General features: G+C 44.4%; 3 protein-coding genes across 9 annotated transcripts in view; 1 reads left to right on the top strand and 2 right to left on the bottom strand.

Annotated features, from left to right (window-relative positions):
• LOC110489919 (clathrin coat assembly protein AP180) overlaps positions 1–6,324 on the bottom strand; it is a 75,194-nt gene extending 68,870 nt beyond the window's left edge. Inside the window, exons 1-2 of the mRNA XM_021562938.3 lie at positions 6,027–6,324; positions 5,354–5,582 (exon numbers count right to left, since the gene is read on the bottom strand). Of these exons, the coding sequence (XP_021418613.3) occupies positions 5,354–5,483 (130 nt within the window). The 5' untranslated portion in view covers positions 5,484–5,582; positions 6,027–6,324. The remainder of the gene's footprint in view (positions 1–5,353; positions 5,583–6,026) is intronic.
• Positions 6,325–17,543: 11,219 nt separating this feature from the next.
• LOC110489908 (protein DOP1A) lies at positions 17,544–58,786 on the bottom strand. Of its 7 annotated transcripts, XM_090199817.1 has the most exons (39): positions 58,383–58,784; positions 56,879–57,074; positions 56,483–56,664; positions 55,934–56,104; positions 55,563–55,752; positions 55,077–55,175; positions 54,681–54,780; positions 51,446–51,555; positions 50,432–50,546; positions 50,018–50,138; positions 49,791–49,910; positions 49,470–49,575; positions 48,940–48,969; positions 45,303–45,524; positions 43,023–43,521; positions 42,484–42,767; positions 40,470–40,622; positions 40,224–40,324; positions 37,253–37,527; positions 35,705–36,976; positions 34,715–35,618; positions 32,730–32,841; positions 31,432–31,614; positions 30,745–30,870; positions 30,476–30,610; positions 30,030–30,085; positions 28,007–28,111; positions 27,108–27,174; positions 26,586–26,730; positions 26,124–26,203; positions 25,536–25,645; positions 25,185–25,334; positions 25,003–25,064; positions 24,706–24,858; positions 24,384–24,520; positions 22,266–22,321; positions 21,717–21,881; positions 21,239–21,368; positions 17,544–18,160 (listed from the first exon to the last, which is right to left on the bottom strand). In XM_090199817.1, the coding sequence occupies exons 2-39, from the start codon at positions 57,014–57,016 to the stop codon at positions 17,852–17,854; spliced, it is 7,473 nt and encodes a 2,490-aa protein (XP_090055943.1). In that variant the 5' UTR covers positions 57,017–57,074; positions 58,383–58,784; the 3' UTR covers positions 17,544–17,851. The 7 variants fall into 7 exon arrangements, with proteins under 7 accessions (XP_090055943.1, XP_090055928.1, XP_090055922.1 ...); XM_090199802.1 differs by lacking the exons at positions 17,544–18,160; positions 21,239–21,368; positions 21,717–21,881; ... (13 more) ...; positions 31,432–31,614; positions 32,730–32,841 and having other exon boundaries at positions 35,581–36,976; positions 51,446–51,528; XM_090199796.1 differs by lacking the exons at positions 17,544–18,160; positions 21,239–21,368; positions 21,717–21,881; ... (13 more) ...; positions 31,432–31,614; positions 32,730–32,841 and having other exon boundaries at positions 35,581–36,976; positions 58,649–58,784.
• Positions 58,787–58,796: 10 nt separating this feature from the next.
• Positions 58,797–68,626, top strand: LOC110501561 (E3 ubiquitin-protein ligase E3D-like). The gene is made up of 8 exons (XM_036948656.2): positions 58,797–59,142; positions 63,089–63,300; positions 64,917–65,007; positions 65,426–65,666; positions 66,386–66,458; positions 66,839–66,917; positions 67,156–67,264; positions 67,407–68,626. The coding sequence occupies exons 2-8, from the start codon at positions 63,258–63,260 to the stop codon at positions 67,581–67,583; spliced, it is 813 nt and encodes a 270-aa protein (XP_036804551.2). The 5' UTR covers positions 58,797–59,142; positions 63,089–63,257; the 3' UTR covers positions 67,584–68,626.
• The last annotated feature ends 2,835 nt before the right edge of the window (positions 68,627–71,461 follow it).

Raw genomic sequence — 71,461 nt, 5'->3', positions numbered from 1 at the left:
AATTTCATGTCACTGTTAATGAGGGAGAGAGGCCTATGGCTTGAATAGAGAGTTGTGCCTTTACCTTTTTTATGTAACAGAGAGATAATTGCACTATTAACCTCTCTATTGAAAAAGCCCATTTGAATAGATGTTTGTATCATTGCTAATCATATCAAGCCAAGTTCAGACCAAAAGGTTAAATAGAATTCCGGTGGGATGCCATCCCATCCAGGGGATTTACCTCAGTTTATGTCTTTCAATGCATCGTGCAGTTCAATGAGCATTATACTGTAGGTGCATTTAGAGTGTGAATCATCGGAGGAGAGTTGTGCTAGTTTCAAGCCCTCGAAAAAGGGGTCTCTTGCTTTCTTCTGTATTTTGTACTTCAGAAGTGTATACTTTTTCATATAATTTTTTTTATTGTAAATTGATTGATGGTGAAAAAGAGAACACGTCAGACTGAATGGGAACAACGTCATCAAGACTATCATTATTGCGTAATTTACTAGCTAAGAGGAAGCTAGGTCTATTTACTGTCCACATAATCAGTTTGTCTGACTTTATGAATGAGAAATTCTGCTCTTAATCTGAGTAAGGAATTTAACTCCGATTTGATGATGAATAATTCTCTCTCCTTCTCGGCTGGAAAAATGTTCTGCTGTGGAACCAGAAGCAAATGCTATTGTATTGTTTCTAATGAACCCTTTAATGGCATCCCACAGGAATTCATTATCATTCACCAATTCTTTGTTGAGGAGGATAAATTCATGTAAATCAGACCTGAATTGATTACAGAAATCCAATTTGTTTAAGAGAGTGAGATTACTTGTGGCACAATTTGGAACATTGGTTATAGTTTGCAGAAGTTTCTGTCATGATCAGACATGGACATACAGTGTGTACAATTTCCACCTTTTGTACTAGATGCAATAACTGTGATGAAAGTAATATGGAATCAATCTATCCTTGAAAATGATCTGTGCCAAGCAGAGTAAAAAGTATATTATTTCAGGTGTGGATTATGCACTCTCCATATTGTAAATCTACCAGTGTAACATCAGAAACAATATTTTGCTACGCTATAGTGGCTTGTGGTTCAGTACCCGATTTGTTAAGATTTACACATTGTCGGGTTTATGGTTGTATTTATGTCACCACCTAAGACCATATGGAAATCCGATGTTAGAATTTTGGATAGAGAAACAAAAAAACTAATAATCGCAAGTATTGGGGGCATATGCAGAAACAAAAATATATACAGTACCAGTCAAACGTTTGGACACACCTACTCAATCAAGGGTTTTTCTTTATTTTTATTATTTTCTACATGGAAGAATAATAGTGAAGACATCAAAACTATGAAATACCACATATGTTGTAACCAAAAAAGTGTTGAAAAATTTAAAATATATTTTACATTCTTCAAAGTAGCACCCCTTTGCCTTCATGACAGCTTTGAACACTCTTGGCATTCTCTCAACCAGCTTCATGAGGAATGCTTTTCCAACAGTCTTGAAGGAGTTCCCACATATGCTGAGCAATTTTTGGCTGCTTTTCCGTCACTCTGCGGTCCAACTCATCCCAAACCATCTCAATTGGGTTGAGGTCGGGTGATTGTGGAGGCCAGGTCATCTGATGCAGCACTCCATCACCCTCTAAACAAGTCACTTCTTCTTATTTGTGTCCTTTAGTAGTGGTTTCTTTGCAGCAATTCGACCATGAAGGCCTGGTTCACACAGCCTCCTCTGAACAGTTGATGTTGAGATGTGCCCGTTGCTTGAACTCTGTAAAGCATTTATTTGGGCTGCAATCTGTGGTGCAGTTAACTCTAATGAACTTATCCGCCGCAGTGGAGGTAACTGTGGGTCTTCCTTTCCTGTGGCCATCCTCATGAGTGCTTGATAGTTTTTGTGACAGCACTTGAAGAAACATTCAAAGTTCTTGAAATGTTCCACATTGACTGACCTTCATGTCTTAAAGTAATGAAGGACTGTCATTTCTCTTTGCTTTTTTGAGCTGTTCTTGCCATAACATGGACTTGGTCTTTTACCAAATAGGGATATCTTTTGTATACCTACATTGTCACAATAACAACTGATTTGCTCAAACACATTAAGAAGGAAAGAAATTCCACAAATTAACTTTTAACAAGGCACACCTGTTAATTGAAATGCATTCCAGGTGACTACCTCATGAAGCTGGTTGAGAGAATGCCAAGAGTATGCAAAGCTGTCATCAAGGCAAAGGGGTGCTACTTTGAAGAATCTCAAATTTAAAATATTTGTAGGTTTGTTTCACACTTTTTTGGTTACTACATGATTCCATATGGGTTATTTCATAGTGTTGATGTCTTCACTATTATTCTACAATGTAAAAATAGTAAAAAAATTAATAAAACCTTTGAATGAGTAGGTGTGTCCAAACTTTTGACTGGTACTGTAAATTTGTCAGAAAATATTTATTTCAAATAGGCAATCCTCCCTTCTTGATCACTGAAACTTGAGATTACGGCGAAACACAACAATTACCACTTTTGTTTTATTATTAACAGAAGAAAAGGCAGCCAATTTCAAGTTGTTGTTTTCTATTTAGTTTATATCATCATCCTTAATTATATGAGATTCCTGGAGTATGGCAATATCTACTCCTTTCCTATTCATAATATCAAAACAACATTTTCTCCTTTTATGCCCTGTAAATTCTGGAAAATACTTTGTTGCAAATGTTATAATTAGTACAATCCCATTTTAAAGTAAATACAAAGTAAATAGATGAGTAATCAATAATCGGCATAGAATACAGTACGTAAAAATATCCCATTTTAATCAATCCCATTTTAAAGTAAATACAAAGTAAATAGATGAGTAATCAATAATCGGCATAGAATACAGTACGTAAAAATAAAAAATAAACAACATTTTCCAAGAGCCCTCCCAGATTGCAACTCATATAAACATCCCCCTTTCCCTCCCCTACCATCCCATTAAAAAGTGAATACTTGTGATTATATTGCAGTTGTATTAGACTTGTAATATCTACAGCAATGTTTGATTTAATTATGAGACTATTTGCCATATGTACTATTTTGTGTGAAGGGGTGTGTGTGTGTGTGTGTGTGTGTGTGTGTGTGTGTGTGTGTGTGTGTGTGTGTGTGTGTGTGTGTGTGTGTGTGTGTGTGTGTGTGTGTGTGTGTGTGTGTGTGTGTGTGTGTGTGCGTGTGCATGCATATATATGTGTGTGAACCTGTTGTGTATTCAGTGGAGAGCATTGTCTCTTAGAGCTAGTCAATGGGTGACATCACATATACTCAGAGCACTAAACGAGAGTGACTGGCTATGAGGAGCAGAGGACACTGAGTCTGCACTTTCCAAGATGTCAAAAGATTGCTGACACATGATTGGCCGGGGGTGGGCTTTCCAATCCCCCAATCCCATGATTAAGGGGAGAACATAAATATGCTTTAGTCCCAGACTCAATGAGGGTGGATTGGGTGGATAGATTTTTCCCTGTGAGGTTTTGCCAAGGTCACTCGTGGTTTTCATATTGATGATGTACAGAAGGAGAAACTATAGCCTTTAGGTTACCTAGCTGGCGCAGTATTGGACTATCATCATGGCAAGCAGACTCTGTTGGCCTAATTGCCACAGACTGATCACCAATGGTTCTTAGGGAGAAAGTATGGCAAACAAGCCACCTGCCATCAGTGATAATGTAGGTCTGATGCAAATCAGAGGCCTTTGGATTAAATTGATCTGGTGCCTGACATGGGCACCCATGACAAAGATTATCTCAGGTAGGAGTGTATAATCTTTCAAATGCTTACACATAATCGCATACAGGGGTATACACTTAGTATACAAAACATTAAGAATACCTGCTCGTTCCATGACATAGACTGACCAGATTAATCCAGGTGAAAGCTATATGATCCCTATATGATCCCAATCAGTGTAGATGAAGGGGAGGAGACAGGTTAAATAATTATTTTATAAGCCTCGCGACAATTGAAGCATGGCTCGTGCACCATTGAGAGGGTGAATGAGCAAGACAAAAGATTTAAACGCCTTTGAACGAGATATGGTAGTAGGATCCAGGCGCATCGGTTTGTGTCAAGAACTGCAACGCTGACGGATGCTTCACACTCAACAGTTTCATGTGTGTATCAAGAATGGTCCACCACCCAAAGGACATCCAGACAACTTGACACAACTGTGGGAAGTAATTGGAGTCAACGTGGGCCAGTATCCCTGTGGAACGCTTTGTAGAGTCCATGCCCTGACAAATTGAAGCTGTTCTGAGGGCAAAAGGTTGGAGGTGCAACTCAGTATTAGGAAGATGTTCCTAGTGTTTGGTATACTCATTGTAAATTGGGTGTTTCAGACATTTAGTAAAATACAACTCTGAAACTAAGAAGTAAATTCAGCACATCGGGTTTCCTATGTCGTTGTAAGGCAAAACCTGAAAAAAAACGTGTATCTCCTCACCATCTAACAAAGTGGGGCTTTGATATCAGACACAGCTGACAGACAGTGCCACTCTGCCTCCTATACCCCCTCAAACTGACCAGGTCCCAAGGTACAAGCCTGTGTTAGTAGTAGTGACAACAGGACCTTTGACCTTTTGCATTATGCATTTAGCAACATTGGTGCAGGAATCTATTATTCAGACAGATAGAGGCCCTGATCCAATGCTTTAAAAACATAGCCTGCCTTCCTTCCTTCATTCCTTCCTTCCTTTCTTCTTTGAGGTAATCCCTGATCTAACAAAAATGGCTAGGTGTAATTCATGGTTCTATCCCATAGCTTCCACCATTTCAACCATATCAGATCACTTATTTCTCAAATGAGGGTGGAAGGAAGGATGCAGAGGCTGATGGCTCTGTTCTGTTCAATGTCCTGGCTCAGAGTTGACTACTTCAGTCTAACTGCCCCTTTTATGAGCACAGCAGGCATCAATATTGATCGGTGATGCCTGGCAAGGGTCCTGGATAGTCTGGCTAAAGCAAAACATCATTTGTTTTAGGTCTACATTATGAAAAAATGTATTTCACACAAGCAAATGAAGCTGGTGAACCATTACTATTGATGTAATAATATTATAATATGGGTATAGGTATCACCGGAGGTTGATGGCACCTTAATTGAGGAGGTTGGGCTCGTGGTAATGGCTGGAGTGGAATGAGTAGACTAGTATCAAATACATGAAACGCATAGTTTGATGACATTCCATTTGCTCCATTATGAGCGTCCTCCCCTTAACAGCCTCCACTGATAGGTATAATATGATTAAATCACAGGAACACACACACAAACACAGGCAGGGAACCAGTACTTGTTAGGTGTGTGTGTAGAGATGGGGAGGCCATACTTACATTCCAGGTGTTTTTTCTTGGGTGCTGTCTGCTCATGAGTGGTGGCTTTGCAAACAGCTCGAGCAACCTCCGATCCCGTTAAGCTGTATTGCGCCGCGGCGATGCGGTCCGTCAGCGTCTGCCCCGACATCTTCTCTCCGTGGCGTCAAACCTCACGAATCAAACGTCAAAAATGGTCCCCCCCAAAGCACAACCAGTCGTGGTATTCCAGACTGCCCTTAAAAATCCACTGGGGAGGTGGATATAAGAAAAAAATACTCTCAGCCTAGATATGGGGAAATGTTCTGAGATCGGAAATGAAACGACAAATTGAAAAGGATGCTTGACATGGATAATGGCAAATAAGGTTGCGTCGTGCTTTCCTCTCGAGTCCAATTTACCGATAGCCTATGCCTTACTTAGCCCTGGCCCATGCTATATAAACTCGATTTGATAAATAAGATTGGCCAATAGGCTAACAGAGGTGCAATTTATCATCAATATGCAATACAAAAAGGCAAAGGGAGAGATGAGGTCGATTTATTTTCTATGATACCTTCTCGTTGTAATTGTCTATAAACGGGTATTTATTTTTTGCAATGTTTGATTTGTATAATTCTACATTAGTAATAAATGTTTTACAATTAAATATCCGTTCAATTACTTGTAGGTTATTCTATTCTAAAGTCCTTACTGTAACGGTTTGGATGGTCTCCTCCTTATAAAATGATGGTTCGCTGTGGATGATGCTCGACCAACAACGCGTCCTTCTCTCTTCCAGCGAAGGACTATATTCCTCGTTAAGGCCCCCAGTTTTTCAGCCAACTATTTCGCTTCTCAATTTATGGGCCATTAAATAACAGTGTCGTTCTTCGTCCCAGTGATCCACTGATCACCACCGACGATGCTTGAAACTGAGGAAGAGGATGGTGGCGTTTCGGTGGATTTGCCTTGTTTGTTCATTTATTTATTTATTATCTCACTCCTCCCCCTGGTCTGAATCAGATGGCACGTCATTTAAGAACCCAGTAGGCTAGTAGCAGCATCGATATAATCAGCGGGCTGCATCCCAATGGCGAGGCGATTTCTTAAAGGGTTAAAGGGGACTACAGAAGCCATCGATGCAACTGATAGGCAGATATGCAGAGTAACCAACAGCTGATCAATCCAGTGCTGGAGAAGGGTATGGAAAGCCCTCTGACTCAACTGTATTGTGTTGTATTATGCTGCTTATTATGCTTTCATATGTAATCCCCGTTGGAAGTCTGTTTGTCTTTTCCTCTGGATTCCCTGAGAAGAATGGCTTGTTCACAATTATATGTTTGCGCATCTATTGGTGATAGAGAAACCTTCAAATATTTATATTAGAACCATTTTAGCACCATGGCACTGTCCACAAGTGCTGCCCAGTCTATGGATCTCGGACCATTTCAGCATCATGGTGCTGTCCTCAATTGGTTTCCACCAAAAACACCTTCCACCAAGAAGACCAGCATCCTGGAGTCGCCTCTTCACTGTTGACATTGAGACTGGTGTTTTGTGGGTACTATTTAATGAAGCTGCCAGTTGAGGACTTGTGAGGCTTCTGTTTCTCAAACTAGACACTCTAATGTACCTGTCCTCTTGCTCAGTTGTGCACCGGGGCCCCTCACTCCTCTTTCTATTCTGGTTAAAGCCAGTTTGCGCTGTTCTGTGAAGGGAGTAGTACACAGTGTTGCACGAGATCTTCAGTTTCTTGCCAATTTCTTGAATGGAATAGCCGTCATTTCTCAGAACAAGAATAGACTGACGAGTTTCAGAAGTTCTTTATTTCTTGCCATTTTGAGCCTGTAATCAAATCCACAAATGCTGAAGCTCCAGATAATCAACTAGTCTATAGAAGGCCAGTTTTATTGCTTCTTTAATCAGGACAACAGTTTTCAGCTGTGCTAACATAATTGCATTTTTTTTTCAAATGATCAATTAGCCTTTTAAAATTATAAACTTGGATTAGCTAACACAACGTGCCATTGGAACACAGGAGTGATGGTTTCTGATAATGGGCCTCTGTACGCCTATGTAGATATTCCATAAAAAATCTGCCGTTTCCAGCTACAATAGTCATTTACAACATTAACAATGTCTACACTGTATTTCTGATCAATTTGATGTTATTTTAATGGACAAAAAAAAGCATTCTTTTTCAAAAACAAAGATATTTCTAAGTGACCCAAAACCTTTGAACGGTAGTGTATATATTTTTTATTGTAGGCTATAAGGACTAATAATACTAATAATAGCCAAGTTATAATTGTTTTTAGTTTAAATGTCTAGGTCTAGTCTTCTCTGGTTGCTTGTAAGATCAGGTGCAGGCCTATTATGAGATCATCTTTATGACACCACCAGGTGTCGAATTTATTCACTTGTCCATATTTTGCTTATAAGAAGTTTGTAGTTTACTGTGAACGAATGTGTTTTAACAAGTGGAGCGAGATTTTGAAAATAATGTACATTCCATGCTTCCGGAGTAGGTGGAAAGCAGGTAAAGCATGAAACCTACAGTATACAATGAGTTCCAAAGTATTGGGACAGTGAAATATTTTTTGTTGTTTTCACTAAGTACTCCAGCACTTTGGATTTTAAACGATACAAAGACTATTAGGTTTAAGTGCAGACTGTCCGCTTTAATTTGAGGGTATTTTCATCCATATCGGGGAACAATTAAGAAGTTACAGCCCTTTTTAAACATATTCCCCCATTTTTAGAGGACCAAAAGTATTGGGACAAATTCACTTATATGTGTATTAAAGTAGCCAAAAGTTTAGTATTTGGTTCCATATTCCAAGCACGGAATAATTACATCAAGCCTGTGACTCAACAAACCTGTTGGATGCATTTGCTGTTTGTTTGGTTTGCGTTTCAGATTTTTGTGCCCAATAGAAATTAATGGTAAAAAATGTAAAAAAAACAAAACACTGCATTCCACAGTAAGAACCTTATACTAACGGTCAAGCATGTTCTTCCTAGGATCCTGCTGTCATGACCTTCCCTCCTGGGTGAGGATCAGAGAGAGCCCTCTCTCCCACCAGAGGAAGGGGGGGTTGGCCAGTTTTATGATGATCATAAATACCTTGCAGGAACTCTCTCTCCCACTCCGCAGAAATGGAAGTTAAAAATCCCTTTGTTACAACAGAGAGATTTGGCAGTACTGTAACATCAAAAGGTTGGACATTGAAACAATATTTCTAACGTAAATAATGTGGTAAATGGTTTGTGGGACTCTAAACAATAATCATGTCAAATAAGTTGTTGTTTTGTGATATCATTGAGGATTGTATAACCAAATAACGGTAACTCTACAAAAGTATATGTCCCAGTTATCAGATCTACATCCAAATGTTGTGGAACTTTTTGTGAGAAGATGAAATGTGATTTTAGCCTTCTAAATGAGATAATACTGTAACATCAAAAGACTTTTGCAAAGTCAGTAACCACACCCACGTGAGCACAGACATTGTGGCAACGGTATGGAACTGCCCTCAAAGGCGAGTGCTTAAAAGGACTCGCTGAAGAATTAACATATTAGACCAGCATGACCGACAGCGTGAGCTGAAAGGTACGAAGTGGTTAGAAACTCTGAAACTTTCAACAGAGAAGAAGAAAATCTCTACCAGACCAGACAGCGTGAAGCGGTGGCTACACGGCTGAGAAATGGTTTAAAACTAAAGACCAGCCAAAGTACAGCACGAGCTGGATATGGCAAAATGGTTTGAAAGTACAATACCAGAAAATTGTAAGACCCTCTGAAACTCTCTCTCGCTCTCTCTCTCTCAAAGAAGAAGACTACACAGGAACATTCAGTCTGCAGCTGTTTATGCACTGTTAGCCTAGGAAACTCGACCGAAGACGAGAGACAAAGAACAATTTCCTCTCACCACTATAGGTATCTCTAGGGTATGACGAATAAGGCCTGCTGAACATGGCGTGGTACACCTCTTGAAGATACGTTCTAACAGACACTCCGAGACCAACCTACTACAACTACTAAGGACATGGTGACCTCTGGTGGACAATCAGAGACTTCTGATGAACTACTCTCCATAGATGGACCGGTTGATTTTACCAGAGAGAGATGACAAAGACATACATAAATATGTACTTTGCATTTCTAAATCCGAATGAGCGGTTGTTAGGTTGCTAAATATCCACATTTACGATGAGCGTATTATTCAACTGTATGTACGATAGTTGAATTCCTTTGTCTCTCCTCCTCCCACTCTTTTGTTCCCCACCCCTTTTCATTGTGTACCAAGCCATCATATCGGGTTAGTCCACTAGGGGCTTTTCATTGCATCATGTTAGTAACCAATGTATAATCTATCCTGTGTGTGTGTTTATTTAATTCTGTGTGATTATTTAGTTATTTAGTAAATTAATAAGCCAATTTGTGTATCGCTGATTCATCATGGAGACTAGGGTTCGTGCAGATTTGAAGTCAACGACATTCAGAATAAGACTGATGAGGTAATAATGATAATTGGTATAACGATAAATTTATATATTTAGAGTTCATTCAGGAAACGGTAACTCATTAAATAAACTTTTTCCGTGGTGCCCCAAGATTGCTAATGAGTTAATTGTTACATGATTAATTTAATCATAATAGTTCATTGATTTGATAAAATAATCGTCATCATTATTATTTATTTATTTTACCCCTTTTTTCTCCCCAATTTCGTGGTATCCAATTGGTAGTAGTTATAGTATTGTCTCATCTCTGCAACTCCCGTACGGACTAGGGAGAGGCGAAAGTCGAGAGCCATGCGTCCCCCGAAACCCAACCCAACCAAGCCGCACTGCTTCTTGACACACATCCAACCCGGAAGCCAGCCGCACCAATGTGTCGGAGGAAACACCGTACACCTGGCGACCGTGTCAGCGTGCACTGCACCCGGCCAGCCACAGGAGTCGCTAGTGCGTGATGAGACAAGGATATCCCTGCCGACCAAACCCTCCCTAATCCGGACGACGCTGTGCGCCACCCCATGGGCCTCCCGTTCACGGCCGGCTGCGGCAGAGTCTGGACTCAAACACAGAATCTCTAGTGGCACATCTAGCACTGCGATGCAGTGCCTCAGATCACTGCGCCACTGGGGAGGCCCTAATCGTCAGCAACGATACAAACCCTAACTATGCCATTAGTGGAATAACAGCAGAAATGGCAAAACGCTTGCAAAATCAACCGTCGGACGCAGGCATTGTAAAGGTTCTCTCCACTTTAGCCCTTATGTATTGCCATCAGAGATTGGCATCGATCCAGCAGTGCTCAGCAGAAGCATTAGCAAGAAATGGCTGATATGAAGGGACAGGTGGAGAGAACCAAGCAACTAATGACAAAAGCAGGAAGCGAAAACGTTCTGCTAGCCGAGAAACTGCGTTTGAAAACTGAACAATTAAAAGTAATTGCAAATACTTATGACGGTGAACGAGCACAAACTCTTCCACATAATCATTTTCTACAGGAACAACTCGATTTAGTCAAAACTAAAAGCAATGACGTCTATGCTAAACTAGATAAATCTGTCAAGTTATCTATAAATAGGAGCGCGCAATTTGATAACATGCATGCAGTTTTGATGAACGTTACTCAAAGCTGTAATGGTTTTCTTCCTGGGAAGGAGAGGCGGACCAAAACGCAGAGTGGTTATTTATAAACATCTTTAATGAAAGATGAAAACGTGAAAACTCTACAAAATAAGAAACCGTGGAAAAACTGAAACAGTCCTAACTGGTGCAAAACACAGAGACAGGAACAATCACCCACAAATATCTAAAGAATATGGCTGCCTAAATATGGTTCCCAATCAGAGACAACGATAAACACCTGCCTCTGATTGAGAACCACTCCAGGCAACCATAGACTTACCTAGAAAACTCAACTGAACACAACCCCATAGACTACAAAACCTAGACAAAACAAGACACATAAATCACCCATGTCACACCCTGGCCTAACCAACATAATAAAGAAAACACAGAATACTAAGGCCAGGGCGTGACAGAAGCAATAATGTTCTAGTCCAAATGCTGCAAACCTAAGATGATCTGTTAATGAACACAATGACTAAGTTGGATGACAAATCAGCAGAACTAATTGAAGTCACCGACCAAATGAATGATGAGAGAACTCAGGTGATGAAGATGGAAATATAGATTTTTAAGCAAGCGGAGGAGATCTCATCACTGAATCTCTCGCTGCGTACTCAATACCTCTACCGGCAAACTCGTCAAAATCTTCTGCAACTTTGACCCATTCCAGGTCAGCCAAACAACAGACATTCCTAGCAGACATAGAGGACGCTTTGGATGAGAGGCTTTGCCTAGGATGATAGGCGTTATCTGTTGAAGCGAACGTCGAATAGACACGTGACGAGGTTCAGTCGTTTACAACAGCAACACGTGCAAAACAACTATGCTAAACTTGCCACAGCTTTGAAATTGAAATTCTGTGGTTCCGCATCTCGCAAACACGACAGCTCACTGGCTAACACTGTCAAACAAGCTCAGAATGAACACCCACAAGCTTACTATAATAGGCTTCATTCAGCTTACTTTGGCCTACTAACTGAAACAGGAATGGAAGAGCTGTTACCATTCAAACAAATGTTTCTGTCGAACATGTTTCCAACCTTAATTTCCTACTTGGGCCCTACAGTCCACGTTGGCATGCCTATCTTACAACTCAGAGAGCTTGCCAGGACAGCTTGCCAGAACAGCTTTTGAGGCATCATCAATAGCACGCAACCCTAAGAGCCTTGACATCCTTGGTTTTGATGTTTGACCAGGGGCACTCACTCGAGTTAGAGGGTGCATTATCAGGTATTGGAGCGTTGAGAGATGACCCACAACAACAGTATCTACCACAAAACCACGATACCAATACCCACAGTTCGAAATAACTGCAAAGTACGTTGTCATCGAAATGACTACAGCTACAATCGACCTGATCGCTATGTTTCTGCACCCCAACTCACACAGTGTCAGAGCACAAGAGTAACAAAGAGTTCAAGGATGATCAAAACGTAGACCAATGTTCTCTAGAAGTTCTACTACGTGAATAACTAAAGCGAGAACAAATAGAGAAAAGGGAAAAAATGAAGTCACTAGGACTAGACGTGGAATTGACGGACACCAGGTCTGCAGGAATTAACACCCTTAGCAAGGACGTTAAAAATCTAATTTCTCCCATTCTCACTCGAGAACCTATCGAGGGTCCGCTCGACCAAGAAACAAGCCCACAGGCTTTTTTTATAGACTCTGATACAAAAGTTGTGAAGAAAAAGGTCAAAAGCTTCACAAAAGCCAAGTCAACTCAAACCAGAAAAGTCGATCTGCTTTCACCTTGAACAGAAATGACACATCACGTCGTTGCGAACAACCACTCCACTTTGTGGGGAATATGTCCACTAAACGCAACTCCGAACAGGCCATACCTGGAAACAGTCCTGGAGGACTGCTTAACCTCTCATGTGGTAATTGATTCGGGCTCAACAATATCGCTCATCTCTCAAACTATGTTCAGTGATCTCAAAAGGGCTTTGAAGCCAACTAAATGTTGGTTAAAAAGGGAACAATCCGACACTCTGGTTTCACTCAGACTACCTCACCTCTCACATTGAGACTCATGCTGAAACTACACTTCCAGGAAGTATCGCCTGTTCACCTTCTGTATGTTACCAGCCTTGAATCTGAACCCCTGCTCCTCGGAGCAGACTTGGTGGATCGCTTACTCCCACTAATGGATTGGATAACCATTCATGTATGGTCACAGGTCACAGTGGTTTCTCCACTGACCACACTGTCTTCCACTAAAGCTAGCTGCAATGCAATCTTCCACAAGGGGTATCTGTCGACAGCACACCAGGAGATTTGGTTGAAAGGTTACAGCCAATCTAATAACAATGCGGCCGCTGACAACACGTACATAGGGTTCGATCTTTTTGCTAGTGCCAAAACCAACCGCTGGTGGGGAGGTCCCGAGACACAAAGGGGGGAAATACTAGCCCAGATCCATGATGATCCTCATCGAGGCCGGTGAGGGGGTTGAGACTACGTGCAACACTGTACGAGGCCGCCAAAGCAGGAAACAAATATAGTTGTAAACTTCCCAATAAGAACAGAGAGCGGACAACCCTCAATGTGGATAACGTGAGAACAAATCTGAGATATCACAGCAACTAGTAAAATGCTCTACTCATGTGTTCCGGTAGGATAACATTTCATAATAAATTGGTAGGATAACTGGTCCCCTTGAGTACCAGTACCAATGCCAGCACAGTCAGTCCAGCCACAATCAGTAAGAAGGTTAGAGACCTCACAAGTCAAATTGCTATTGATAACAGTGACAGAGGAGTTAGTAGTCACTCAGATTGCAACACATGTAAGGGAATCTCCAGAACACTCTTTTGATGGTTAACACACATGCCACTAATACATTCAACTGTCCATTCAGGAGGAAAGTTATTAGAAGTCATGAACCATGATCACACCACGTATGACTTGTTCAGTGCTTATAGAATACTTCCGTCGTGAGGGTAGCTCCTCTGTGGATAACATAGATATGAAATAGACACCGTCATACCTATCACCACTACAATGGTGTAAGACACATTAATGTGTAGTAAAACTACTACAGGTCCCCTTAACATATGTCTTGAGGTAGACATCCATTCTTACTGACCTCCAGGCATTGACATGAAAATGATCTGATGACGTCAGACTCATTCTGAACAGGTTGCAGCCTGTCAGGATAATTGGTTTTCTAACCCTTGGCATGTGTGCTTATGTAAGCATAAACGCACGCGTACAACGGAACATTTAATGAGGATTTATGCAAAATACCAGCCTCAGTAAAGTTGAAAATTTACTCGGAGGCCTTTGACTCTACAGCTACAGTACCCACCAGTTTCACCACAGAGGTCCATCCTGTAGACTGCCCGAAGCTGGTGCCTTACAGCTGTAGATGTATCATGTAGTTATCAACTTAGGATAGTGCCCGAAGCAACACACCGCTAATTGGGAACACCCAAGATATGACATTAGAGACAATGCCATGGTCATTTTGCAAAGACCTTGGACGTATATAGAATACAGTCCAATTTGATGATTAAGGTATGATAACTATTATTTGTATATATTTTGTTTGTGCTTATATTCCTATTCGCGTCATTTTCTGTAACACTTAGGAAGTGATAGTCACAAACAAGTCCCCCATACAACCATCAGTTAGTGCCACAACGCCATTCATTTCTGTAGAAATGTGATTATATATTTTGTGAGTGTGTGTGCATTGTTAACATCTGCCCAGATCTACCAGCCTGAACGACCAGACGATGGGTCCGGAACGACGACCCCTATCCGGACATCCGCTGCTCATTCTGGTGGTGGACTGCTCCGTTGGCAGAAAGCCTACCAGGGTAAACCACCAGAGGGGGACCGCAACGGCAATCAACAAACAGGACATCCCCCGGTCATTCTTGTGGCGCTTTCAGAAAGCCTACCCGGGTCAACCACCAGAGGGGTACTGCAACGATTAACCCCAACCATGACATCCAGTGGTCATTTTTATGTTGGTTTGCAACTTGCAGGACAATCACAATATTGAACCTACCAGAGGTAGGGGGGGGGGGCGTGTCATGACTTTCCCTCCAGGGTGAGGATCAAAGAGAGTTCCCTCTCCCACCGGAGAGGAATGGGGGAGTTGGCCAGTTTTATGACGGTCATAAATACCTTGCAGGAACTCCCTCCCACTCAGCAGGAATGGAAGTAAAAAATCCCTTTGTTACCACAGAGATATTTGTCAGTACTGTAACATCAAACGGTTGGACATAGAAATAATATTTCTAACGTAAATTATGTGGTAAATGGTTTGTGGGGCTCTAAACAATAATCATGTAAAATAAGTTGTTATTTTGTGATATCATTAAGGACAGTATAACCAAATAACGGTAACTCTACAAATGTATACATCCCAGTTATCAGATTTACATCTAAATGCGGTGGAACTTAAATTATTAAATATGAAACTATTTGTGAGAAGATGAAATGTGATTTTAGCCTTCTAAATGAGCTGATACTGTAACATCAAAATACTTTTGCCAAGTCAGTAACCACGCCCTCCAAGGCGAGTGCTTAAAAGGACTTGCTGAAGAATTAACATATTAGACCAGCGTGAATGACAGCGTGAGTTGAAAGGTACAAAACAGAGAAAAAGAACATCTCTACCAGACCAGACAGCATGAAGCGGTGACTACACGGCTGAGAAATGGTTAATCGCATTAATGGTACCAACGTCACAACACTGCCCTTTCTAGGGAGTTTTTCCTTGCCACAGTGCTTCTACATCTGCATTGCTTGCTGTTTGGGGTTTTAGGCTGGGTTTCTGTATAGCACTTTGTGACATCGGCTGATGTAAAAAGGGCTTAATGAATACATTTGCTTGATTGATTGAAGCATGGTGGTTGTATCATCATGCTGCGGGGATGTTTTTCAGTGGCAGGGACTGGGAGACTAGTCAGGGTCGAGGCAAAGATGAATAGAGCAAAGTACAGAGATCCTTGATGAAAACCTGCTCCAGAGCACTCAGGACCTCAGACTGGGGTGAAGGTTCAGCTTCCAACAGGACAATGACCCTAAGCACACAGCCAAGACAACGCAGGAGTGGCTTCAGGACAAGTCTCTGAATGTCCTTGAGTGGCCCAGCCAGAGCCCGGACTTGAAGGAAGAATGGGAGAAACTCCCCGAATACAGGTGTGCCAAGCTTGTAGCGTCATTCCCAAGAAGACTCGAGCCTGTAATCGCTGCCAAAAGTGATTTAACAAAGTACTGAGTAAAGGGTCTGAATAGTTAAGAAAATGTGATATTTCAGTTATCTTTAATAAATTAGCACAAAAAAAATAAAACGTTTTTGCTTTGTCATTATGGGGTATTGTGTGTAGATTGATGAGGGAAAAAACCTATTTATTCAATTTTAAAATAAGGCTGTAAGCTAACAAAACGTGGAAAAAGTGAAGGGGTCTGAATACTTTTCAAAGGCACTGTATATATATAAAGAACAGCCAGGCCTCAGAGGCAGCACAGGACCAGGCTAAGAATGTCCACGAGGATGACTATTGCATTTGTAAGTCCATACATTAAGACCCTTTTAGTATATGGTTATGTTTAACTGTGTACATAAAATGAAACAAATCCTTACAATATATTCTGCCAATCAAGAATGTTTCGGCCTTTAATGTACTTCCAATGCCTCAACATGGACAGTCATTACAGTAAATCTTAAAGTTGGGAGGAAAATGTTTGACAGACACAAATTCATGTTCATGTCAACCCTCTCTCCTGCCTAGCACAGTAAGTACATATTGCCAGAAAATCCACCTCTCAACCACAGGAGAAACCATGCAAGCGCTCCCTCTTTGTGAGCATGTTTTCATGCCTGAGGAAGACTTCCAAAAAATCCTCCTGCTGCAGGGCCTTGTAGAGGAATGTATTAGTCTTATTATACTAATGTTATTGTAGCTTGTCTTTTTTGAATCTATCTAATATCACATTTCAGAAAGTGGTGGATGTAACTGGCCAAAATGTGTGGCAACATTGTAGTTATTCATTATATTAGTCATGAAGCCAAAATAAGCACAAATTACAGCTTCTGTCCCCAACCCTATATATAAAATTACACATAAAAATGGCACAAATTAATCACACTATGTACAATATGAGAGAGAACATGTTAAAGGCCCAGTGCAGTAAAAAATGATTTTCCTGTGTTTTATGTGTTTCCACACACTTTCACCGTGACAGCGGGTTGAAAAGTCTGAAATTTCAGCTGGTGGGATAGAGTTTTGGCCTGCCTGGTGAATAGACCAATAAGAAAGAGAGTTCCAAACCTCTCTGCAAATAACAGCTAGCTTTCAGTTTCTCTCCACTCAGATGACTTCCAGACAGTCCTAGCAAAAATCTTGCTTGAGAAATTGCTCTTTACCAAGAAGTTATTCTTTTTTGACTATTTTAATTGAAAACAATCACAGTAAGGTACTTAATTGCTAAACAGAAATGTGATATTGAGATAAAAACAGCTGCACTGGACTTTTAAGAGCTTTCCACTCTATGATGCTTTAAACATTTCAAATAACATGTCTGTCCATGGTGATGGTGAGACCGAGACACACAGGGCATGTGGATCTCATGATGCCTTTAATTCAGTAAGTCACAACAATATAGAATTGCACAGCATCTTCACATTGTCCCAGAGGGCATACACAAACTGCCAAAGACAGTCTTCACAGCTGCCCTGTATATACAAATAATTAAAAGCCTTTGAAAAGTAAAATACAGTCATAAATACAAAAAAGAGAAAAAAAATGTACAAACTTCATTCATTTTTAGTTCCCATGGTTTATGTCCCTAATATGTTCCATTATATACAAGATTAGTTTTATTAATATATATCGCTTGGGAAAATACATTTCCCTCTGTCCCTCATATTCACGTCTTGATAAGGCCCTCTAGAAAGTCTTTCTCCACCATCTCCTCAATGTTCTGCCGTGCCCGGCTCCAGAACACTTTCTGGCTCTCCAGCTTGCCCTCCTTGTTGGGGAAGGAGTTGCCAGAGTGGCTAGGAGCGGTGGTGTGGGTGGGGCCATTGCGGCTGCTGGCCTTACTGTTGAACACCTGACTGAGCAGGTTGAAGAAGGGGAGGAGCTGCTCCATGCTGCGGATCATGTAGAGTGTCAGGGTGAGGTGGCCCCGTTCCCAGGACAGAGTACGCAGGGAACAGTCCTCCTCTGGGTTCTTCTATGGACGAATGGATGGAAACAGACGACAGCAGAATGAGCAAAAAGTTGTGACTTTATACAGCTATGAATATACACTGCTCAAAAAATAAAAAGGGAACACTTAAACACAATGTAACTCCAAGTCAATCACACTTCTGTGAAATCAAACTGTCCACTTAGGAAGCAACACTGATTGACAATAAATTTCACATGCTGTTGTGCAAATGGAATAGACAACAGGTGGAAATTATAGGCAATTAGCAAGACACCCCCAATAAAGGAGTGGTTCTGCAGGTGGTGACCACAGACCACTTCTCAGTTCCTATGCTTCCTGGCTGATGTTTTGGTCACTTTTGAATGCTGGCGGTGCTTTCACTCTAGTGGTAGCATGAGACGGAGTCTACAACCCACACAAGTGGCTCATGTAGTGCAGCTCATCCAGGATGACACATCAATGCGAGCTGTGGCAAGAAGATTTGCTGTGTCTGTCAGCGTAGTGTGGAGACAGGCCAGTACATCGGAGACCGTATGAGGGCAACAACTCAGCAGCAGGACTAATACCTCCGCCTTTGTGCAAGGAGGAGCAGGAGGAGCACTGCTAGAGCCTTGCAAAATTACCTCCAGCAGGCCACAAATGTGCATGTGTCTGCTCAAACGTCAGAAACAGACCCCATGAGGGTGGTATGAGGGCCCGAGGAGGACGTTTGACATTTGCCAGAGAACACCAAGATTGGCAAATTTGCCACTGGCGCCCTGTGCTCTTCACAGATGAAAGCAAGTTCACACTGAGCACATGAGACAGACGTGACAGTCTGGAGACGCCGTGGAGAACGTTCTGCTGCCTGCAACATCCTCCAGCATGACCGGTTTGGTGGTGGGTCAGTCATGGTGTGGGGTGGCATTTCTTTGGGAGGCCGCACAGCCCTCCATGTGCTCGCCAGAGGTAGCCTGACTGCCATTAGGTACCAAGATGAGATCCTCAGACCCCTTGTGAGACTATATGCTGGTGCGGTTGGCCCTGGGTTCCTCCTAATGCAAGACAATGCTAGACCTCATGTGGCTGGAGTGTGTCAGCAGTTCCTGCAAGAGGAAAGCATTGATGCTATGGACTGGCCTGCCCGTTCCCCAGACCGGAATCCAATTGAGCACATCTGGGACATCATGTCTCGCTCCATCCACCAACGCCACATTGCACCACAGACTGTCCAGGAGTTGGCGGATGCTTTAGTCCAGGTCTGGGAGGAGATCCCTCAGGAAACCACCCGCCACCTCATCAGGAGCATGCCCAGGCGTTGTAGGGAGGTCATACAGGCACGTGGAGGCCACACACACACTACTGAACCTCATTTTGACTTGTTTTAAGGACATTACATCAAAGTTGATCAGCCTGTAGTATGGTTTTCCACTTTAATTTTGAGTGTGACTCCAAATCCAGACCTCCATGGGTTGATAAATTTGATTTCCATTGATAATTTGTGTGTGATTTTGTTGTCAGCACATTCAACTGTGTAAAGAAAAAGGTATTTAATAAGAATATTTCATTCATTCAGATCTAGGATGTGTTATTTTAGTGTTCCCTTTATTTTTTTGAGCAGTGTATTATATTTACACTACAGTTCAAAAGTTGGGGTCACTTAGAAATGGCCTTGATTTTGAAAGAAAAGCAAATATTTTTGGTCCATTAAAATACCAAATTGATCAGAAATACAGTGTAGACATTGTTAATGTTGTAAATCACTATTGTAGCTGGAAACTAAAAGGACAGCATCCCAGAGTCGCCTCTTCACTGTTGACGTTGAGACAAGTGTTTTGTGGGTACTATTTAATGAAGCTGCCAGTTAAGGACTTGTGAGGCGTCTGTTTCTCAAACTAGACACTAATGTACTTGTCCTCTTGCTCAGTTGTGCAGCGGGGCCTCCAACTCCTCTTTCTATTCTGGTTAAAGCCAGGTTGCGCTGTTCTGTGAAGGGAGTAGTACACAGCGTTGCACGAGATCTTCAGTTCTTGCCAACTTCTCACATGGAATAGCCTTCATTTCTCAGAACAAGAATAGATTGATGAGTTTCAGAAGAAAGTTCTTTATTTCTTGCCATTTTGAGCCTTGAATCCACAAATGCTGATGCTCCAGATACTCAACTAGTCTAAAGAAGACCAGTTTTATTGCGTCTTTAATCAGGACAACAGTTTTCAGCTGTGCTAACATAATTGCCAAAGGGTTTTCTTATGATCAATTAGATTTTTAAATAAAAAAACTTGGATTAGCTAACACATTGTGCCATTGGAACACAGGAGTGATGGTTGCTGATAATGGGCCTCTGCCTTTGTACTGTAGATATTCAATTATTTTTTATTTTAAATCTGCGGTTTCCAGCTACAATAGTCAAATACAAATCACTAACCATGTCTACACTATATTTCTGATCAATTTGATGTTATTTTAATGGACAAAAAAACGTGTTTTTCTTTAAAAAACAAGGACATTTCTAAGTGACCCCAAACTTTTGAACGGTAGTGTATGTGCTTTGTTGGTGTGCCATTATCTGACTGGATTGTCTGCCAGAATTTTTCTAACATATTCATTTTTACACTGTTCAGGCTACAGCTGACATTTACATTTCTCAAGTTTCATTTTTGTTGTCACGTGGGGAAAGCGCCCTAGCGCTCTGATTGGCTCAAGGGTGTGAAGCTATTCCTGACGCTCCTCCAAGATTCTACATGTTGAATCGTGAAAGTAGTGTAAGAGCCTGGACACAGCAGGCTGAAAATATTTTCTGAAGGATATCAGTGGGCGAACATCAGCTGCAGTCCACACGGTGTGTTCCAGGGGCCACCTGCCACTCTCGACCACCTGGCAGGTGGCCCCTGGAACACACCGTGTGGACTGCAGCTGATGTTCGCCCACTGATATCCTTCAGAAAAGATTTTCAGCCTGCTGTGTCCAGGCTCTTACACTACTGGCCTTAGGGGTACAGTAAGTTGTCCCAAATGCCAGTAATAGCTCAAGTTACCATGGTCATTGGGATTGGTCACATTTACTAATGTGGGTCATTGTCCAGCCTTGCATTACATTGCTCTGAAGGTAGACCAGAGCAGTTACCTTGGCTCGTTTCCTCAGCAGCTTGGCTAGTCGGACAACATAGGGTTTGAACTCTCGCTGGTGGGTCCCCTGTCGTCTCACCTCCAGACCCGAGTCATCAGATGCCTCGGGGATAAAGGCCCAGCGGTACCTGGGAAAGAACACAGCCAACGCCCAAACATTACACACACATAAACCTTTTCACACATCTGAGCAAAAAAACACACAATATATGAGGGAAAGGACAAAGTGACAGGAAAATATATGAGCCATCACGGAATGATTTCGTTCAGTACGATAGTGCGAAAAGGCTTGAGGACCTCATTGGTTAAAAGTTGCAACATACTTTAATGCGTTATGAAACACAATCTATGTGCTTGAACCTTGTATACCTTCCAAAAAATATAAATGAAACAGTACAGTGTGCACTACAGTCTTCAGATAAATGTACTGCATGGGAGTGTATGAACCCAGGCAGGAGTAGTGGGTTAGTACATACATCTGGAACTGGGGCAGGCTCTCTGAGGGCAGTGCCAGGGCCAGGTCCAGCAGTTTGCAGGCAGACAGGTAGAGGTTGAGCCAGCGCTGGCTGTTGTAGGAGGTGGAGAAACCGTTCCCTCCAGAGTAGGTGGTCTCCAGGCCAGCCACCGATGGACCTGACGTCCTACAGGTCAAACCCAGATGGAAACATGACCAATGCATACACACAGCATAGACTCAAGACAGTACGGACCCGTTTCCTGGACACAGATGAAACCTAGCCCTGGACTCCATTGAACATGAGAATCTCCATTGAACATGCTTTTATATTTCAGGTCTATTCTTAATCTGTGTCCAGGAAACCAGCCCTACAAAGTCACCCAGGTTGAAGATACACATTGGTAGTGGATGTTTCCCCCACCATACAATCTAAAGCGCGTTGAGCACCTGAAAACTCGATAAATTCAATCCATCATCATCAAGTCACATTTCTATGGCAGGAAAAACACATACTCTCATTGTCATGTATTAATCAATGTCCACTCCCATTTGGTGGACTGACAGTTACCTTGACATGTCCTCGTCTGCAGTAAGCTCCTGCTCCATGAGTAAAAATACCTGAACCTGAGAGGGAGGAAACACATAGGTAAGTAAATAGGAGGATTATACACTGCTCAGAAAAATAAAGGGAACACTAAAATAACACATCCTAGATCTGAATGAATTAAATATAATTTTTTTAATACTTTTTTCTTTACATAGTTGAATGTGCTGACAACAGAATCACACAAAAATTATCAATGGAAATCAAATGTATCAACCCATGGAGGTCTGGATTTGGAGTCACACTCAAAATCAAAGTGGAAAACCACACTACAGGCTGATCAACTTTGATGTAATGTCCTTAAAACAAGTCAAAATGAAGCTCAGTAGTGTGTGTGGCCTCCACGTGCCTGTATGACCTCCCTACAACGCCTGGGCATGCTCCTGATGAGGTGGCGGATGGTCTCCTGAGGGATCTCCTCCCAGACCTGGACTAAAGCATCCGCCAACTCCTGGACAGTCTGTGGTGCAACGTAGCTTGGTGGATGGAGCGAGACATGATGTCCCAGATGTGCTCAATTGGATTCAGGTCTGGGGAACGAGCGGGCCAGTCCATAGCATCAATGCCTTCCTCTTGCAGGAACTGCTGACACACTCCAGCCACATGAGGTCTAGCATTGTCTTGCATTAGGAGGAACCCAGGGCCAACCGCACCAGCATATGGTCTCACAAGGGGTCTGAGGATCTCATCTCGATACCTAATGGTAGTCAGGCTACCTCTGGCGAGCACATGGAGGGCTGTGCGGCCCACCAAAGAAATGACACCCCACACCACGACTGACCCACCACCAAACCGGTCATGCTGGAGGATGTTGCAGGCAGCAGAACGTTCTCCATGGCGTTTCCAGACTGTCACGTCTGTCACATGTGCTCAGTGTGAACCTGCTTTCATCTGTGAAGAGCACAGGGCGCCAGTGGCGAATTTGCCAATCTTGGTGTTCTCTGGCCAATGCCAAACGTCCTGCACGGTGTTGGGCTGTAAGCACAACCCCCACCTGTGGACGTCGGGCCCTCATACCACCCTCATGGAGTCTGTTTCTGACCGTTTGAGCAGACACATGCACATTTGTGGCCTGCTGGAGGTCATTTTGCAGGGCTCTGGCAGTGCTCCTCCTGCTCCTCCTTGCACAAAGGCGGAGGTAGCGGTCCTGCTGCTGGGTTGTTGCCCTCCTACGGCCTCCTCAACATCTCCTGATGTATTGGCCTGTCTCCTGGTAGCGCCTCCATGCTCTGGACACTACGCTGACAGACACAGCGAACCTTCTTGCCACATCTCGCATTGATGTGCCATCCTGGATGAGCTGCACTACCTGAGCCACTTGTGTGGGTTGTAGACTCTGTCTCATGCTACCACTAGAGTGAAAGCACCGCCAGCATTCAAAAGTGACCAAAACATCAGCCAGGAAGCATAGGAACTGAGAAGTGGTCTGTGGTCCCCACCTGCAGAACCACTCCTTTATTGGGGGTGTCTTGCTAAATGCCTATAATTTCCACCTGTTGTCTATTCCATTTGCACAACAGCATGTGAAATGTATTGTCAATCAGTGTTGCTTCCTAAGTGGACAGTTTGATTTCACAGAAGTGTGATTGACTTGGAGTTACATTGTGTTGTTTAAGAGTCCCCTTTATTTTTTTGAGCAGTGTATATATACAGTGTTGTAACAATGTACAAATGGTTCTGTGGGGTGTGAACAGAGCCCCAGGACCAGCTTGCTTAGGGGACTCTTCTCCAGGTTCATCTCTCTGTAGGTGATGGCTTTGTTATGGAAGGTTTGGGAATCGCTTCATTTTAGGTGGTTGTAGAATTTAACGTCTCTTTTCTGAATTTTGATAACTATATATAGAACAATCTATATATAGAACAAACTATATACTATCCAATCAAGATACTCAATACTTGATTTAAAAAGCCTACATTATCTTGGAAATTCTATCGAAATATTTATAAACAGCAGGCGTAAGCCTTCATCCGGCTGTTCATCGGCAGTTGTCGCTTGTGTGTGTGTGTGTGTGTGTGTGTGTGTGACTAAGTGCGTACATTTTTTTGTGGTGTATGTTTGTAGCGTGCTCTAGTGTCTCTCACCAGTTCAGTGATCATGGTGGGCCACAGTGAGGTGAGGTGTTGAGGAGACATGCGCAGCAGTAGAACTCTGAAGAACAGGAACACCTGGGCATGGAGGATGGGCACCTGGGGCAGACGCAGACTCTCCACCAGCCGCTCTGATAGGGGAAACACACACACTCATAAGTCAATACTCCATCGCTGTGTGTGTGTGTGTGTGTAAATATTTGAAAACTGAAGGATGTGTGTGTTTATTTCTTAGAGGCGTGTGTGTGTGTTGGTAAGCAGGGGTATGTGTTTGTGTGCATGCCTGTCTGTATGCTGTCTGCATGTGTGCGTTTACCCTGTATGTCAGGTAGGTATTTCTGGTACTGGTCCACCTCGCTGCTGTAGATGGTGAAGGCTAGGCGTTTGAGCAGCATTGCTCTCTGCTCCAGCTCTGCGTCTCGGTTAGAGAACAGATTCAGAGAGCTGCTCTGAGCCACCGCCACACGAGCTGCAGAAAGACGCACGTTAACTACTATACTATAACAGTTCCAATATAATATCTACCTGTAGAGCTCACATACAACTATACACAGAAATGATATACACACAGAAATGCTCATTTAGAAGAATCAGGCTACTCAATTATACTTACTCATAAGATCTCTAAACGTGGTCTTGTCGTGGGTCATAAGATGATCAATGATGGCTCTCCAACTGGAAAATACAGGAGAGGACTTCAGATAGAATCCTATTATATGAAGCACATAACAAAACTACACGATCCCCGTGCCCCATCGTTCCCCTCCCCCACACACTCAACAATGCTCAACTCACTGGCTGACACAGGAGGAATCCATCTGGAAAAAGGTGTGGTCCATGAAGAGGTCGAAGGCTTCTTTCTTCCAGGCCCGCCGGGTGTACTGGTAACCACTCAGGCTGCTCAGCAACTGGATACACGCCCGGTAGCTGGGGGCGTTGTGGGCACTGCCAGGGAAGAGGCCACAGAGACACACTGCACATTAGAGATAGGACCCAGATATGACCTGATCAGGAAATACTAGACCCTAGTTATACAGCTTGGGAGGGTTTCCTTGGCAGATCCCATGGGCATGTTATTTCGTGTTAACGGAGGACCTGGGTAGGCTCTAATGAAGGAGTGTAGTGTATTGGCTGGTCCATCCTTACCTGTGGTTGCGGAGGTAGGGCACGACATAGTGCATAATGTTCACCAGTAGAGGGATCACCCTCTCCTTCTCGTCACTGTAGAACACCATGTCTAGGAGATGGGCCAGCACCTGACAACACACAATCACTACTCTCAATACTCTGCACTGTTCAGATAGGATATATGGCAACAGCGTACTACAGTAAAAAGTCAAAGGACTTAGCACTACAGCAGACATCGACCGACCAATAAACACCAATGCACTGCAATGAGTAAACGGGTCACGAGAGTGACATAAGCCTAAACAACGGGAAGAGAGGGAGGTCTGTTTATAACACTAATTCAAGAGAGGCACACTTAGAGCCTCCAGTTTCTATCTGGCTTCAGCAGCAACAGTGTCCAGGGAAGAATGTATTGCTTTGCTAATAATGATTGAGGTTGGGCCTGGGGGAGGGAGAGCTGATTGTAAATCAGCTGAGTGAGAGTAGACTGTGTGTGGGTCCTAATAGCAGAAGCAAGGCTGTTGGTAGCCGCGAGTGGAGAGGATGCACAGACGGACGGACACAGACCGGCAGACAGACGGTCAGACAGTGCGCTGGGTGTTTTACCTCCGCTAGCAGTGTGAGGGCGTGAACGCTGTACACAGATGGAGTAAAGCTGGACGCCTCCATCACTGTGAGCATTAGATCTGAAACACACACACCATTAGTGACAGATCATATCCAGCACACACACATGCAGACACATGCTGTTTGTGTGCACGATCAAATATCCACACTAACATAATGTACCCCTTTGAATGCATTCCCAATACATTGGGTAATTCTAAGTGGTATGATAGTGTGAATATTGAAAACACAGCCATACATTCAGTCACACAAGAAACACCTCTAATCTGCACATTCCCGATTAAGGTTGTGTTCATTAGGGACCAAACGGAAGAAAATGGACTGAAACAGGGAGGGACTACCCTGGACTTGTCCAATAAGAATCCGGTGCCCCAATGAACACGGAGCTGACGTATTGTACACAACTAGCACAGACAGCCAGGGTCCTCTCATCACTCCTACCCTCTACGTCTTGCTCCAGGCTAGTCCCGTCCACCATGATCTGTGGTGAGGCCTTGACCTCCAGGTTCCTCCTCAGCCAGGTGGTCTGCTCCAGAGAGGAGCCTGCGATGGTGCCGATGGCCTCCACCACCTTGTGGGTCACATCCTGCACACACACACACACACACACACACACACAGTGAATAATCATACTGGCTTCATTACAATAACCATACTACCATACCACTTAAATAAAATGCATGCCCAATACACTGCTTCAATCTAATCGGTATGCTGGGATAAATAATGGAACGGAACTCTTGAATTTTATTTATTTGGGTAAAAACATATTCAGCAATAGGTACATTGTATTCCCAGGGGACAGCACTTAAAATTATTATTCAAAACACTTGAATCCAAAGTGGTCCTCGATGGGGCTTTTACCTCGATTAATATGATCTTATCTAGAAGATAAGAATTGTGAATTATGTCATCTTAAAGACAGAAGAATAGTGAATCCTTTTGCATGGGACTGAGGCTTACCTGCAGCTCCCGCTGGTCCTTTTTGCTCTCTAGGTTTGGGTTCTTGAGGATGAACTCATTCAGAACTCTGGGGAAGAGACAGATGGATAGGTTAGTCTGGTGGCTGCGTATGTAAAGGGTAGATAAGGGGAAGAGAGTGATGGTGTAAGTGAGAGAGGGCAATGTCTCAGAGAGCGTTGTAAAGCGCAGTTATACCAAAAACTACAAAGTAGTAAGGAATCGCAGAGCTCTCCTCCTTTGTGGGTGTAGCTTCCAAGCAACAGGCTCACAACATCACGTTGGTTATTGGCGTATACAGCACAGTGCCAAATCTAGCTTGCAAGACTCTCCCTCCTCCGACTTGATTATTAGCTAATTATAAACTGTGTGGGTCGAGCCCTGAATGCTGACTGGCTGACAGCTGTGGTATATCAGCTGCTCTAATTACTTTGGCAAGCAGTTTATAATATCAATAAGGCACCTGGGGGTTTGTGGTATATGGCCAATATAGCACGGCTAAGGGGTGTGTCCAGGCACTCCACGTTATGCACATGAACAGCACTTAGCCGCTGTATATTGGCCATAAACCCCACCTCCTCGGGCCTTATTTCTTCAAATGTATCCTTGTGTCTAATTCCCCTTATTGAAAATGACTTTATTAAATGTTTTTATTTGACTTTACTAGGCAAGTCAGTTAAGAACAAATTCTTATTTACATTGACTGTCTACCCAGGCCAAACCCGAATTACACAGGGCCAATTGTGTGGCACCCTATGGGACTCCCAATCACGGCCAGATGTGATACAGCCTGGATTCGAACCTAGGACAGTAGTGATGCCTCTTGCACTGAGATGCATTGGCTTAGAACACCGCACCACTCGGAAGCTAGTGTGTGTGTGTGTGTGTGTGTGTGGTCTAACCCCAGTATGAGGAACTGTCCAGGAGCAGGCAGCCCCAGCTGTATCGAGTCCTTCAGCAGTGCCAGCAGAGACGGCCAACTGTCCACCAGACTGGACACAGGGATTCTACATAGACAGACAAGAAGGACACAGTCGCAAACAATGTTCTAATGATGGGCCAAGTACTCATTTAAGTAAGACACTTGTATAGACAGTTTAGTAACAATAATAGTAAAGCTACAGAACTCAATGAATTGGACTAACAAAATTCAGGGGTTTTATCTGAATTGAACTCGATTTTATTCTACATGCTCAACACACTTGACATAACAAAAATGTCAAACTAAACATGACATCACATGAACTGAACTACCAAAGAGGGAAAACTCAGATGGTACACTTCTTCCAGGCATGGATCGTCTTAGGATCACATATGCAGTGGGGCAAAAAAGTATTTAGTCAGCCAACAATTTTGCAAGTTCTCCCACTTAAAAGGATGAGAGAGGCCAGTAATTTTCATCATAGGTACACTTCAACTATGACAGACAAAATGAGAAAAACATTTCCAGAAAAATCACATTGTAGGATTTTTAATGAATTTATTTGCAAATTATGGGGGGAAATAAGTATTTGGTCACCTACAAACAAGCAAGATTTTTGGCTCTCACAGACCTGTAATTTCTTCTTTAAGAGGCTCCTCTGTCCTCCACTCGTTACCTGTATTAATGGTACCTGTTTGAACTTGTTATCAGTATAAAAGACACCTGTCCACAACCTCAAACAGTCACACTCCAAACTCCACTATGGCCAAGACCAAAGAGCTGTCAAAGGACACCAGAAACAAAATTGTAGACCTGCACCAGGCTGGGAAAAATGAATCTGCAATAGGTAAGCAGCTTGGTTTGAAGAAATCAACTGTGGGAGCAATTATTAGGAAATGGAAGACATACAAGACCACTGATAATCTCCCACGATCTGGGGCTCCACGCAAGATCTCACCCCGTGGGGTCAAAATGATCACAAGAACGGTGAGCAAAAATCCCAGAACCACACGGGGGGGCCTAGTGAATGACCTGCAGAGAGCTAGGACCAAAGTAACAAAGCCTACCATCAGTAACACACTACGTCGCCAGGGACTCAAATCCTGCAGTGCCAGACGTGTCCCCCTGCTTAAGCCAGTACATATCCAGGCCCGTCTGAAGTTTGCTAGAGAGCAATTGGATGATCCAGAAGAAGATTGGGAGAATGTCATATGGTCAGATGAACCCAAAATAGAACTTTTTGGTAAAAACTCAACTCGTCGTGTTTGGAGGACAAAGAATGCTGAGTTGCATCCAAAGAACACCATACCTACTGTGAAGCATGGGGGTGGAAACATCATGCTTTGGGGCTGTTTTTCTGCAAAGGGACCAGGACGACTGATCCGTGTAAAGGAAAGAATGAATGGGGCCATGTATTGTGAGATTTTGAGTGAAAACCTCCTTCCATCAGCAAGGGCATTGAAGATGAAACGTGGCTGGGTCTTTCAGCATGACAATGATCCCAAACACACCGCCCGGGCAATGAAGGAGTGGCTTCGTAAGAAGCATTTCAAGGTCCTGGAGTGGCCTAGCCAGTCTCCAGATCTCAACCCCATAGAAAATCTTTGGAGGGAGTTGAAAGTCCGTGTTGCCCAGCAACAGCCCCAAAACATCACTGCTCTAGAGGATATCTGCATGGAGGAATGGGCCAAAATACCAGCAACAGTGTGTGAAAACCTTGTGAAAACGTTTGACCTCTTTTGTTATTGACCAAATATTTATTTTCCACCATAACTTGCAAATAAATTCATTAAAAATCCTACAATGTGATTTTCTGGAAATGTTTTTCTCATTTTGTCTGTCATAGTTGAAGTGTACCTGTGATGAAAATTACAGGCCTCTCTAATCTTTTTAAGTGGGAGAACTTGCACAATTGGTGGCTGACTAAATACTTTTTTGCCCCACTGTATTTGCTACTTATGCTTAACACACTTGACAGACAGGTGGAGGTCTGTTGGTCTCACCTCTGAACGTAGGCATAGAAGAACTGCAGCATGCACACCTCCAGAGACAGATGCTTCTACGGCGAGACGGTGAGAAAGAGGGAAGACGAGTGAGAGAGGGAGAGAGAGGGTTGAGGAAGAGGTAACACTGGACAGAACTACATTTAATTAGAAAATAATGAGGCCGTGGCAGGGAAGCTGCCAATTTACTTTGATATACTGTAACAATAAGATGGCATCTGTCCAATGTAATAGTAACAGAGGACCTGCATTAGGGTGAATTAGGACTAATGGAAGCAGGAGGCTAGGAGTCATGCAGCTTTAAATATAGTCATAAACTGTAACAAGGTTAGAGTAGCACAGTGTGATCTAAGCGTATGTATTGGGAAACTCATTTGCTTTATTTTAATGGTAAAACAGAGCATGTCAGTTTAGATTCCAGGCTATTGGGAGACCGCAGCACCAACCTTCTCTTTGGCGATGGCCGGCGGCTGCTTCAGGACCTCTTTGACCGTCTGCATCACGGTCTCGGTACGCATGGCGCTGACCGACCGCACCAGCTCCACCAACAACAACTGCTCCTCACTGGCAGTGGGGATCACCTACACACACACACGTGCGCAAACATGGACACAGGCAGGGTAAGAGACCTCTGCGCACCGCCATTAACCACACTAATAACACAAAATGTACGTGTTTAGTAAGGGTTTCTGCCATGTTGATTTCTGGAGCTTACCTTGTAAGCGGCAGTGGTCTTGACCTGCTTCCTCTCGTTCCACACGTAGGCGATAGCTGCCATGAAGTGGGCTCCGTGGTTCATGGAGATGGGGCCTAGCAGTTCCAGGATCTGCTGACGCAAGTTCTGAGGAGAAAGAGGAAAGATTGAGCGCTCTATGCAGTGCCAGAAATAAGACCAGGCCAACAGGAAGTGGACGGTCCATTCTCCTTGAACAATGTGCGAGTCCTGGGGAAACCCACATGTAGTGCAGGCTTTTGTTCCAGTCCAGCGCTAACGGATGCTTAGTCGAATCCTCAAATCAGGAGTACCGGACTGAAACAAAAGTCTGCACACCCTGTAGGGTCCTTAGGAGCAATATAGTTAAGAGCTAGTAACATAAGCAGTTTGCTGCATGCACTATAACGCATGCTAAACTAAGTACACTACCCCCCCCAAAAAATATAAAAATATATATATATTGAAGAACACTGATCTAGGTATAAACTATAGGTACTCTTTTCACAGTATCGTGTCGACCTAGACCAGACTGTGATGGCTATTATCACATTGTCCATTTCAGCTGAGTTCTAGCAACTATGGATGGATGAGTGAGTAATCAGATCAGCTCAGCACAGCTTGGTTTAGCTCGCCTTAGTTCGATTCAGTACTGTGAAATGGCTTAGGGTCAGGGTGTAGATGCAGTACCTTGGTGGATCCCAGGTTGATGTTGGAAGTGGATGCAGCGGAGGCGGCAGCTGGCCGGTCTGTGCTGTCAGCCTGGTACAGGACGCTCCACAGCAGGGTGACGGAGGACATGATGGTGTGGAGGATGGACAGGATCCCTGAGCGAGCCTCCGCCAAGTGCTTCTGGTCCACACTCACCTGCAGCTGAGAGGATTGACAGGGACATGGAGATAGTCACTAGTGAAAGTCTACACACCCCATTGCAGTCTTCACGTTTATCTGCCTTAAAATTACTAAAAAATTACTAAATTACTAAAAAGAGATTACATCCAATTTTTTTCCTCTACCAATATACTTAACCTACCCCACATTTTCAAAGTTAAAGAAAAATTATAGAAACATTAACAAATTAATAAAAACATTTAAAAGGAAGATGTATTGATTGCGTATGTCCTCACACCCCGGAGTTAACATTTGGTGGAAGCAACATTGGCAGCCAAATTTTTTACAAAATTACTCAAGCTCAATAAATGTGGTTGGGAGTCATTGTTGGACAGCAATATTCAAATATTGCCTCTACATTTTCAAGCAGATTTTCAACTCAGGACTGAGACTGGACTATTTAGGAACACTCACCACCTCTTGGAAAGCCATTATGTTGTGTCTTTGGCATTAAAGCTTGTGTAATTGTCACATTGAAAAATAAAACTCTAACCCAGGGTATGGTTCTCAGAAGACTACGTTGGGTTTCCCGCTAACTTTTTACCTGGGCTTTGCTTCTTTCACATTTATTTTGATCATGACAAACTCCCAAGTCCCTGCCGGTGACAAGCATACCCATAACTTGATGCTGCTACCACAATAGCCATGATAATAGCAATCACTGTTTGAATATTGCTGTCCATCAATGACTCCCAACCAAATGTACTGAGCTAGAGCAATTTTGTCAATAACAATGGATATATGTTGCCCTAAGTGCAAAGTTGGTAGAATCTTCTTCAAAATGATTTACAGATGTAATGGCTGCCAAAGGTGCTTCCACCAAGTATAAACTCTGGGGTGTGAAGACAAACGCAATCATGACATCTTACTTTTTTTATTTATTAATTTGGGAAAATGTCCAATAATTTTCTTTCACTTTGAAAATGGAGTAGTAGGTTGTGTAGATTTGTACAGAAAATGCCATCCTTCTTAGATACATATGTGCAATATAAACAAAGGAGGTCTATCGATGTGTAAATAAGTGACATCGGCATTAAATCAATGCAGATATGACACTGTCTACTTGGCAGTGCAGTGCGGCTGACTAGCGCCCTCACCTGGTGGTACTGGGAGGATGGGTCCAGTAGACAGTAGTGGATGATAGCTGTCACTCCTTCCAGTACTGTTAGAATCAAATCTGGGGGGATGCACAGGGCCATCCACTGAGGTCTGGAAGAGGGATAGTGGGGAAAGTATAAATTAATAGTCATCATTTGGTATAAAAAACTACTTTGCCATAAACAATTCATGTTGTCATAGAATATACAGTAACAATTTAGAATCCACAAAGGCATTAGTCAAAGGTGGGTAATTGAGGCAACTGCTGGTCAAGAGAGACATCTTGTGGCAGCATCACTCACCTAACTTCTTACAAACATTCCCTCTGCTACAAATCAGCTGTAAATCTATTGCCTTGGATATGCACTTAAATGAACCAATTCATCCTAGCTAGGTTCATCCAATTGGAGACAGATTTTCAGATGAATACTAAAAAATCTGCATAAAAGAATATGCGCATTTTCCCACCAGTGGCATTTCCACCAAACTGACTTGTGAATAAAAAGCACTACGTGATGATGCAGAGAACATAAAAAGGTCTTCTTAAATGGATGGTTTGAGATTTTGTGAATGAAGCCCTTTATCTACTTTCCCAGAGCCAGATTAACTTGTGGATACCATTTTTATGTCTCTGTTTGCAGTTTGAAGGAAGTTGCTAAGTAACATTAGCGCAATGACTGGAAGTCTATGGGAACAGCAAGCATGCTAGGTGTTCCTGTAGACTTGAAATCATTGCGCTAACGCTAGTTAGCATTGGCTCACGAAACTACCTCTAACTTCCTTCATACTGGATGCAGAGACAGACATAAAAATGGTATCCACAAGTTCATCTGATTTTGGGGAAATAGATAAAGGGCTTCACTGCCAAAATCTTGAAATATCCTTTAAATTTGTACCGAATAGTAACCTATGGCTCAATGTGAATTCATCTCATTTTCAACTGTACCGATGGTTTTGTCACAAAAACTGTTGCGTTAAATAGCAATGTGTGCCCAAAATGTGCCCACTATGGTCTTGGCAGGTGCGCTCTGGACAACAGTTTGCAAATACAGTGCGGGCTGTATTTAGGCTAGCCTATATGATGACATTATTATGGATAAGAGCGAGATTCTTTTTTATTTATCAAATGGCAGCCAAGCCTCGATTATCATGTCACCAGAATAAGACCAAGATTATATTTATTGTAAAGGCGCATCGAGCTCATCCCTGTGCACTTTCACAAACTTTTGAAGTTCATCATAACTTATTTCATCTGTCACCTAATAAACTGCATGCTTTCCCCAAGTCGTAGTGGGAGGACCACACAAAATATAATTGCGTATAATGGCAGGTAGCCGCCCCATGTGCAACCGAAAGGTTGCCGAAAGGTTGCAAGATCAAATCCCCGAGCTGACAAGGTAAAAATCTGTTGTTCAGCCCCTGAACACTGTTCGTAGGCAGTCATTAAACATTTAAATGTGTTCCTAACTGACTTGCCTAGTTAAATAAAGGTACAATAAAAGCATTTCCACTGCCATTTCTTGCATAATTAGCCAAATTTTACTGACACCATGTCGAATCAACAAATTGTCCCCCGACATTTATGAAATTGTCCCAAAATGTCCTGTTTCCTGGTCGTGACATTTTTTTGCATCAGGTAATTAATGAAATTGTTGGATGGAAACCTGATTACTGACAATCTGCTTGCAGTTAGTTGCCTTCACACCAGATCCTGGAACAACAATTTTCCCAGTTTTACATTTCAGTTATTTAGCAGACACTTTTATTCAGAGTGACTTAAAATCAATCAGCGCAATCAACTAAAGTAGGTAGACCTAAAACACACACATTAACATTGCATGTAAAAAAAAACTTCCAATATAGCCACTATCCCATTGTCCTGTGGACTACAAAGGAAGCAGTGGTGTGGTTTTACAATGGCTAACCAGGACTGATGGATGCCTAGCCCATACGGGCTCATAAGAAACTATCCTATAGCAGTTACCTGGTGTCTGTGATGGCGGTCTCATAGCGGTACTGCTGAATGAGGTTGTCCAGGTTCCTACAGAGCTGCAGTGTGACTGAGGCCACCACCCTGCGCAGTACCTTGCCCATGTAGGGCAGCGTGGCCGTGATCAGGCCGATCCACTGCGGGTGCATCTTACACGCATGGTGCTGGTGCAGCGCCCGGATCACCGCACACAGGAACATGCCCTGCGCCGTGATAGGCTGCCCGTGAAGGTACTGCAGCGACGTCATTGGCTGCTGTGGGTTCATGTGCTCCACCTCACCTCCCAGCAGTTCGAAGCCCGTCCCTGCCCCGCTACCCGTCCCTAATGTTACAACACCTAATGTTACACCCCCCGGGACGACCACGGGCCCCCCGTCGCCGCCCTCCTCGGCGGGTACTAGGACCCTGTGCTCCAGCACCACCAGGCTCTGGAGAAGCCTCAGCAGCTGGGACTGAACGGCGCTGCAGCCGTCCATCTGATCTTCAGAGAGGTTGATTACGCTGTCCTCTGAGAGACCCTCCTCCTGGGAGGCCACGTTGACGCCGGCCGCCCGCTGCTCGTGCCATTTCTGGGCCGAGAAGATGGAGGAGAGCAGGCAGTGGAGCACCACCTTCTGGACCTTACACTTGGACAGCACATCGCTGATGAAGCTGGCGAAGCCTTTGGCCGAGCCGCCGGTCACCTTGGACAGCTCGCTGAAGAGAAGGGTGAGGACCTCCAAGCTGGTCAGTTGCATGGCCCGGTTGCCCGCCAGGTCGGTGGCGGCCGTGCCCACGTGGGCAGAGTAGTAGGAGCGCAGGAAGTACAGGCAGAGGGAGATGATGATCTCTAGGAACATGGCGCTGCGGAACGAGTGGGAGTGGCTGTCCTGGGAGATGGGGCAGTAGAAGTCCTTCCCTGGGAGGAGGTGGAGATAGAACATAACATTATTTTATGTGGTCTTTATCTGTGTTTCTATGCATAAAAAAATAAATGTGACTTGCCCATGACGGAGACGCGGTGGCGTGCCAGCAGGTTCTGCAGCAGTGACAGCTGGGGCGTGTAGGTGTTGTTGATGCTGGTGGTGGAGATGGCGTCCACAAAGTCCGATGGCGCTGCCCGCAGCATGGCGGCGATGGCCGAAAGGGCGTGCAGTGTGCGGGATGAGTCGTACAGCTGCAGGTAGAGCAGCACGTGCTGGTAGAGGGGGTGGATGTTGAACTGAGGCGGCGAGGCGGAAGCTCTACGCTCCACTCTCCCGTTGGGACCATTTCCCCCGCTCACCCCTCCGCCCCCACTCGGCGAGCTGGTGTCACTCTCGATCTCGGACACCTCACCTTCTCCGCAGCTGTACCAATTCTCCAGATCCAGGCTGTCTCCGAAGAAGAGCCTGGGCGGCCGGAGCTTCTCGGCCTGCAGGGCCTTCCTCAGCCTCTCCTCCTCCTTCCTCTTGCTCTTCTTCACCTTGGGCTTGGCGCCGGGGGACTTGTCTTGCAGACGCTCCATGATCTTACCCTTGAGGCTGAGCTGGGTGCTACTGTGGGAGCGCTTACGGGCCCGCAGGTCCACGACGTCCAAGCGGAGGTTCTGGTCGTGAGGGGAGGCCGGGCCCGAGCTGTCCGGCAGGGTCACGATGGAGGGGGACGAGCTGTGGCGAGTGATGCCCTCGCGGTGCCTCTCCCACTCCTCCCCTGTCTGGTCCGGTGGGGTGACATGGAAGAACCCCAGGGTGCCTCCTGCTAACATCTCGAGGCGGTGGGAGGGGGCGTGGGGGCCCGAATCGAGCCGAAGACCGGCTTGCGTGTCTGATGAGGAGCTATCGGAGTCCGTTTGCACCCACGCTTCAGGGGGGGACGGCGTTTCAGGTGGCCCCTCATCCTCTCCCATACCCACCACCCTGTCTATCAACTCATTTAACACCGACAACACAACCTCTTCGAGTGAATCCTCCTCATCAGGAACCATACTGTCGGACTCTATAAGGACAGGGACTTGGTCAGATCCTAATCCGTTCACTGTGCTGCAGGTGCCGTCTGGCTCCTCGAAGCTGCCATTGTCTATGGAGGAGGAGTGGGAGCCGCTGGACTCAGAGCCGTGGAGGTGGGGTTCCCCCTGCTGGTCAGGAGGATGGTAGTCACCGCTCAGCGCCAGGTTCTCACTGCTCAGGCTGAGCAGGGACAGGCTGTCACTCAGAGGGTTGACTGTCAGGCAGAAGGGCTCCATGTCGCTCAACGGCAGCCCTCGGAGCCCTGACTTCAAAGGCATCTGGTTGAAGTCTGAGAGAAGAGGATATGTGACATACTGTTTATGCAAATAAATTACAGAGTCGAAATGAACCTTGAACTAGATTCACTACAAACCAATGTTCACCAAACTACATTGATCCTTTAGAGCTATAGACTTTTCTTCTAGCCCAACATTATACAATCATGAGATGAGTGTTGAATCTATTAGTGCTGGGCTGGAACAAAAGCCTGCAGTGCTCTGTATCTCTTCACGACCATGGCTGTCCTGTCTACCACCATTCTAACCTGTGTCTCCCCTATACTCACTGTCAGAGATTCCCGAGTCTCTCATGTAGATGGGTTCTGAGGGGTCCTGTTCGGCCTGGGGGTTGTGGTTAGGGAATGCCTGGGCCCAGTGGCGCTGGGCCTGGACGCGCTGGATGGACACACGGTGGGTCTTGGGGTGCAACAGCAGCAGCAGGAGGGGCTCCAGGACCCGGGCGATGTCGTGCCTCTGGAGCACCTGGTTGAGCCAGGCCCGGCCCACTGCGCTGGCTGACGCATCCCAGTAACTTAGACTGTCCAGCATGATGAACAGAGACCTGAGAGAGAGAGAGAGAGCGAGCAAAGAGAGAGAGAGAAAGCAAAGAGAGAGAGAGAGAGAAAAGAGAGAGAGAAAAGAGAGAGAGAGAGAAAAGAGAGAGAGAGCAAAGAGAGAGAGAGCAAAGAGAGAGAGAGCAAAGAGAGAGAGAGTGAGAGAGAGAAAAGAGAGAGTGAGAGAGAGAGAGAAAAGAGAGAGCGAGAGCGAGAGAGAGACAGAAGTCACACCGACAGTCATGAGTCATGACCGCAGTCAAAATCCAAGTGACTGCTGAGTCACAGTAATCTCCTCCTATTCTCCGCTCTGTAGTTCATGCATTGGTAGTACCCAACTCGCTAACGGCCTGGTACTCAGCACTCGATTGTCTCTAATCAGTCTGGCATCAATTCAAATACATCCAAAATTCACATCAAACATTTCAAGACTGAATTATAAGAACCTGAATGATGAGGATAACTGGTGATGGCGGGAGTCCTACATCTTTATCAACGGCAGTCTGATTATTTTGGGGTGGGTGTTTGGGAATATCATGCTTGCGAAACTTGGCATTAGTCCCCATTGGTTAACCTCACTGATTAATTCAAAGCATTTAAGACGTCACATGCAGAACCCTCATATGCATATTAGAGCTTATGCATATGCATAAGCCTAGCCTATATGAATCCAAGCCAAAAAAAAGCCTGAATTAAAATAATTACATTACATACATATAGCTGTCTAAACCTATATAAGCCTATCTTAAAGCTTATACATACACTGAGTGTACAAAACATTAAGGACACCTGCTCTTTCCATGACAGACTGACCAAGTAAATCCAGGTGAAAGCTATAATCCCTTATTGATGTCACTTGTTAAATCCACTTCAATCCATGTAGATTAAGGGGAGGCGACAGGTTAAAGAAGGATTTTTAAGCCTCAATATTATAGAGCCATGGATTGTGTATGTGTGCCATTCAGAAGGTGAATGGGCAAGACAAAAGATTTAAGTGCCTTTGAACGGTGTATGGTAGTAGGTGCCAGGCGCATCGGTTTGTGTCAAGAACTGCAACACTGCTGGGGTTTTCACACTCAACAGTTTCCCGTATGGATAGAGAATGGTCCACCACCCAAAGGACATCCAGCAAACTTGACACAACTGTGGGAAGCATTGGAGTCAACATGGGCCAGCTTCCCTGTGGAACACTTTCAACACCTTGTAGAGTCCATACCCCGATGAATTGAGGCTGTTCTGAGGGCAAAGGGGGGTGGGGGTTTACCATCGATGTTTCCGAATAGATTTCACTTGGTTTTCGATGTTGTGGCTTAAGTGGGCTACTGTCCGTTCCCAAATTAAGCACTAGGTAGCTTGCAGGGATAGGGTGGAGTCTGGCATACATGGTTTGAGCTGGTTGATGCGTGGAGTGAAGTAAGTTCTTATAAGCCTATATATTTCTATACGCAATCCCGCTGTAGCCGACCCAGCATGATTGAAAAAGGAAGCACGGGAAAGCGCATCGTCCATTCCCTATTAGAGTGCATATGGATCACTTGTCTCTCTCTCCCCCCCTACATAGCTGACAATGGACATTGTAAATTGAAAAAAAATAATAATTCACAGTTAAAGTTGCCAAATAGCTCTAAATCAAGTGTATAGGACCTCCATGTACACACTCACTCAATAACTGCTTGGGGAAAATATCCTTTCTATGTTATTCAACTAAGATCAGTTATATTCATATAACTCTAAAATTCTATATTATAAAATAATGGTACCGGAATTATAAGCATTTCTTGTCCGCTCAATGAACTAGTCTACAGCTTAGGCTGCCATTGGCATGGAGCTTAGCCAGATCTATGCTATCCAGTTCCTCTGAAATATATTTAATACATATCATGTTTCTTAATGGATTTAGCAGAAGCTAAGCAGGGTTGGTCCTGGTCAGTTCCTGGATAGGAGACCAGATGCTGCTGGAAGTGGTGTTGGAGGGCCAGCAGGAGGAACTCTTTCCTCTGGTGTAAAATAAAAATATCCCAATGCCCCAGGGCAGTGATTGGGGACACTGCCCTGTGTAGGGTGCAGTCTTTCGGATGGGACGTTAAACGGGTGTCCTGACTCTCTTAGGTCATTAAAGATCCCATGGCACTTATCGTAAGAGTAGGGGTGTTAACCCCGGTGTCCTGGCTAAATTCCCAATCTGGCCCTCAAACCATCACGGTCACCTAATAATCCCCAGTTTACAATTGGCTCATTCATCCTCCACCTCTCCCCTGTAACTATTCCCCAGGTCGTTGCTGCAAATGAGAACGTGTTCTCAGTCAACTTACCTGGTAAAATAACAGATAAATAAATAAATATTGTGATGGTGTATATTAATAATCGACCGAGCGTCAATCGAAGTAACATTTAAAAAATCCCTATCAAAACCGGTCAGTTTACGCTAGAGACATGTTTCTTTTGCACGGGCTGCATCTCAATCTGCAGAGGAAGGTGGCCGAGCTACAGCAGTGTTTGTCGGACCATGAGACATCCCCAAAATCGGTCTTCTCACAAGAAAGTCTGTAGCGTCCAAACGGTATGTGTGCGTGCGTGTGTGAGAGAGAGACCGACAGAAAAAGAGTATGAGATATGTATTACATTAATATATTAGCAGCTGTTCTGTCCACCCTTGATAAAACCAAAATTTTGAGTGGGGTGTCAGTAGAGAGGGAAGGCCTACCTGTCAAAGGTGCGGTTGAAAGGGGAAGACTTGGTGATGTTCAAGTCTCTGGTCAGATGCCAAAGCACAGAGAACTTCACATGGGCCTCAAGACGGATTTTCTGAAAGAAAAAAAAACACAGAAATCGCGTGTGGATGCGTGTGTGTTGGAGCGTATTCCTTCAGGCATACAGAATTCTTACAAGCATACTGTGAAGCTGTGTGTGTTCCTATGTGTCTGACGGCATATGTACTGAGCTGACCAACCTTGTCTCTGTGCATGAGCTGCTGGCTGATGACGTCCTCACAGATGCTGGAGGAGGGCACCATGTTGTGGAGCTGGTAGAAGAGCTCCACACTGCGCTGGTGGTGCTGAGGGGTCCCCTCCCCCAACTGTCCCCACAGGATAAGGGCCACACTCTAGAGGGGTGAGGGGGAGAGAGAGAGTGTGTTAGAGAGAGATAGAGCGATTTATTAGCATAGGTTTACTACCATTTATCATGCTGAAAAACAGATTTATCAACATATAGTACCAGCCAACAGTTTGGACACACCTACTCATTCAAGGGTTTTTCTTTATGTGTACTATTTTCTACATTGTAAAATAATAGTGAAAACTTTGAAATAACACATATGAAATCATGTAGTAACCAAAAAGAAAAAGTGATTTTATATTTGAGATTCTTCAAAGTAGCCACCCTTTGCCTTGATGACAGCTTTGCACACTCTTGGCATTCTTTTAACCAGCTTCATGAGGTAGACACCTGGAATGCATTTCAATTAACAAGTTTGTCTTGTTGAAAGGTTAATTTGTGGAATTTCTTTCCTTCTTATAATGTGTTTGAGCCAATCAGTTGTGTTGTGACAAGGTAGGGGTGGTATACAGAAGATAGCCCTATTTGGTAAAATACCAAGTCCATATTATGGCAAAAACAGCTCAAATAAGCAAAGAGAAACAACAGTCCATCATTACTTTAAGACATGAAGGTCAGTTAATCCAGAAAATTAAGAACTTTGAATGTTTCTTCAAGTGCAGTTGCAAAAACCATCAAGCGCTTTGATGAAACTGGCTCTCATGCGGACCTCCACAGGAAAGGAAGACCCACCGTTACCTCTGCTGCAGAGGATAAGTTCATTAGAGTTACCAGCCTCAGAAGTTGCAGCCCAAATAAATGCTTCAGAGTTCAAGTAGCAGACACATCCCAACATCAACTGTTCAGAGAACGGTCAAATTGCTGCAAATAAACTACTACTAAAGGACACCAATAATAAGAAGAGACTTGCTTGGGCCAAGAAACACAAGCAATGGACATTAGACCGGTGAAAATCTGTCCTTTGTTCTGATGAGTCCAAATTTGAGATTTGTGGTTCAAACAGCTGTGTCTGTCAGCTGCAGAGTAGGTGAACAGATGATCTCTGCATGTGTGGTTCCCACCTTGAAGCATGGAGGAGGTGTGATAGTGTGGGGGTGCTTTGCTGGTGACACTGTCAGTGATTTATTTAGAATTCAAGGCACACTTAACCAGCATGGCTACCACAGCATTCTGCAGCGATACGCCATCCCATCTGGTTTGCGCTTAGTGGGACTATCATTTGTTTTTCAACAGGACAATGACCCAACACACCTACAGGCTGTGTAAGGACTATTTGACCAAGGAGGAGAGTGATGGAGCGCTACATCAGATGACCTGGCCTCCACAATCACTCGACCTCAACCCAATTGAGATGGTTTGGGATGAGTTGGACCACAGAGTGAAGGAAAAGCAGCCAACAAGTACTCAGCATGTGGGAACTCCTTCAAGACTGTTCAAAAAACATTCCAGGTGAAGCTGGTTGAGAATGCCAAGAGTGTGAAAAGCTGTCATCAAGGCAAAGGGTGGCAACTTTGAAGAAACTAAAATATTAAATATATTTTGATTTGTTTAACACTTTTTTGGTTACTACATGATTCCATATGGTGTTATTTCATAGTTTTGATGTCTTCACTATTATTCTACAATGTAGAAAATATTTTTTTTTAAATAAGAAAAACCCTTAAATGAGTAGGTGTGTCCAAACTTTTGACAGGTAATGTAAGTTTGTACTATTCATCATGCTGCAAAACAGATTTATGAATATAAGTTTCTACCATTTATCATGGTGAGCAATGGCAAAGAGATCTCAAAAGTTTCTTCCATTTATCATACTGAGCTACATTCTGTGTTCTCTGTACTGAACCATTTCTAAACATCTCAACAATATCAGATCCAAATGAGCCACAAATCTCTTCCCTGTCACTTACCTTGAAGAAGTCGGTCTTCTCTGCGATGTACTTCAGGATTCCCTGTGTGAGTGGTGGCCTGATCACCACAGCAACACGGCCCTGGCTAGGGCTCATGGGCTGGGTGGAGTCTGGGTTGCCACCAGCAATGCTGCCCTCGGCAGTGACCATGGCGACAGACTGGGTGAGGCCCACCAGGTCCATGACCAGGGAGATGGCCACGCCCTGGACGCTGAAGTCACTGGCCAGGCAGCAGGCGTCCATCAAGGTCTGCAACCACACGGCAGGACACACTTGCTCGCTGTCTGCAGGAGAGAATAGAAACAATACTATATTGAGAGAAGTGGAGAAGACATACAACAGTAAATAGCTGTAGTTCAGATGTTCTCATCTAACACAAAGGGGAGAGAAGAGACCATATGTTTGACATACGGAGAAGGGTATAGGATTATCATATCAAACTGAAATGTAATTAAACGCTTCTCCAGCCATAGTGAAGATCTGTTCATCTGAGCAGAGCCTGTACTGTATCTCAAACGTGGTCAGTCAGTCTGTCTTACCAGTCTGCTCCTTAGGCGGGGGCGTGGACTTGAGGTTGCCCTCGGCGATGTAGACGGGGAAGCTGGAGCACTCCAGGAAGAGCTGGCAGGCGGCAGTAAAGGCCGCCAGACACTCCCTTTGCCCCGGCACCTCAACCACATCACTCCCGTTCTGGTGGGCGCCGCCCAATGGTTCCGTTCGTACAACTTCGCTCCTCTCACCCCCAGATCCTTCTACCATCCCCGGGGTGATGTAAAGGGTGACCAGGCAGGAGAGGAAGTGCTGGAAATGCTCCAGGCAGCACTGCATGACAGGCTTGTCCTGCGGCTTGTTCTGGGAGACTGGGAGGGAGCCGCTGCAGCCCGTCTTGAGGGAAGGCTGAGTGGGTAGTGCTGGTTCCTCAGAGGCCTGGTACTGGACAAAATCGGTGAAGCCACTCTCGGAGGAGCGACTGCTGTTGGGGTTCTCCCCGTTCTCAAACACCTGGCCGCTGGGGAGCTCCAGAGTAGAGGGCAGGGACTTAGGAGAGAGAAAAGGAAGAAGAGAGGAGAAAGGAGAAGAGGTCAAACGCAGACAGCATTCAACACATATCAGGAGTGGAAACAAAAGGTGTCCATGTTAAACCAGCTGGAAAACAAAAACTGGACCCTCCAGTGAACAAATTGACCGTGTAACAACAGCACAGTTCCTAATCATTCTAACGGGGCCTGTTTTAGGATTATCAGTGGGGACCAAAGTGCATCAGGTCAAGAGAAGAGCGCAGGTCTCTCAGGAGACAAGGAGGGAGAGGATTTCTAAGCACAGACACTCCCTGACAGACCCCCCCCACACACACACCGTAGGCACCCACAGCGCAGACAGGGAAGTGGACAGCTGTTGCCCCAAACTGAATGGACTCCTTAACTACACCCTACATACAGCTCCCTCCCTGCATCATGCCAGCCAGCTTAGGACAGATCGACAGACAGCCCCACATTGCCATGCCACAAAACAGCCCCAGGGCTTTCCCAGCATGCAGTGCGGCAGGCTGAGGCTACACATTCTGGCGGCAGGACTCAGATGGCAAACTACGTCCTGTAAATGTCCCCAGGAGGGTAGCTGAAGAACAGGAGGAAGGGAGAGGGGGGAGGGGGGATAGAGCTGAAGGGAGGGAAGGAAACCTTCCACTCCAATGGAGCAGACATACCCAAGAGGAAACCCTTCCTCTGAGAGAAAGAGGGGCTCAGCTGTTTGTTAGTTACCACTTGTGTGTGTCTCTATGTGCCCCCTCCCTTGCACCTCTCCCTGGCCTCTACCTCTAGCCTAGGAGTCGGTCAACTTTTAGTCAAGCCTTACTGAGCACTGAAACACTCTACCAGACCGCCAGGTAACAGAAAGGGGGACAAAGATAGTTGACTGATCCCAGCTTCTAACACCTCTGTCTGGGGAAAGGGGAGGGACAGTTGTCCAGCTCCCCTCCAGTCCTGGAGCGGGGACCACCCAGACAAATTGAGAGGGTAGAGGGGTGGGGGCCAGCACTGGGACCAGGGGACACCATGAGGGACTTGGATGGTTGCTTATGTTTTTGAGGGCTAGGGAATCAGGCCAAACTGCTGTTGTCTCTGCTAGGTCAACAACAGAGTAGCCCCGCTCTGATGATTTTATTTGGCAGGAAGTGAAAGAAGTGACATTTGTGTACTATCAAAGGTAGTCAGACATCAGCTAGGAACTGAAAAATTGACAAAGTTTTAATTTTCAAAGTGAGAATCAATGAATGTGGGCGTGTTAGGGGGGGTTGTATGTTTGCCTTTGAACATCCGCTTGACAATGACAAAAGGCAAAAAACGATTTAACACTGTTCAGAGATAAAAGGAACAGTGTTGTTTTATGATCAACCAAATGCTCAGGGACAATTTGCTAAAGCAAACTGTGTAAAGGCAAGGTAGAACTCGGAAGACAACATGATGCTTTCAGACTTGGCAGAGGTGATGACTGAAGCTCATTCGTCATCACCAATGCTTTACGGGATCAAATGTAACTGGGTTAAAAGCGTAAATCAGGATAGACAAAGTCCAGTTGCTTTTTTCATGAAAAAGTAGCCTACAGATTATCCTTATTACCTGGGAAATGTCTGCACGAAATATTGATTCATCATACATCTAAGCATTTATTTTACATACATTTTACATATGCATACAATGATGAAAAAAAACTCAAACATAAACAACAAAAGCTATAGAATATGCTCTGGCTGTAAGAACCAAGGTTAATCTAACTCGTATAGGTGTCCCGGGCTGGGGCACCATCTCAGTACTTCTTACCCGTTTCTCCTCCTTAGCAGAGACTGTGGAGGCGAGGGGGCCCGTGGGCAGGGACAGGGGGGACACCAGGGGGGGCTGCACCTTGCTGAGGATCTTAGAGCAGAGGCGCAGGCAGTGGGTGAGCTCCCCAAGGCCCAGGGCCGGGAGGTGAGAGGTCAGGGCAGAAACCATGCGCAGCAGAAGCTGGGGAAGGTGCTCCGTCTGGATCTCTATGTAGGTCTCCTGAAGGGAGGAGGAAGAGGAGGGTGAGAGGGCTCTGGAGAATAGGGTCGCCACTCGCCTGGGGATGGGCATTAGATTTCTAGATTCATCCGGTACGATGCATCACATTAGCTGATTTGTGTTTTAACTGTAAATTGACCCTGTCAAATAAACGTAATAAAATAAAAAGGCAGCATCAAGCATATCTGAGATATGTAATTAAAATCCAATTCCGAATCTATATAGTTATTTATTATTATTAGTTATCAGTACAACGCTTGTGTTTAACCTCTCAATTCTTGAAAATAAAGTCGACACATTAGAGAAACTGTATACCATTACCATGGCTTTGTAGGCATTTCCAGAATAATCTGTGGTTGTTTTAGACCCAGAACCGCGTCCAACAATTTGGGGGGGGGGGTACCCCCGCCCCAAGGAAGTAAAGGGGGATTCCCTGTCAGTTGTATAACTGAATGCAATAAACTAAAATGTGTCTGAATACTTACATCAATGAGATATATTTCTGTATTTCATTTTCAATAAATTTGCAAAACATTCTATAAAACATGTTTCCACTTTGTCATTATGGGGCATTGTGTGTAAATGGTATTTAACAGCAAAATGTGGAATAAGTCAAGGGGTATAAATACTTTCGGAAGGCACTGTATATCATTCCAGCAAGACAAATGATATAACGCCCAAAGAAAAAAAATGAACTAAAAAAATTTTTTTTTGGCCTGCTGCATCTCGGGCTCTGTAGTAGTCACGCTGTTTTTCTTTATCAGAATCCAACAGTTCTTACCTTCCGAACTGTACTAAGCATGTGTTTGTAAGACTTACAGTTTTGAAACGTAAAAATGTACAGCGCCTTCAGAAAGTATTCACACCCCTTTTTCCACATTTTGTTGTGTTACAGCCTGAATTGAGATTGTGTCACTGGCTAGGACTAGGGAGTTTTTTGGTTTGTTAATAAAAAGTAAATGGAATATAGCTAGGCACAGACAAAACCATAGAGGAAAGCCTGGCTCAGTCTGCTTTTAGAAATGTTTACAGGTCTTAAAGCAGACTGAACCAGAAAATGTCTTGAGTCAATAAGTATTCAACCCTTTTGTTACGGCAAGCTTAAATAAATTTAGGAGTATAAATCTGCTGAACAAGTCACATAAGTTGAATGGACTCACTGTGTGCAATAATAGTGTTTAACATTATTTTTAAACGATTACCTCATCTCTGTACCCTACACATACAATTATCTGCAAGGTCCCTCAGTCCAGCAGTTTTTTGTTGAATTTTACCCCCTTTTTCTCCCCAATTTTGTGGTATTCAATTGTTGTAGTAGCTACTATCTTGTCTCATCGCTACAACTCCCGTACGGGTTCGGGAGAGACGAAGGTTGAAAGTCATGCGTCCTCCGATACACAACCCAACCAAGCCGCACTGCTTCTTAACACAGCGCGCATCCAACCCGGAAGCCAGCCGCACCGTGCACCTGGCCACGGTGCGGCTGGCCCACCACAGGAGTCGCTGGTGCGCGATGAGACAAGGACACCCCTACCGACCCCGGGCGACGCTAGGCAAATTGTGCGTTGCCCCACGGACCTCCCGGTCGCGGCCGGTTACGACAGAGCCTGGGCGCGAACCCAGGGACTCTGATGGCACAGCTGGCGCTGCAGTACAGCGCCCTTAACCACTGCGCCACCCGGGAGGCCCTAGCAGTAAATTTCAAACACAGATTCAACCACGAAGACCAGGGAGGTTTTCCTATGGTTCACAAAGAAAGGCACCACAAAGCTCACATTGAATATCCCTTTGAGAATGGCGTCAGTTATTAATTTTACACTTCGGATGGTGTATCAATATACCCAGTCAATACAAAGACACAGGTGCTCTTCCCAAATCAGTTGCCGGAGAGGAAGGAAACCTCTCAGGGATTTCACCATGAGGCCAATGGTGATGTTAAAATAGTTACAGAGTTTAATGGCTGTAAGAGGAGATAACCGAGTGTGGCTCAACAACACTAACATAAATCCAAAATACTAAAGCGTGTACAAAACATAACTGTTCCAAAGCATGCATCCTGTTTTCAATAAGGCACAACTAATACTGCAAGAAATGTGGCAAAGAAATTAACTTTCTGTCCGGAATACAAAGTGTTATGTTGGGGGCAAATCCGACAAAATGCATCATGTTATGGACTAGTGAGTTTCTTGGGGGATAAAAATAAACAGAATATTGCTAGGCACAGGGAAAGTCCTTGAGGAAAACTTGGTGCAGTCTGCTTTTCAACAGACACTGGAAGACAAATTCACCTTTCAGCAAGACAATAAGTTAAAACACAAGGCCATATCTACACTGGAGTTGCTGAACAAGACAACATTGAATGTTCCTGAGTGGCCGAGTTACAGTTGACTGAAATTGGCTTGAAAATCTATGGCGAGACTTGAAAATGGCTGTCTTGCAATGATCAACAAAGTTGACAGAGCTTGAAGAATGTTTTAAAGAATAAGATGCAAATATTGTACAATACAGATGTGCAAAGCTTACCCAGAAAGACACACCGCTATAATCGCTGCCAACAGTGATTCCAACATGTATTGACTCAGGGGGTTGAATACTTATCTAATCAAGATATATTCATGTTTTATTTTCCATTAAAAAAATATATTCCACTTTGACATGAGTATTTTGTGTAGATTGTTCACTTAAAATTACAACTAAATCAATTTGAATCCCACTTTGTAAAAAAAAAAACATTTGGGAAAAGTCCAGGGGTGTGAATACTTTCTGAAAGCATTGTATTTTATGAGGGTAGTACACAATACTATGCGTTGTTTAGAAAAAGCCATCAGAGGCCATCAAAGTTGAATAGGTTAGACCCTTTGAAAAATACAACCCTACTAAAATATTTAATCATGAGCAGGCTTCCTCAAATCATTGTCATCTTACATTGTACCTTTTCCTTGAATGTTGTAATGGGCATTGTCTTTACAAATTACATGTTCAAAAATTATGCTAAAAGAAAACAGAACAATGGACAAATTAAGAATAAACAAAAATGAAATATTCAAAAAGCCATAGGCTACTTCTTTAAATGTGAGCAATGGGAGCATATTATTCTGTGCATGCAGGATAATGACACACAAGGCTGAAATTTAATTTTCACAACATCCCCCACCAAACTTTGAATATATATACAGTATATACACAAAAATCCCAATTCTATTGGACTAGGAAGAAATTCCTCCCATATTCCCAATAATAAAGGAAAATTTTACTCACTCTGAAGTACAATAACCATATTCAAAGCCAGAAAAATAACCAAAATAAAAAATTGGTTTTAGGAATGTTGCTGGGACGTTGCTAAAATGTTATCCAAGCACAGTAATGCAGGCAGGCAGGATGAAGGGTGAAGAAGCAGGAGACAGCAGTACTTTACCTGGCAGATAACCCTCATGCTTCTAGTAGGCTTCAAGGAAAGAGAGCAGATAGATTGAACAGACAGGAGCAAGCAGAGCATAGGCCAGAGGACACTTTGTATGCAGAACATACTCATGCAGAGAAACATCTGCACGCTCACACACACACACACACACACACACACCTGCACAAGCAATCACTCACACACGCTGTGCACGCACACAGACAGTAATAAAGGTGTCTGTCAGGGGTTTTCCAACCTATTCAGATTGGAAATGAAGACAAGCATTCTCTCTACTAGAAGATGCAATGATACAAAATACAGGCAGTTCTAGAACCTGTTAATGCATTGCACACACACAGATAGAAAGACAGCACACACCATAAGGGATTGCCATGAGCACTCACATTCAGAAACTGCGACTTATAATTAGTAAATATTCTATTGTATGAGTACTGAAATTTCAATGGCTGTTGTTCTGTATAGAGAGACTATAGTATGAGTGAGAAAGGAAGGCAGGGAGAGAAGGGTGTGTGTGTGTGTCTCACCAAGGACACAATGTCCAGTAGGAAGTCCACCAGCTGACAGAACTCCACCAATGAGAGCCCTGAGGACTCTGTGCTCCCAGCATTCCCTGGTCCATTCTTTGCCTTGCTGCAAGATGGACAGAGTGACCCATTTACAAACACAAAACAGGAGGGTGTTCATTCCGCAAAAAAAACAGAGTGAAATTTGTCCAATAAGAAATGCCAAACTTTATTTTCTGTTGCGAAACATTTTGCTATGGTGTGGCCTGAACACGACTCAGGCTCTATCTCGCTATCTTACCATGTCAGCATTAACACATGGAGCAGCGCATACACACAGACCTGCAGCAGTCCTCGAACCAGTGAGCGATATAGTCCCACATGTAGTACGGCTCAAAAGAGTTGAACAGGAGATTGGCCGTCTTGATAAGCTCTGCAGTTTTCTTGTTTTCTCGCAGTTTGCTGAGGGAAACAATCAATACGATCCTTAGCTTACAATGGTTATTATTAAAGCTTTGGCTTTTTTCTTGTGTTTAGTGTTACACACACACACACACATGCTGGCCAACCTGCTGAGATGAGCATGGTCCTTGCTGAATTGGTTGTGGTTCTGCAGGTCCAACTCTGCTCGGCACTGTGTGTGTAATGTCCTGAAGACCTCGATCAAAACGTCCTCCAGGATGGCTGGTCCTGGAACACACAGGGTTACAAATCAGTCACTGATCATTTACAAATGTATCTTGAACAGTCGAAGGGAAATAGGGTCATTAGGCACGAAATGGACGGACTGCCTGGATTTGTCCAATAAGAAGCGCTCATTTTAATTGTCAGCTGTGAAACGTTTTGCTATGGTGTTCCCTTCTGAAAGCGGCCCAGTAGTGGGCCACTATGACCAAAATGCTGTGTGTGTTCTATTCGGTGTGTAAAAGTGACATGAATGATATGTGTTGCATTGATCTGATGGATGTAGTAATATACCGTACCGAGTTCAGGTTTGTCCAGCAGACTGATGAGAATGCGGAAAGGCTTGAGGTCATGCATCAGGATGCTCTCCTCCTCCCCGCCTCGGGCCTTCCCTTGCAGGATCCCCACCATTGCCTGCACACACACGGTCAAAACCTCTGGATCAAACCGCATTCAAAAAATACAGAACGATCAAAGCAACTCCAGAGACAGGCGGCAGAACACGGACTCAGCTGGTTAGCTATCTAGTTTCTGGTTGGGATTACATTTTTGGGTTAGGGCCTGGGGACATTTTCCAAGGCAAGTCTTATTTTTGTCCTTCAGTGTGTGTGTGTGTGTGTGTTTCACGCCTCGTCTAACACAGAAGCGGATGGGTCCGGGGAACACAGTCCCTGCAGTAGCCCCGTTTCCCGGCAGGAGGAGACCCAACAAGTGTCCATGAACAGATGGCAGATGAACAAATTAAAGCCCTGGTCTGTCTGTCCCAACCCCTGGAGTAACAGGACACATCACATGTAGGCCCCGCCATCATAAGGGCCAATGCTGTTGGAGCGTGACAGTGCATTACAAGGGGGAATAGTGTGTGAGTGTGTGATCATGGCCCAGGCACAGAGCAGTATTTCAGAGAGCTTCAAAGGGAAGGCCCCTGGGATTAGGAGGGGTGTGGAAGTAGGGGGCTACAGGCATTACAGGCAAACCCCTAAGGGTGTGTGTGTGTGTAGGTGGGGTGGGGGGTAGTTTAGAGATTAAAAGGGGGCACAGAGGGGAGCAGTAGGGGTCTGAATTTCACCTGCTGAAAAATGGCATTTACCTTGCTCCCTTTCAGACGAACCACTCAAAACTTTGAGGTCTTTTAAAATAATAATTTAAGCAAATAGCTTAGAAAACAGTTTGTCTTGTAATTGTGTGTTAGCAATCTGTATTTAAAGGCTGAGCAAATGCACATGGAACAGCTTGTCTTGTTTTTGTATGCATTTTTATAAAGGCCGTGTGTGAGTGTGGGGAGGGGGGGTTTGTGTGCATACAAGGCGTACCTGGACTAGCATGTCCTTGGAGTAGGTATTGAAATACTGGGTAGCATGGTCCTCAGGGTTGCTCTGTCGCGAGCTGCGAGGGCCTGTCCTCACACCATTGTTGTCAAAGCCTAGGAGCAGAGTACACACACACACACACACACACACAATATGAAGAAAGACAAGGGAGAAGAGGGTGGGGTGAGATTGAGTTACCAGTAATTTTGCAAACAAACAAGCTTTTCTGCGTGTAAAAAAAATTAGCCCTGCTTAACCAAGCAGACACTTACCAGCATTTTTTTAAAATCCACAGCGAGTAAGATGCAAATAAGACAAAACAAAGTAGGGAAATAAGCACTGGCATATGACTTGTTACAAGACATGTTACTGCACAAGACATTAATGACCAGATGATCATTCCAACAGGCAAAGTCCAACAGCGCAACTATACTAAGTTGTACAGAACGCATGCAGTGGTATGTATTAGAGGTCGACCGATTATGATTTTTCAACGCCGATACCGATTATTGGAGGACCAAAAAAGTCGATACCGATTAATCGGCCGATTAATTTTATTTTTAATAATGACAATTACAACAACACTGAATAAACACTTATTTTAACTTAATATAATACATCAATAAAATCTATTTAGCCTCAAATAAATAATGAAACCTGTTAAATTTGGTTTAAATAATGCAAAAACAAAGTATTGGAGAAGAAAGTAAAAGTGCAATATGTGCCATGTAAGAAAGCTAAAGTTTAAGTTCCTTGCTCAGAACATGAGAACATATGAAAGCTGGTGGTTCCTTTTAACATGAGTCTTCAATATTCCCAGGTAAGAAGTTTTAGGTTGTAGTTATTATAGGACTATTTCTCTCTTTACCATTTGTATTTCATTAACCTTTGACTATTGGATGTTCTTATAGGCACTTTAGTATTGCCAGTGTAACAGTATAGCTTCCGTCCCTCTCCTCGCTCCTCCCTGGGCTCGAACCAGGAACACAACGACAACAGCCACCCTCGAAGCAGCGTTACCCATGCAAAGCAAGGGGAACAACTACTAGAAGGCTCAGAGCGAGTGAGGTTTGAAACGCTATTAGCGCGCACTAACTAGCTAGCCATTTCACTTCGGTTACACCAGCCTCATCTCGGGAGTTGATATGCTTGAAGTCATTAACAGCGCAATACTTGACGCACAACGAAGAGCTGCTGGCAAAACACACGAAAGTGCTGTTTGAATGAATGTTTACGCGCCTGCTTCTGCCTACCACCACTCTGTAGGATACTTAGATACTTGTATGCTCAGTCAGATTATACGCAACGCATGATACGCTAGATAATATCTAGTAATATCAACCATGTGTAGTTAACTAGTGATTATGATTGATTGATTTTTATAAGATAAGTTTAATGCTAGCAAGCAATTTACCTTGGCTTACTGCATTCGCGTGACAGGCACTCCTTGTGGAGTGCAACAAGAGGCAGGTCGTTATTGCGTTGGACGAGTTAACTGTAAGGTTGTAAAATTGGTTCCCCCGAGCTGACAACGTGAAAATCTGTTGTTCTGCCTGTCCCTGAACGAGGCAGTTAACCCATCATTCCTAGGCCGTCATTCAAAATAAGAATGTGTTATTAACTGACTTGCCTAGTTAAATAAAGATGAAATAAAGGTGTAAAAATCTGTGTCCAAAAATACCAATTTCCGATTGTTATGAAAACTTGAAATCGGCCCTAATTAATCGGCCATTCCGATTAATCTGTCGACCTCTAGTATGTATGTGTGCATGTGCTTGTTTGTGCCTGTATACCAGGGTTTCCATTATGAAAATGTGGCGCTGGACATTTGACCAGCAGCACTTTAATTACCGGAAATATACCGAACCCATAACAGAAATCACATTTAGATTATGGTAATTCATATTAAAAGAACATGCAAGACGAGGAGGCAAGAAAGTTCTTACCAAATTCTGATGTGCACTTTGAAGATGTTAGAATAACTGTCCATATTTACTTTTCCTCCGTCAACAAGACGAGGGAGTAATGAACAGCAAAATCACTAGCCTATGTCAACCTACTATCCCCCCATAGAAAAGTTGACCTATTCTATTGGTCATCTTGTCGTTCTGTGCAAGAAAGAAATAGCCTATTCCAAACAGACTCTGGGACAGTTGTGGCACGATAGATCCTAAATTCATACAACCTGTAGGTCTAGGCTACGTAAAAACATATCTATTTTTTTAAAGCAATGATTCTGATGCAACAGATCAGAACGTTTAGCTTAAAAATGTTGATAAACTATTATTTATTCACATTATAAGCGCAGCAAAGCAGCACAAGGCAGTAGGTTAGGGGTGAATGTTCGTTCCATAATGCAATTAGTGGGAAAACACAGTTGTCAAAAGCACACCCCACATTCTAGTGGTTTCATGTGACAGAGGGGAGATCTAATATGCAGCCACTAACATGGGTTGTTAATATGACTAGGATTGTGTCTTTGGCTACTGGACAATGAAAGAAAGTTGAGAACACCTGCTCTTTTCCATGGAAAGCCATGATACACTAACCAGGTGAATCCAGATGAAGGCTAAGATCCCTTATTGATGTCACTTGTTAAATCCACTTCAAATCAATGTAGGGGAGGAGACAGGTTAAAGAAGGATTTTAACGCCTTGAGACAATTGAGACATGGATTGTGTATGTGTGCCATTCAGAGGGTGAATGGGCAAGACAAAAATGGGGTATGGTGGTAGGTGCCAGGCGCACCGGTTTGTGTCAAGAACTGCAACGCTGCTGTGTTTCACGCACAACAGTTTCCCGTGTGTATCAAGAATGGTCCACCAGCCAAAGAACATCCAGCCAACTTGACACAACTAATTGCAAATTGGTGTGACGCGCTGATGAAGCCTGTTTTCGGTTGCCTAAGCCTTTGCTGTAGCAGCAGCTAGCGCGCTGTCCGACGGATTCTCTGCTAAAACGCTCTGTATGCTGTACGCATGTGATAAATAGGATACATAACAAATATACTGAACATCGACTGATAAGCATGACCCATCAAATGTATTTACAAATACTGGTATTTCCATCAGTGAATAGGCTAAAAAGCATTATTTCACAATGGGTTTATTTTCTTCTTCTCCCAGACAATTTGCTGGTGCCAATTTTATTTATCGGATTTTCCCCAAAAAATGACACCCAGAACCCGGCTATTACCGGCTAAGGAAAACCATTGTATGTGCGTGAGTGTGTCTTTTACCCAGCAGCCAGGCGTACAGTCTGCGGTTGAGTGACATGTCCCTCCTCAAAACCACATGCAGTGCTGCAGAGAGGATCCGAATCATGTCTGGACGGGTGGCCTGGAACAGCAACACACACACAACAAAAGTAAGGAAATAATAGCTGAGGTCAGACGAGTTCTTAATTAGAAGGATGCCGTAATTTGGGCTGTTTGGTCTCTGAGGCACATTGTGCTTCGATGATTGAATGGAGAGGTGAACAGCCAAACAAGCATCCACTGTGAGTCACTGCATGCTCTCTCTCTAACTGGATGTCGGATAGCCTCATCATCAAGAATGGCCAGTTCCCCAAAGTGCTGTGACTGCTGTCTTGTGTGCTGAGCAGTGCTGACAGAGTAGTGCAGATCTGTCCTTACCTGACTCATGTGAAATGGGAAGCAGAAGAGGATCAGGTCCAGGGTGCTCCTCTGGACCAGAACACTGGAGTCCTGCACTGACGTGCTGACTGCCTCCACCTGCAGGGTTCGACACCACACAGGGTTAAATCAAGCCCCATTTACATCTATCTAATGTACTGCAAATACTTTTGTGAATATGTTGAATTTCAGAAAAACCAGACTAGGTTGACTCCTATTGCATTTGTTGCTTGTTCTTGTTCTTCAGGAAAGAAGTAGGGCCCAAAGTTTAAGTTTTTATTTTATTAGGAAAAACTCCTGGACCTACTCAATACAAGTTCACAGGATTTAATATCTCAGTCTGCATCATGAATACACTACTAATGATTTCTAAATGTTCCCCAAACACAGGCACTACAAGCTCTACTTGGTGTGTGCATCTTGGGGGGGGGTTGGGATAAAGGAAAAAGACAAGTGTCTCTGAAAATGTTTCTTCTTTTTGTGTACCATGAGTTCAATGTCGCTGCCCATGACATAGAGCTGGTCCTCCATGGAGAGTTTGCGGTTGAGGTGCAGCAGGACAAAGGTGACCCCGGGCAGGCGCACGGCGGGGCTGGTCAGGATGCTGCCCCACAGGGCGCTGTAGAAGGCCGACTGCTCCACTGCCGCAGCCACCTTCTCCAGCAACATGTTGGTCCTGGAGAGGATTGCATTGAATTGAAATAACTGAATTTCGGTTGCAAATCAAACATACTGAATCCCAGATGATTGAATTGTTACTAAGGTTGATTCTGACTGAATATTTTTGTCCCTTCATAATTAGCAATTCACTTCATTTAATGACATAATTTCTCTTTCTCCAGCCCTCCATCTCTTACCTATCATAGTATTCAGAGCCCTCCTCCAGGCCCGGTAGGACCCCAGTCAGCAGCCCCTGCAGGCCAGGTTTGAGGGTCTTTCCCAGGGGCAGGTAGTATGTCTCATACAGGCCCAGCAGCACCGGCTTCACAGACATAGCAGCATTTGAGAGTAGAGGGAACAGCCCAGAGCTGAAACAGAAAGCAGGGGGCAGGTGTTCGGTGGTGTGGTAATAAAGTAAAGGGGAAATTATATGGCAGATAGGTCAACTGTAGAAAAATATGCCTTATTTTCATTCTCTTACTAGTTCAAAGGAGATGGATTGAGGGTAAGGCCCTGCGATAGACTAGCGTTCTGTCCCGGGGTGTACTTCTACATCATGCTCCCTCACGCTACAGAAACAGGAGAAACCGGCTCCTGCCCAAGGATCATTCTGGCCTGGACAAGGCTTATTTACTTACTTTACTAGTTCAAATTCAGTTTATGACATGTTCTCCAGTTACAATAAAGCTACTGTACTTCTCCTACTGTCCTGAACAAGTGTTGACATCCAGTAGCCTAGTCGGTACCTGTAGAGGAAGAGGTCTTTGGCCAGCCTCTTGGGCCCTATGATCTTGAAGATGATCTCGTAGGTCTCCAGGGCCTTGCGATGCACCCCGCTGGGCAGAGCTGGGTGGAGGCATTGAGCCAGACGCTTGCCTATCGTCAGCTTCTTGGGCACCACCTGGTACTTGGCATTGCTTTGCAAAACCTGAGAAACAGATTCAAACATCAGACGTGGAGTACCAGTGGCCAATCTACAGCTTTCCGCAATAGTGTCGAGTAAAAAAAAAAAAAAATGCATTTAGCGCATTAGAGACTATGCAGATCTGGTTTTAATTGCTGATGTGGTCATTGTGTATCCATTCCAAACTAAAATGTACATATGTGAAATATCCAAACACGTAAATGTTTGTGGTCGTTACCTTGTTGAGTTTGCCCAGTGCAGAGATGAGGTCCGCCCATTCGCTAGAGTACTCAAAGTTCTTGAGGGCCTTGTCAACCGCCGCCACATAATTCCTGTACTTGGAGTCACTGAGCAGCTCCACTTCCTCTGCATTCATCCTCCTGGGTGGTTATTCTGCTACTTGTCAACACCAAGCTCACATACACACATTACACCTGGAGTGAATGAGTCAAGGGGGGGGATATCATAACTCTGAGTCATAGTGAGTGATTAATCAGAACATTGCGTATGGAAGCTTCATTAGTCTCACACTACATATGTGTCCTTAATGTGCAGGCCAGTGCCAGTCAATCTGTCAGAATGAGAGCATTACAGAGGAGAAGTACATGGATTGATGATGGTGCACAGATGGAGCTGTTTATTGACCAGTCATATACAAATGACAAATGTTTATTAGGAACAAAGTCTGACAGGGTACAAGAAATTGACAGGGTTAGTGTTGGTATGTGAAGAGTGCGTAATCATGAGTGTCTTCTTCCAGACGTCTTAGTGAAACAGATGCCTGTTTCACTAAGACATGGAAGAGGTAGATAGATGGGCGGGCTTCAACAGACGATACAGAAGTCAAGTGAACAGAGAGAGAAAGATGTGTGTGAGAGAGTTGGGTTCCAACTACAATCAAATCAAATAACATTTTAATTGTCACATGCTTTGTAGACAACAAGGTGTAGACTAACAGTAAATGCTTACTTATGGGTCCATTTCCAACCGTGCAGAGTTACAGATTTAAAAAAAAAAAACATGGAAATAGTTGCACAGTGAATAGCAAATAAAAATCATGAGTAAAAAAAATAAAAAAACATGGCTATGTATAGGGAGTACCAGTATCGAATACAATGTCAACCTAGACAGAAACCTACATTCCTGCCGCCTGGTAATCAGGGAAAGGACAGACCTACGTGGTACGAGCATCACATGACAGCCCTGCCCATTGCCTCACAATAAAATGTGTTATTGGTGGGGTGGGCGACACAGGGAACTAAATGACAGCCCTAGTCTTTGTACTTGCTGCAATATGGATCTGTAGTTAGTTGGCAAGAGAGCCTAATTTCATTATGACACCAACTAGATATTGACAAGAACTATATAATGATATGCAAATTATATAACGCAAGCTCAAACTAGCTAGCAAGTCACCTATTTAAAAAGATGGAGACAAGACAACAAGTGTTATTTCGAAGACAGACGACGTTATACACTTTTCAAGGCAGCTAAAAATAACTCGCAACCAAACTTGAATGACATCACCTATCGTAATAAGTTAGCTAACTAACTCAGTCAAGGCATGGAACCAACACCCAGATGGTTACAATAGTACCATGTAACTTAGTTCGCTGTAACGTTACAGCCTGCAATGACTAGCTTTGGGACACATTCTCAGACAGACTAACTCCCGATGTTGTGTCCCAAAGCTAGCAACGACAGTTATTTCTCGGCCGTGACAATCAACGATAAATGCTTACCGTTAGTAGGATATTTGAAAACCTCTATCACTAAATTATTTATCCAGCTTGACGAATGGAATAAAAAAAAATCAGTCTGCGCTATTGGCACAGTGGGAAATGTATCCTTGCTAGCTAACGGTATGTGATAGCAATGCCCGTGTTGCTGTTGCCGGGCCACCGTCGTCGAATCAGTTAAACCGTGGCACTTGTCAAGTAAGCACACAACGCTCACGGGTCAGATAATAACGTGTATCCTACATATTCTGAGATAGCGATGTCTTTACCTTTATTATTGAATAACAAACTACCATCAAAACCACACCTGCCCTACTTTCAGGTTCACAAAGCCCAAACAATCCCGTTTACAGCTGTCCCAGACTGCATTGCAGATTGTTGCACGTCTACTTCATTTGTCCGACTGCAATCCATCCTAGCGATATAGAAGTTCCGGCTCTTGTTGATAGCTCGTCAAATATATGCCTTAGAAGTCTTCACCGTTTTAAATTGATAGGCTGATGATTTGTATTGCTACATTTACTTTAATTCACCATACTGACAATCAGATGTACACAGCCATTTCGTTATCTCTGTTAAAGCAAAAAGTAAACTGCACGTGTCTTTGTTATTAAATGTTAGCCATTGCGAGTACCAGAAGTACATAGAAGAAAAAAGAAAAACACAGACACACCATGGGAGAAAATACCAAAGGAGCTGGGGACCCCAGTGGGGTGTTTATCAAACTTATGAAGCGGTTGCAAAGTGGTCTTCTTTTTCTCCGGTAATTATTTGCGAAATAGTTAGCAAGCACTAGCTAGGTAACGTTAGCTAGTCTTAGCTAATGTCAGCTAGTTGTGCTAACGTTCGCAGGACAGGACAGAGGTGCGTTCGTGCCGTGCACAAATTATCGCAGAACAAACGCAAAGAAAGGGATTCAACATCTCAAGCAAGGACCACACACTTATGGGATATTTATAACATCAACTCCGGGCCCTACATCACAGGAACATAACCAGGACCTGGCTTTAGTCCCGATTGATTTTGGGTCAACCCCGAATCTTTTTCATCCAACGGTTATAATCAGGGGTGTAGTGTGGCTGGTGACACTTCTCAGAATAGTGATATTTCTCGCAAGATCACTTAATGATTCATTAGTATTCTACATAACACACCAACCATAATAGCATAGATAATGTCAGGCTACTGTTATACCAAAAACACCACGTAATTGTTTATGTCAATTTAGGATGATTGTGCTGAAGTTGTTGCATTTTTGTTCTCATGCTGTGGCTGTGTTTAACTCCATCTGCTAGAAAATTCGATTAGACAGTAGTTAGGCCGGTGACCCACCTTTACATCATTCAAGATTGAAATGCATATTGCCATGAAACTGATTGGATCAAATGGTTGGCATGCATGCAGCATGTACGTTTCACATGTAAAACGTGAATAATTATCATTCACGATTGACAGTGATGACGGCCTAATTTATAATAAAGTAGGCATAATGTGGAGTTTTAGGATTTAAAAAATATAACATTTTCCTTGAGCTACTTACAGTATGTGTAGGCAATCGTGCAATTTGGATTATGCATTGTATGTATATTATAAAATGATCTTATACAATGTCGGTACATTCTTTCATTCAGAAATGATGACGTAATAATAATGCAAAATTGTGGTCCTGTAGGCAAGCTAAACAAAATATCACTACACCGCTGGTTATAATAAATGTAACGCAATTGCCATGTGTGGTCAACTGATAATACCAGCACCGTTTTGATTGAGAACAGAGTCGTTGCGCTGTTTTGAGACACTCATGGGAACTCATCTTGATAAATCAATCAATGTCCGATTTTTGTTTTCAGTGAATCTCCGTTTGGATATTTGGTTACATTTATGCTTGGAAATATTAGCTAAAATGAGGTGAGTGCACATTATCTTTAGTCTAGCAATTGAAAGCAATCCAGAACTTCTCTACACACACATTAGGCCTATAGCCCAACTTTCCAATACTTTTCTGATGCATTTCAGTCACATAGCCTACTGATGCAAATACACGTGTACACTTTTCCCATAGGCTATTCAAGTCATTTGACATCTTTTCTTATAGGTTAAAAGGATGCCTTCTATAACAGTGTAGCTGAAACCACTATTGGCTTCATTGACTTTCTGAATTTATTATCTTGTAATAGGCTAGGCTACTTGCTGATATATCATTGTTACAGTAGGCCTACCTTCACAATAACCTCATAGGATTATTGACCACGATCAATTGAATTAATAAGAAGAAGTGTTCATTATTTGGCCTTGGAAAATACAGCGCGCTGCAGGAAGGGGCGCTCGAAGTGCTGCAGTTAAATTGAAATGAATGTGCCAATTATGTAACTACTCCCGTCTCTACAGAAATAAATGAAATCGTTGAAAATACTACACCAGAGAGCATAATATAGCCATAGATGATCAATATCTCTCTTCTTTTTTTATGCTGTTGATTGTGTTTTGTCACATGAGCGCCAAGGCTGCAGCCCAGGCGCCAAATATCAAACCGCCGACTGTTGTAGCTATCAATGAACAGCATATTTTTTATATATATATTTCAAAATACAATTGCGGGAAAAATCTGTTTGGATAAGTGAGTGCCACCAGAAAGTTGGTGTACTTTAATTTCCTCATATTGTAGGCCTAAAATATGTGTATCCTCTCTTTTCACAGGCCTATGCTATTGGTTGCGTTTAAGACATGGGCAGTTCGTTTTATTGATCTCGGTAGGCCTATTTCAACATCAGAGTAACTTGCCATTTTGATCATTTGTGTGGTATAAAAAATATGATTCATATCTCCAGTCATATAAAATCACGTAGAATTGCAGGAAGTTATATTAGAAAAGGGCCTCTTTTTCTCCTCTGACCTTACAACCCTCTCAGCCCCTGCTCTTCAGATATGACCCCCGAATGTTAGGAAACAGGTGATGGCCCTGCCCTTACATCACATATATTGGGCCAACATGTTCTCATGGATGTAATGCTATATTTTGACACCAGTTGTGGTTTTGAAGTAGGAAATGAACAGTTTCACATTGGGCTATTTTTTTGTTTCGTTGATATTATAAAATGAAATGGGCCATTCCAGCTGTGACAGCTAGTCAGACTTAACATGGACTTGAGTCCATAAAACATGCTCTTAAGTCAAAATGTTTAGTTTTAATAGGGCCCTAATGCTGCATTTGGACTGTTAACAAAAACAGTGTTAGGGCCCTATTCAGACTTGAGATATGTTGACTTAAGATGGACTTAAAACAAAATATTTTGACTTAAATCCATGTTTTATGGACCTAAGTCCATGTTAAGTCTGCTTATCTCAAATTTGAATCGGCCCCTAATTAATCTTTTCATCTCTGAGAATAAACGTATACTCTTCTCACTTAATGCTGCTTTTCGACTGTAACACCAGTGTTATACAAGTGTATACACCCTTCTGTGATACTTGGGAAATTGTGTTTCCACTGTTCCACAGGGCTGACAGTGAGGACTTGTGAAGAGCAGAATCAACAACCTCTGCATAGGTTATCAAAACAGTTGCTTTGTGAGAAGGTGTTAAAGTTCACAGTTAGCCATTGTTATGTAAACACAATCTGAAAAGTAGCAGTGGCCTGGCTTTTGCCCCAAGTGAGAGCAGGCCTGCCGGAGCCATGGCCCATTGAGACACGGTAGATGGAAACAGAAAAGTCCCCTAAATGTGTTACAGTTTATTGGTGTGGGATTCTGTAGGTTAGGCCTATAGCCTAGTCGGTGCTTCGCTGCATAGCCTAATTGTTCTATAGTTGGATAATATCTTGTAAAAAAAAGAGCAGGTTTTACTGGTTAGAGACCCTTGTTTTACCAATCGCTTGTGTATTGTCTGGTGAGGCAGTAGTAGCCTAAATATCTAATTGTAGACAGAATAATTTAGAGCAAATCTGATGATGGTTACTTCCAGTTGTTTGTTGTTGCTTCCTCCACTCGGTTGGAAGTGAGAAAATCCAATGCAGCTGACCCAAGTCTTTAAAGCTGTCTTTGCTGGGAAATATGTTTTTCTTCCTGGGGGACAGCAGTTGTGTCAAGCATGGACAGAGACACATTGCATGGCTAGTGAAAATAATTGCATCGAACCAAGAGATTGAGCAGAGGGCAACATATCATCCATGCATGAGTGCATCAGGGGTATCGCTTCGAGGGGGGGGGGGGGGGACTTTTTCTCTATTAGATAAACATTGTACATGCTCTTTCCCCTACCCACCACTCTTTATTTCTTCCTTCATTTCTCTTTCTTACACACACATACAATATAAATCTCTTTATTTCTCTCTCCCTCTCTCCCTTCAGTTGACCTACAGCTCGTTTCCCTTCTTCCTTCAGAGCAGTGAGGTCATCCTCTCTCTTTGCAAGTTTTCCTCTAACTCATTAGACTTCTACTTTGAGCTGAGACGGCAACAGGCAGGAGGTAGAGGGGGATGACAGGTTGGAAGGTTATGATAAATTACTTCAGTACTGTCACACACACACACACTGGTCTACCATTCACTTGTTTATCATCCACTTGTCAAGGAACGTGGTCTCATTTGGCTCTTAGCCATTGTGCAGAAGTCTACCATTATGCTGAGTCATTAATCCAATTGTATATGTTTTGTTACCAGGTTTACCTGTGCTTAGAAAAATTAAGACACTCTCTGTCTGTCCCTCCCCCAGGTGAGATGTGGCTAAGAGCTATGCAGAGGTGAGAGTTACAGGAGGAGATTTGTCCTTCCACATCCGGACTCCTCGGGTCCTGCTAATCGTGGAGCTGCCAGCAGGGGTCAGCCTCGTGGAGGGCTCCTGCAGGGAGGCACCTGGAACAGGAGACGAGATACACTTCAGAATGCGCCTCAATTTGGAACAGCACACAGATGTCACAGGGAATGGTGAGGCTAGCTGTATGGACGACACTCAAAAATGAATGTGTGCACGTACGCACACACACAGAGACAGAATTACCACCATGTCAATGTATGTTTCTCACATAGCCTAATTACCATCTCCACTTCAGGCAAGATGGAACAGTATCAGCAGATAATTTGTTATTTATATAATTTATTCTCATCTGGCTTGAGTCGGTTAGTCCGTGGCTGTGAAGCCTTCCCTCAAACTGAAACAGTGGAGGAGTCCTCCTGTGTGCTCTCTGAAGCCTGATCAGCCCACACAGTACTGATCTATAAAGGACTGAGTCATCGGCTCAGTAATTGGCCCGTCCTGTCTGGTGCATAAAGCTACACACACTGATAGATATACAGACAATGTGAATATTTGACCTGAATCAGCTGTAACTTGATTTTCCTAATGGGTAGTCTGGGTAGCCATTTGATTAGATGCTCAGGAGTCTTATGGCTTGGGGGTAGAAGCTGTTTGGAAGCCTCTTGGACCTAGACGTGGCGCACCGGTACCGCTTGCCGTGCAGTAGCAGAGAGAACAGTCTATGACTAGGGTGGCTGTAGTCTTTTGACAATTTATAGGGCCTTCCTCTGACACCGCCTGGTATAGAGGTCCTGGATGGCAGGAAGCTTGGCCCCAGTGATGTACTGGGTCGTACGCACTATCCACTGTAGTGCCTTGCGGTCGGAGGCCGAGCAGTTGCCATACAGTGATGCAACCATGCTCTCGATGGTGCAGATGTAGAACCTTTTGAGGATCTGAGGACCATGCCAAATATTCTCCTCAGGGGGAATAGGTATTGCCGTGCCCTCTTCACGACTGTCTTGGTGTGCTTGGACCATGTTAGTTTGTTGGTGATGTGGACACCAAGTAACTTGAAGCTCTCAACCTACAGCCCCATCGATGAGAATGGGGGCATGCTCGGTCCTCCTCTTCTTTCTTTTCTTTTTTTTTTGTGTGTGAATTTTACCCCCTTTTCTCCCCAATTTCTCCCCAATTTTGGTATCCAATTGTTAGTAGCTACTATCTTGTCTCATCGTTACAACTCCCTTACGGGCTCGGGAGAGACGAAGGTTGAGAGTCATGCGTCCTCCGATACACAACCCAACCAAGCCGCACTGCTTCTTAACATAGCGCGCATCCAACCCGGAAGCCAGCCGCACCAATGTGTCGGAGGAAACACCGTGCACCTGGCGACCTTGGTTAGCACGCACTGCGCCCGGCCCGCCACGGGAGTCGCTGGTGCGCGATGAGACAAGGATATCCCTACCGGCCAAGCCCTCCCTAACCCGCACGACGCTAGGCCAATTGTGCGTCGGCCCACGGACCTCCTGGTCGCGGCCGGTTACGACAGAGCCTGGGAGCGAACCCAGAGTCTCTGCTGGCTCTGCAGTACAGCGCCCTTAACCACTGCACCACCCGGGAGGTCCGGTCCTCATTGACAAATCCAATCAAAAACAGATTGATTGGCAGCTTTCTTCCCAGCTTCTTTCACCACCGCCAGTCCGCCACCACCCCGGTGTTTATCGACTTTTGCTCCGTCTCTAGGTGAATCTCTTTTCCGCCGATAGAGTTGTTTATGTTTTCTGTGGCTACTCTCTCCTGACAGGGGCCCTGGGGAGTGTGATGGAGAGGCTGCTGGTCCAAGAGAGTTATTGCTTCCACTGCCAGTCCTGTGGGACCAGGGTGCTGGAGGAGAGGTGAGACGACCACGAGAAGGAAGTTGGTTTGTTGGTTAATTTACGTCCTCCGTTCAGACACAGGAAGTGATGCCGCTCACAGTAGTGGAGAAGATGGGTTCAGTGAGGGAGATGGATGGCTGTTTGAGCTAGAGGACAGTGCTGTGTTCTGTCTCAGCTCATCTCCCAATGTCATGGAGACATTGGATAGGGGGATACATGCACACCCACACACACCTGCTTAGGGAATACATATGTTTGTGACATTATGTCATGGAAAATGGGTAGAACTGGAATATTGCCCAGCTTTCCCTGTTAATGCAAATATGCTTTTGATTGATTCATGCAAATAGGTTTTTGATTGAAGTTATCGATTAATTTCATCACAGTACAAGTAGTCTCCATTGTGTAACAATGTAATGTCATTGACTTTTCTCAGGGTGTTCAAGCGAGTGCTCCCTCTCCCCAACGGCAACTGGAGCTCCCTGGTGGATGACTGGTGTTGCCATCCGGACCCCTTTGCCAACCGGAAGCTGCTGCCCCGAGCGGAGGACTGTTTACTGGGCGACACTCACCTCCTTGTGCCCCGGGATAGAGGCTGTGAGGAGACTCTCACCCAGGAGCTCAGCCCCAGGCCCATCACCAACAAAATGGCTGATGGTCAAAATCAGGACACACCGGTGAGAGGAGGCAAGGAAGGAAGGAACCTCTGAGGCAGAAGATCAATGCTGTTTTAGCATTGCGCATCACTTTGATGTTTGTTAGATACATCATTTTGACGTTTCACCTCGCTCTCACTCCCCCATCCCAAATGTGCTGTATACCTACCAAAAAGTAAAGCTACATTTTCAAAAGTTTCCCTCATGTTTGGAAAGTGTACTGTAGTTACATGAGCAGTGTATGTGCTTCAGGCTCATTGTTAGTGGGAGACTGTATCTGTATACCCCCCATCCCACTGGGCCCGAGACTGGCAGGAGGAGATGGACACATTCTACTTCACTATCAGCAGCAGCTAGCAGCACTCCCTTTTAGAGAGGAAACTTGGGGAGGCGGGCAGACAGGCAGCACATCAACACTTATCGTGAGCCACTTTTTAGCCCGAGCTTACAGCCAGGCCTCTCTCTCTCTCTCTCTCCATCACTATCTGGAGTGGGATTGATTTCCCTCTCCATCTATTAGTCACTATCTGTGGCTCAGCCTGGGCCTTTTAGTGTGGTTGTGGTTGAGTGGATGGGAAGTGGAAAGAGAGATGAGGAGAGGAATTCTGCCTGCCCATTGCTCTCTCCTCTTTTTAGGCTGTTTGATTGCAGTTATCGATTTCCGTTTTGGAGGAACTTAAATTAGAACTGTGTGTTCTTGTCTTTAGCTTTATTTAGTATTTTTCTGTTATTTTTTGTAGAAATCCAACCGCAGGCGTACGCTTGTCTCCTGTAAGAGCTGCACAGCCGGCCTGGGAGAGGCTGTGGCACCAGGTACACAACCGTCTTTATAGAATAGATACTGTATATTGTCAATTTTTTCAATGGGAATTTATTGAATTGATGTCATAATATCCAATATCACACACACACACACACACACACACACACACTGGTTGGGAGCAGTACAGCGTCTGCCTCAGAGCGGCACGACCAGAGCAATTTTAGTGCTTAAGTTCCTTGTTCACGGGCACAAAGGCAGTGAATGGCATGAGATCAGCAGCCCTTCGTTTGCCAGTTCAATTACCAACTTTTATCATCTACCCCGGGGCTTGAACCATAATGAAGTTACATTGCATTAGGAAAGATGCCCAGGCCAGGTTCTGTCTGCATGAGGGTTCGCTCAATGGTAACAGTTTCTGTAAATGTTGCAGGGACCCTGAAAGTCTACATCACAGAGGTGACGGTGAGACCCAGTGTGGGAGACAGCCAGTTTGATACCTCTCTAGACAGGTAACTATGCTGATGCTTCTCAGACTGGTGCATGTTGCTGTAACATCTGTGGATACTCATCATCATACGGATACTCAGCTACTCAAAGTGCAAATCAATGGAAATGTATCGTTCTTCATGATGCAGATGCCGGATATGACCTTTTGTTACTACAATGCCAATGAGATGTAGAATATTATTTTAGACACAGGAAGGTAGAATTCATAATGATGGTTAACCATGCCCTACTCTTCCACAGGTCACTGTTCCTGGAACAGACCATAGCTGCCAGACTGGTGGAGCTGTCCTCCTCACAGAGCGTGTTTCATTTCTCTATCCAGACCCCAGATGGAAAAGCCTTCATATTGGTAAGAGGTGTGAACGTGCGTGCATATGTGTGAGCGAGAAGGCTTGAAATATGTGAGGTAGAAACGCCGTTTGCATTGGTGAAATGTGTGTGGCTTTAACAGAGCGGATGTGAAGTGTTCAATGACTTCTTCTGATCCTCAGCTCTGGCTCCTGAACAGTGACTCCCTCATCGTCTCTCTCTCTGCCACTATGTCACCGGCTGTCAGAGGTGATGCTGTCACCTCTCCCGGCCACCGCCAGTGTTCAAAGCGTCAATCACCCACTAAGGCTGGCAGCGCCGTCAAAGCACTGGCAGCACACACCAAGAGTGAGATATAGCCTACATGCCAATCTCCTGCTGAATGTCAGCCTCTGCATTTCTGCTAAAGTATGTTTTTATTTATTCTAAAATTGTGTTTTGCAACTGAGAACAGAAATGAGTCACAGATAGATGTGGTGGCTGCTCCATGTTCCTCCATGCCGAGTTCCCCCGCAGGAGGGTTCTTCACTTCGGTTACGATTTCCTTCTTCACCTTAGAGCAGTCTGGTTTTGCTTTGTAGGATGTGACAGCCACTCCAGCAGACTGGCAGCCGAGCTGTAATTAACAAACTGTAGATGAAAGGAGAGGACTCCACTCCTATCCGCATGGCACTACAGTACAGCGTAACTCAGCGCATCACATCGGTGCTGTTAACTGCATGTAGGATGGGAAATTGCCTGCTGTTTTAAGTATGACAGGAGGTATTCAGGGGTATTCAAATCTGTATTCAAATCTGGACCTCGAAGCCAGTTCCACTGCTGATTTTCATTCTTCCCATCTAAATCAGGGACTGGTTTAGACCTGGGACACCAGGTGGGTGGAATTAAATATCAGGTAAGAACAGAAAGCCTGCAATACTCTGGAAATCCAGGCTCGGATTTGAATACACAAACACCCTACGCCAAGGCTCTCCAACCCTGTTCCTGGAGAGCTACCATCCTGTAGGTTTTCCCTCCAATCTTAGCACGCAGGTTGATAATTAGTAGGTTGATAAGCTAAATCAGGTTAGTTACAACTGGGGTTGGAGCGAAAACCTACAGGAGGTTAGCTCTCCAGGAACAGGGTTGGAGAGCCCTGACCTACACTAGCTTAAAACGGATCACCCCTCCAACATTTCGGGAAGAAAACAGCATGGCTATTGGCTGACACAGCTTATATGAAGGTGGGGAAGTGGTAGAGAAACATCTGTTTCATCTAGGCCTAACGTTACATACTGTTACATATGAGACATTTATCCCTGACCATGTTTTAATTCAGCCGTGTAAGTCACGGAGCACCGTCTGTCTTGGTTGAACGTACTGGAGGTGACGTGGTGTTTGTTGGAGATGCACTGTCATGTACTGTCATGTTGTGTCTTGTTTCTGTCCTTTCCCTTCACCCTGTCTCCCTCTGCTGGTCGTTGTTAGGTTACCTTTTCTCCCCCTCTTTTCCCCAGCTGTGCCTTGTCTCCTCCTAACTACCTCGTCACCCCTTTTCCCACCTGTTCCTTTTTTCCCTCTGATTAGGTCTCTATATCTCTCTCTGTTCCTGCTCCTGTCCTTGTCGGATTCTTGTTTGTGTTGTTCATGCCTGAACCAGACTATCGTCATGTTTGCTGCAACCTTGTCCTGTCCTGTCGGAACCTGCCGGTCCATCTGAGCCTACGTTTTGTTTTGTTATTAAAGAAGCTCTGTTTACGTTAATTCGCTTTTGGGTCCTCATTCACGCACCGTAACAGAAGAATCCGACCAAGAATGGACCCAGCGACTTCGGATCCTCTCCACTCAGCCGTCGAGATCCAGGGAGCGATGCTAGGCAGACACAAGCAGGAATTGTCTGCTGCTCGGCATGCCGTTGAGACCCTGGCCACCCAAGTCTCCAACCTCACAGAACAGGTTCACCATCTCCGCCTCGATCCACCGGCCACTTCCAGGGCTTTCGAATCTCCGGAGCCCAGAATCAATAACCCGCCGTGTTACTCTGGGGAGCCCACTGAATGCCGCTCGTTCCTCACCCAGTGTGATATTGTGTTTTCTCTCCAGCCCAACACTTACTCCAGGAGCACTGCTCGTGTCGCCTACGTCATATCTCTCCTTACTGGACGGGCTCGTGAGTGGGGCACGGCAATCTGGGAGGCAAGGGCTGAGTGTACTAACCAGTATCAGGACTTTAAGGAGGAGATGATACGGGTTTTTGATCGATCTGTTTTTGGGGAGGAGGCTTCCTGGGCCCTGTCTTCCCTATGTCAGGGTAATCGATCCATAACAGACTACTCTATTGAGTTTCGCACTCTTGCTGCCTCCAGTGGCTGGAACGAGCCGGCTTTGCTCGCTCGTTTTCTGGAGGGTCTCCGCGCAGAGGTAAAGGATGAGATTCTCTCCCGGGAGGTTCCTTCCAGCGTGGATTCCTTGATTGAACTCGCTATTCGCATTGAGCGACGGGTTGATCTTCGTCACCGAGCTCGTGGAAAGGAGCTCGCGTTCTCCGTTGCCCCCCTCTCCGCATCACTACCATCTTCCTCTGCCGGCTCGGGTGCTGAGCCTATGCAGCTGGGAGGTATCCGCATCTCGACTAAGGAGAGGGAACGGAGAATCACCAACCGCCTCTGTCTCTATTGCGGTTCTACTGGTCATTTTGTCACTTCATGTCCAGTAAAAGCCAGAGCTCATCAGTAAGCGGAGGGCTACTGGTGAGCGCTACTACTCCTGTCTCTCCTTCAAGATCCTGCACTACCTTGTCGGTCCATCTACGCTGGACCGGTTCGTCAGCTTCCTGCAGTGCCTTAATAGACTCTGGGGCGGAGGGCTATTTTATGGACGAGACCTGGGCTCGGGAACATGACATTCCTCTCAGACAGTTAAGGGAGTCCACGGCCTTGTTCGCCCTGGATGGTAGTCCTCTCCCCAGGATTCAGCGTGAGACGCTACCTTTAACCCTTTTAACCCACTGTTTCTGGTAATCATAGCGAAACCATTTCTTTTTTAATTTTTCGTTCACCTTTTACACCTGTTGTTTTGGGCCATCCCTGGCTAGTTTGTCATAATCCTTCCATTAATTGGTCTAGTAATTCTATCCTCTCCTGGAACGTCTCTTGTCATGTGAAATGTTTAATGTCTGCTATCCCTCCTGTTTCCTCTGTCTCTTCTTCACAGGAGGAGCCTGGTGATTTGACAGGGGTGCCGGAGGAATATCACGATCTGCGCACGGTGTTCAGTCGGTCCAGGGCCACCTCTCTTCCTCCACACCGGTCGTATGATTGTAGTATTGATCTCCTTCCGGGAACCACTCCCCCCCGGGGTAGACTATACTCTCTGTCGGCTCCCGAACGTAAGGCTCTCGAAGATTATTTGTCTGTAGCTCTTGCCGCCGGTACCATAGTCCCCTCCTCCTCTCCCGCCGGAGCGGGGTTTTTTTTTGTTAAGAAGAAGGACGGGTCCCTGCGCCCCTGCATAGATTATCGAGGGCTGAATGACATAACAGTGAAGAATCGTTATCCGCTTCCTCTTATGTCTTCAGCCTTCGAGATCCTGCAGGGAGCCAGGTTTTTCACTAAGTTGGACCTTCGTAACGCTTACCATCTCGTGCGCATCAGGGAGGGGGACGAGTGGAAGACGGCGTTTAACACTCCGTTAGGGCACTTTGAATACCGGGTTCTTCCTTTCGGCCTCGCTAACGCTCCAGCTGTCTTTCAGGCATTAGTCAATGATGTCCTGAGAGACATGCTGAACATCTTTGTTTTCGTTTACCTTGACGATATCCTGATTTTTTCACCGTCACTCCAGATTCATGTTCAGCACGTTCGACGTGTCCTCCAGCGCCTTTTAGAGAATTGTCTTTTTGTGAAGGCTGAGAAGTGCTCTTTTCATGCCTCCTCCGTCACATTTCTCGGTTCTGTTATTTCCGCTGAAGGCATTAAGATGGATCCCGCTAAGGTCCAAGCTGTCATTGATTGGCCCGTCCCTAAGTCACGCGTCGAGTTGCAGCGCTTTCTCGGCTTCGCGAACTTCTATCGTCGTTTCATCCGTAATTTCGGTCAGGTGGCAGCCCCTCTCACAGCCCTTACTTCTGTCAAGACGTGCTTTAAGTGGTCCGTTTCCGCCCAGGGAGCTTTTGATCTCCTCAAGAATCGTTTTACATCCGCACCTATCCTTGTTACACCTGACGTCTCTAGACAGTTCATTGTCGAGGTTGACGCGT

Source organism: Oncorhynchus mykiss, chromosome 2 (assembly GCF_057628025.1).
Source record: "Oncorhynchus mykiss isolate SJ-2025 chromosome 2, ASM5762802v1, whole genome shotgun sequence".
NCBI classification, from domain to species: domain Eukaryota; kingdom Metazoa; phylum Chordata; class Actinopteri; order Salmoniformes; family Salmonidae; genus Oncorhynchus; species Oncorhynchus mykiss.
This window is presented reverse-complemented; position numbering and strand designations above follow the sequence as displayed.

Bases quoted from the DNA above. Each gene is read 5' to 3' on its own strand.
- LOC110501561 (XM_036948656.2), top strand. From the start codon at position 63,258: ATGCGCCTCAATTTGGAACAGCACACAGATGTCACAGGGAATG. The intron at 65,008-65,425 runs GTGAGACGACCA...GACTTTTCTCAG, and splicing joins ACCAGGGTGCTGGAGGAGAG to GGTGTTCAAGCGAGTGCTCC. The intron at 67,265-67,406 runs GTAAGAGGTGTG...TCTGATCCTCAG, and splicing joins ATGGAAAAGCCTTCATATTG to CTCTGGCTCCTGAACAGTGA.
- LOC110489908 (XM_090199817.1), bottom strand. From the start codon at position 57,016: ATGAATGCAGAGGAAGTGGAGCTGCTCAGTGACTCCAAGTACAGGAAT. The intron at 25,335-25,535 runs GTAAGGATGGAC...CTTCCCTGGCAG, and splicing joins CCCTACCTCCGCAACCACAG to TGCCCACAACGCCCCCAGCT. The intron at 18,161-21,238 runs GTAACTGCTCTG...ATTCGTCCATAG, and splicing joins TGCTGAGGAAACGAGCCAAG to AAGAACCCAGAGGAGGACTG.